Below are 72,089 nucleotides of genomic sequence, written 5' to 3'. Positions count from 1 at the left end.
ACAGATCAACCTCATCAAATTTAAAAAAAAATCAAATTATAAATAATAGATCGAAGGCCCGATCCGGCTCCATACGCCACGAGATCAAAGAATCCCGCGTCCACACCCAGATCGGCAGCACAATCTCGTCTCAGAAGCAAATCTACAAACACTTTGAATCAAAAGAATCGAGGAGAAAGTCTATGAAGAGTACTACCTTGGGGTGATTGAAGAGCTTAGATCTCTCCGAAGACGGAGAGAGATCGCAGGAAAATAAGTAGCTCAGGAAACGAGAATCTCGCTCGAAGAAGGAGCTTTATATAGAAGGAGAAAGGGAGCGTCAGAACTTAGAACCTACTCCAGCTAACTTTTGTGAGAGAGGGAGGGAGGGAGGGGTGAAGCGAGCGAAGCACGTGCGGTGAGTAGTTAGCTGTTAGCTCAACACAATCTTTATTTGGTCAAGGTTTGGGCCAATGGGTACCGCCAGTGATCTTACCTTCGGTGAACGGATTAGTGGCCAAGATTTCTTACTTGTTTTAGGTAAGGGCCTCTTTGGCTGGTCTCCCACAATTGCGGGAATATATTTTTAACCCAAAAAAATTCATTTTTGTGAGTTTTTTTTGTTTTTTTTATGTTTGGTTTTTCATTGAAATTAGTAAAGAAAATAGGTTTCATCCTTTCCGATGTTTGTTTAGCAAAAAAAAAAAAAACTTAAATATTTTATTCCCCCATTTAGAACACGCATGCTCACTCAGCTAATATTTTAATCCCTAGTTAATAGTTTTCCACTTCATTTCCTAACTTTGAACTTGGAAAATTAGGGTTTCTCATTTATTGACGTGGAGGAGTTCTCTGCACCTCATTTCCCTTAAGGGGCTGTTTGTTTCACCAAGGGTTAGGAATAGGATTATGAATCCAATTTAATTTATGGATTCCAACCTAATCCATAAAATTTTTATAGACAAGTTTGAGTTTTATGGAATCCCATTTTTTTGTCATTCAATGTTTGTTTCACCCAAAGATTAAGAATCTCACTTTTATAGAATTTGTCAAATTCCTAATACCATGTTTGGTTCAAAAAGACCAATTTTTTTAGGATCGATACTATAGCAACTGCTAGCCGATTTTATATTTAAAAATCACTGTAGCAACGGATTGAAGCCATAAAATTCAGATTTCAAGCAAGTAACACTGTAGCAACAGCTATTTCCAGATTCCAAAATTCTTGGTCAAGACACTGTAGCAACGGCTATTTCCTGATCTCAAAAATCAGATTTCAAAATTTTCAAACTCAAAACACTGTAGCAACAGCTAGTAAAGGGGCATGGTGGCTATAAATTCACCTTGAGGCGTCAAGATTATTAATCCAAGCATTCTCATTTTCAGCATTTATAAAATTCCCATTGTCTTCAATTTGCTGCCCCCGACATGAAAATGATATCAGAAGAGTGCTGGCAGAATTATGAAGTTTATTGCGACTGCAATCTCCGAACACCGATGAAAGTGTGCAAGAATGGTAAAAATAAGGGTAGGTGTTATTGGGGGTGTGCAAAATTCCCAAATAAAGAATGCAATTTTTTCGAATGGGCTGAAGAAAGAGGAGAGTCATCAAGCAACCAAGGAAGCCAATATGTCAAAGAAAATAGGTACGGAGATAAATATATTTTGCAATCAAAGAAGCTGAAGAAAGAATTGAGACTTGTCGGAAATTAACTACTAGGTTGGAAAATTTCAGCAATTTTCTTAGCAATTTTTTGCGTTATTTTAATTATTACAAACTTCATGTCATGTACATGTACATGAAAACTGTTGTTTGAATTGGGTACAAATTCTAATTGATATTGTATGGCTCAGTAATAGATCAACTTGTCATCGTTGATTGCCCCACCTATAACTTACATGTTTATTACAGATTGCATTATAAGGATGAATTGCCTCACCTAGACATTGTCAATTCAATATGTTAGGCCCTTTGTTTTGATGATGATTTACAAACACCATTATTGGTGCTAATTGTTTATTGAGCTATATTGTAGATTTCATATCATTAGCACCTTTTATGGAGGATTGGATGGAATACGGGCTATAACGATAATATCTAAAGGAGGTGGAGGCAATACGATAAAGCAAAGCTATCAAGAGCACAACACGTACAAGAGGCTTCATCAAAAATGAAAGCAAATATCAAGTCCAAGACATCAATATTCATATATGTGAGATATTTGTATTTTACTTCTCTCTAGTGCTTAATGTAGGCAAGTTATTAAGTTGGTTACATCTAAAGCTCATTGGATTCACACATACACTTTCCATACAAACTATTGTTTTTGAACCTTTTTGGAAAAACAACATTTTCTATGATTATTAAATAATTTCTCAAAATTTCTTTTTCAATATATCAGAAAACATAGTTATAAATTTTTTCTAAAGTTTCACATTTTTTAGAATTTATTTGAGATTTTTTATCTATGTTTTAAGTCAGATTTTTGGACATGCACAGTGTCTGTGCATGTTCATAAGTCGACTTATCAGGACTGATAAGTCGACTTATGAACTGCTCCAGAATATGCAAAAAACTCTCTGTTAAGTCGACTTGTAGGAACTGTTAAGTCGACTTATAAACTCCTCTGGAATGTCCAAAAATCTCTCTGCCAAGTCGACTTACACGACCTGTTAAGTCGACTTACACTAAGTCGACTTACGTATTTTTATAAGTCGACTTATAGGCTGAAAAAATGACTGTAACGGCTTGTTACAAGTCGACTTGTCACTGTAGCAAGTCGACTTATAACAGCTATTTTCTGGCAGCCTTTTTCTCGGGATTTTCTCATTTGTTTAAGATTTTGGCTGGGGTTTTGAGGCTCTATATATACTTAAACCCTCTCCTCTTATTAGAAAAAATGCAAGCAAGAGAAAAATCCTAAGTTCTATTTTCTAAGTGATTTGAGCTTAAATTTTCAATCTCTCATTTTCAAGTTTTCTAAAAGCCTTTGTTTTCATCACTTCCACACAACAATCCTTTGAGCTTCAGTTGTCCTCGCTTGATCCTTGTCATAAGGAATTTGTGTGAGAGTTCTTCTTGTTCTATTGTAAGTGAGAGGTTTGTGAGATCTCGATGGAGATCATTGTGTAGAAGAAGTTTCGGCTTCCAAACCGGGCGTGTAGTGGATTTCTCATCGAGAGTGGGGAGCGGGGACGTAGGTCAGGCGGGCCGAACCTCGTGAACATACCGCGTGTCATCTATTGGCTAACTATCTCTATCCCTACTCTCTTTCATTGTCATTGCATTTCATTTTTGTGTGTGGTTTGTTGAAAAATAGTTAATTGCATATTAATTATCGAAAATCCCTATTCACCCCCTCTAGAACCTTTCACAATGTAGGCTGCAATCTCATCCCCTTTTGCCTCATCTGGATATAATAAATGATGTAAGTTAGATTGCATTCTCAGTATACGATGATCATCATCATTGCCACATATCAAGTGCAAGGAAAACCAAAACAGCAAGTAACCCACAGGCAAGGAAAACCAAAACAGCAACACAAAATGCAACCACGAGCTACACAAGCTCTTAACAAAATAGCAGCAAACCTAGCAGATAGGGAGTAAACAAGCAACAAACCCCAGCAGTAGCAGGAGCTGCACAAGCTCCCAAAAACAGGCACAACCCCAAAGAGCATCTATGTTACACAAGCTCAAACAAATCAGCACCAAATAACAGGCACAGCAAATGCTGCACAAGCTCCAAATAACAGGCACAACCCCAGCAGCAGCATTAAAGATACACAAGCTCAAACAAAACAGCACCAAACCCCAGCTGCAGCAGGAGCTGCACAAGCTCAAAAAGCTCAAACAAAACAGCACCAAACCCCAGCTGCAGCAGGAGCTGCACAAGCTCAAAAACAAAACAACAACAACCCCAACAGCAAGGAGCTACACAAGCTCCAAGAACAAAACAGCAGCAAACCCAGCAGATAGGGGGTAAACAAGCAACAAACCCCAGCTGCAGCAGGAGCTGCACAAGCTCCATATAACAGGCACAACCCCAAAGAGCATGAAAGATACACAAGCTCAAACAAAACAGCACCAAACCCCAGCTGCAGCAGGAGCTGCACAAGCTCCAAATAACAGGTATTTTTCAACAAAGATTGGAGCTACACAAGCTCAAAACAAAACAGCAACAAACCCCAGCTGCAGCAGGAGCTGCACAACTGAGGAAAAACAGGCACAAACCCTATTAGCAAGGAGCTACACAAGCTCAGAATAAAACAGCAACAAACCCAACTAGCAAGGAGCTACACAAGCTCAAAAACAAAACAGCAACAACCCCATTAGCAAGGAGCTACACAAGCTCCAAATCCAAACTCAAGGAGCTACACAAACCCAAGAACAAAACAGCAACAAACCTGATGGCAAAAAAACCCAAAGCCAAAGACTTCCTAAAGCAAAGGAGCAACATTAAGAACTCATTGGTCATGCCTATCCATACTTACCTGCACCAAAAGTTAAAAAGTACCAATTCATTAATTACATGACGTCATAGCGTTTTCATAACAAGAAGTATTGCAACATTAATAGTTTGCAAATAACAAAATGATATATGCGCAACAACATATACGTGTGCACAACAAAATGCTCCATCAACATGTAATCCAAACCGCACAAATTAGTTAATAGACCAACCTTGGTCATTAATCAGGTTGGTAATGTACCTTTACTGACCTTCCTTTCCTTTTATGAAAAACCTTCTAGCTTCACGTTCATTGTCATATAAGTGATCTAAAATCCTATCCAGGAATTCCTCAGAGTATTCATTCCTATGTTCCTTCAACGCTGCAGCCAATTGCTCAGTCCAATGAACAATGTGTTGATTTCTCATGGACTGAGACATTGAGTCAACAAAGGCACATAACATCTCCTCTTCACGATTTGATTTTTTAGGTTTCTTGTTAGAAGATGAATTCATGTTGTCTTTACTCTTAGACTTACATCTAGTTGGTTGTTGTTGGTTACAAGCATCAGATTATGGTGTAGTTCCACTCTCCTCTGGAATTTCACTATCATCTTCAGGAATAGGTATGGACCTACTAGACCTAATGTTAGCATACACAGGCCTAACAAATTCACCCTTAGCTTTGGTCATCACCCATGATAGTTTATAAATTTTTGAAGTGAGGTAGGGGTTTGTTTATGTACGCTTTGAACTTAGATTTGGGTTTGTCCTGCAATAACAAATAATCATAAGTTGTGAACCAAATGTATTAATTACTAATGACAATGTAGATGCTGAATGTTATACCTGAGACCACGATTTCAAGGTTTCGTCATCCAATGTAATCATTCTATTTATTTCATCCCACCCAGCTCCACTTATATCAAGGCAAGCCTTCATGTCATTGAATTTGTTTCTCAAGCATTTCAAGTGGTTAATGACATGTATATGAGTGAAATCAGTCCTAAATTGCATGTTGATTTTCATCGCTGCCATTTTATAAGCTTCTGCCTTGAAGTTCTTGTCTAGCTTTAGCCCATCTAATGCTAATTTTGCAAGATAAGGAATGAGAATGTCATCGTGCTCTGGAAGCCAAAACTTATTAGCCACACCTCTTGAGTTCAACCTTGCCCCCAGGCCCGATTTCTTATGAGCTAATTTTTTCCTTTTTTTCATTGGTGAAGTGTGCTCCTCACCATCAACATCATGAATAACCTTCTCGCTGAATCACCAGTGTTTGGTGAAAATTGATTAGGTCCACTACTTTGAGAACTGGCTGTGGGAAATAGCAAACCTCGTGGACTGCTTAACATGCTCACGTATGACATTGGTTGCTGTGTCATTCCACCATAATTAACATCATATAATGAGAATGGTGAGAATGTATGATGGGGTGAAGAGAAAGGTTGTGGTTGAACAGGCGTGAAGTTCATGTTTATGTTAGCAGCTGGATTTGGCGGAGCATTAGAATGAGAAGGCAGGGGCTGCTTATCTGCCTGATTGTTAACCATACCTAATATATATTGAACAAGTAGACATTATTATTAAAGAAAGCAAAATCAATATATAATATGCATGCATTTAGCAATTTGCGTTAGAAAAGGAATATATGAAACGCCTACATGTATAGAAACAACATGAAAAGAGAGAAGATGATAATCGTAGTAATGTTTAGTACATGCTAAGAAACATTAAAATGGATAGTTGCGAACAGTAAGAAAATAATACAAGTTATTACATCGAGATAGAACAAACATCACATTAAGCTAAACCACTTTCCATTGTGTTACCACCATTATACTTTGCACAATAATCCACCCACATCGCCCAAGCAATTTGATCTCGTAGCTCCTTCCATTCATTTCTTGAATCTCGATCCTCTCTCTGTGTCCTAGTTTGAGTATAATCCACCACACTTGAGTCATCGTCATTTGTCACTTCCCCATTATCTTCATCAATGTCTATATTTTCATTTAAAATATCATCATCTGGATCTTCTATAGCAATGAAATTGTGTAACACGGTACACGCTAGTACAATGTCCACTTGAGTGGGAAATGGATAATTTGGCTTCGCCGATAGTATTTTAAATCGGTTCTTCAATATACCAAATGTGCATTCAATTTTTGATCTTAAACTTGAATGCCTTAAATTAAACAACTATTTTCTATTCTTTGGTGTCTTACCGGTGTGCTCTTTTAAATGATACCGTACACCGCGATATGGGGATATGAAGCCTGGCATTGTGGTGTATCCAGCGTCACATAGGTAATATTTACCTACATTACAATTAAACAATATCTTCATATCACACTATTGACAAGTATTTAATTTTTTCTTAATTGTGAACAAGTAAGAATTAATACCATCATAAACTCGGAGCCCGTAAGGCTGTGGTCTCGACAAAGCATCTTGTAATACCCTATAGTCATTTGCTGCTCCCTCCCACCCAGCTAGGACATAGGTGAATAGTTTATTAGGGGTGCATGCTGCTAGGACGTTTTGTGTCACACATTTTCTCCCTCTAAAACGGGCAATTAGGTTACTGGGTAATACTACATCAACGTGTGTGCCATCTATCATACCAATGCAATCCTATAAAAAAAATATAAGTTATAATATATTCAATAAAATGTGTGTGCCATCTATCATACCAATGCAATCCTATAAAAAAAATATAAGTTATAATATATTCAATAAAATGCATATTCACTTTAAAACAAATGTTGAGGTGTATGTATTATTTTTACCTTGAAGTAAGGAAAATAATTTGGGTTGTTTGCAATCTCTGCAGGAACTTCATTTGGAGCTTGCTTCATATAGCGATCACGTAACCCATTCATTGCTTGTAAGACTTTATTGAAATACCTACTCATTGTTTCTCCCGATCTTATGAACTCAGTCCTTATTATTCTATTTTTAGTTTTATGCCCCACTATACTCAGGAACATAGCGAGCTGTTCTTCGACTTGTACATGTCTTGAATCCTCTAATAAACCGTTTTCTTTCATTACTGCAGCAAGTTTAAAAAAGGCACTCGGTCTCATTCTAATGTAAGACCGACAACTATCACTATAGCCTTCCAATACACGTTTGAAGTGAGCTTCTCTGCAATAATTTTTTTGGATTTTTTCCTCCTTTGTACAAGATGAAATTCTCTTGCGCTTAGCACGCATTCTCAGAATACATGTTATTATTGTGACCACCGCAGACATAGCTGTATTAGCACACATCCTCTTCAATTGTTCTTCATCTACGTTATCCATCTAAATCCATTGTAAAATTAGCATATATTTACAACTTAACAGTAATAAAGTTTGGAAACTAAAGATAATTAAATAACTAATAAAAATATTAAAATCGTAAAATCATATATCTACATATCCACAAATATATATCAAGTAGTGAAACAACTATTTCATATTTTGCACCCTAAGCATGCACGCTGATCAAACAAATATAATTAAGGTTTTCATTCCATGGTTTAGTCATTTGAAGGACTACAACAACAACCACCCCAGAGAACCAAAGCTCAATAATCAACTATATACCAAAACCCTTGATTCATGAGAGATTAGACATGTAGATGTCAAGCAGTTGCGAATGAAACCCCACTGACAAATAATTCTAATAAAATCACTAATAAACTATATACCAAATGAAACAACCACCGAACAATACCCTTGTTTCAATAATTAAACATATACCAAAATCAATAATTCCACTACCAATGTTAATTTCATCAGAGCAAGCACAATTAAATAATCACATTAAAATGGTTAAATTGATTTATTCCTGCAGATGCCAAGCTGTTGCGAAGGGAATAATTCAAAAATTAATGTCGTTACCAACAAACCCCACCGGACGGAACAACCAGCAAACCCAAGAACCCAACAACAATATCAAAGATCAGCGGGAGAAGAACAGCCAGCAAACCCAGCAATATCAAAGATCAGCGGGAGAAGAACAGCCAGCAAACCCAGAAATTGATGTCGTTACCAACAAACCCTACCAGCCAAGAACAATATCGAAGAACAGCGAGTCGCGGGAGAAGCCGAGCCCAAAATCTAGGGCAAATCCACAAACCGAAACCCAAATAATATCGAAGAACAACGGAAGAGGAGGCGCGAAGAAGCTTGGGGAGAGGCGAGAGAAGAAATGGGGAGTTGCGATTCCAGAGCTAGGGTTCAAAATCGAGAGGATTAGGAATCAGAAAACGAAAACCCCAGAACGATGTCAGAATTCTCGCCCAAATCCTCTCCCCCCTCTCCGATTTGGGTTTCTTGAAAAAACGCCAACTGTTGCAACTTTATGGATTTCGTAATCCATAAATTTTTCCCCAGCCAAACTCTAGAATAGGATCCACAAAGATTTCATAAATTACACTTTTGCCACTGTCAGACCCCAAATACTAATCCTTTTCTATAAAAGGGTGAAACAAACAGCCCCTAAACCAATTGCAAAATAAACGCAAGCCTATGGATGACTTTTTCCTTGTTGCAGACCTTGTCAGGACATGAAAATTGATTTCCAAGGGCTTTTAAGCGAACTAAACAGACCCTAAATTAAGTAATTTATTTCTATTCATTTACTAATAGGATATTTGAAAATGCACCGACTAGATTAAATTTCGATCCTTTTTTCCTATAAGACCCTTGTTTTGATGAGTAATGATAAATGTACACAACAATTGGTATCGTTTTTATACTAACACAAATAAAAGAGTGGGCTCCATAAGAATCACATTTCTTCTTAACAATTTCTAAGAAATGATCACACACATTTGTGAGTGAGAGTACAAAAATAGTATAGAATTTGCAGTACAATTGTCATTTTCCTTTTGATATAATTTTTCATTTGGACAAATTTTCAAAACCAACCCTTTTACACATTTAATTGCAAAAACCGACCCATTTTCATAATAATTGCAAAAACCGACCTGTTTTCAGCCCAGCGCTGAAAACAGGTCGGTTTTTGTAAAAAAAACTCCGAAACACCACGGGAGTTCAACTCCCATGAAGTTTATGGAGAAATTAAACTTCACGGGAGTTCAACTCCCGTGAAGTTGCAGTCCACAATTTGCCAGAGATCGAGTCTCTGGAAAATTGGCACTGCAACTTCACGGGAGTTGAAATCCCGTGAAGTTGCAGGTCACCCAGCATGCACAACTGCTGTGCAGGTTTTGTATATTTACCTGTAACTCATATATATGTCAATTTATTTGCAAACAACAATATATACATGATTCAACAATGAATTATAACTCATATATATGCCAATTTATTTGCAAACAACAATATATACATGATTCAACCATGAATTAAACACACACGAATATGTATATGAACAACAATTTATCTTCAAAAGTTCAGTATTTGAAAATTCAGGAAAGTTACAAAATTTATCAAAATAAGTTCATATACAACCCAATATAGCTCATCGGCATGCGAAGTGCCGGCTCCATCGGCATGCGAAGTGCCGGCGTCATCATCACGCGGCCGTCGACGTCGAGTGTACGCCTGCCCAAATGATCGAGACCTGTCCTCACGGCCTGCGAACTCGTCGACGTGAGTCTTATGGAACACATGCGCTATGCTCTTCTTGATCCTGCTGAGGAGACCTAACGCCACCTGATCCTGAATCTCAGTCACGTGCGCATCAATATCAGCATCAATGCTATCTAAAACACGGACCTGCGTGGTAAACAATTTATTAAGTATCAACTCAATAAAAAATATTATAATTTAGCTTAGAAACTTACGTAATCTCTCTCGTTCATCCCACTAGGGATGTAACTATCTGTCGGTGGGCGTGGCATGTGTCCAGCTAAAGGCTGTGGGTCACGCGTGATCCATCTACGTGTGATACCCCAATACCAACGCATATACGTGGTATAGTCAACAGCTGTGGGCCTCGTATCCTGTATGCAATCCCACCTCTGAACCCACCTGTCTATGTAGGCCGCACGGACTACGGCCCAGTCAGTCCGGTGCGATGTAGGGCGCCGCCGACGATTGATCTGCTCGACAGGATCTGGAATATGCTGAGAGAGTGTAAACTGCCGTAGCACACGGTCCGGTACATGCATCTCTACGATCTCCCAACAGATCAATGGAACTCTGGCTCTCCACAAGCCGGGACTATCTCGGCAGATAGGTGCAAGAGAATGTATATCGAGCTCCGGCGGTGTATAGGGTCTCCACTTGAACTGAAATAAAGTAAAACATTTATCTTTATCATACAGAAAAACTATAATATTCATACTTCTTGAGTTTTATATTTACCTGTTCATGCTGGAGGCCATCAAGCTCATTTCGGTAAAACTGACGGTGACGCGTCGCTGATTTGTACTGAGCGTATCGCACGTTATACCTATATGCAGAATAGCGAATATATAAGTACAAATATTCAGGTTACGAATGAAATATGTGTGTGTACAATTATACCTGTATGCCAACGGATACTGCCCCTCTAAGTCACGGTGCATAAGTAAAGTGGGTCGTCCAATATGAATGCGCTCCCATGACCAAATCTGTATCAACGTACAGCATCCCTTGAATTCTTTATTCTGCATCAGAGATACTCTACTCAATTCTCGATACAAATATGCCAACACCGCACTGCCCCACGATAGTGCCCCGCATACACCAAAATCCTCCAGCAGTGGCAGCCATCGTGCATGTACGAGAGTCTTGCTCGCATCAGGAAATAGTACGCACCCTATCATGTGCAATATGTATGCACGAGCATGAAACTGGAGCGTCTCATCAGAGGCATCCTCTGGTATGTCGCCCTGAAATGTCTGACGAAGCCACGATAGCTTCATCGCACCACTCCTCAAGTCGGGAACCTGTCCAAGTAGCCGGCCACATACCTCCGGCCAACTATGATCGTCGGTGCCCGTAACTACCGGTCCATCAATCCGGAGCCCAAGTATGACGGCCACGTCCTGTAAAGTGATCGTGCACTCCCCTATATGCATGTGAAAGGTGTTGGTCTCTGGCCTCCACCTCTCAATCAAAGCAGTGATAAGCGGCCAATCAAGCCTGATATAACGAATCGTCGAACACGGTCGAAAACCGGCCTGAGCGATCAAAGCTAGTACCCTCTCATCCTCTATGACCCATGCCGAATGACTATGGGAATGCTCGATCATCGTGTACTCTGGTACGGGCTGCACATAAAACGAGAATCAGTTTTAAGTATATTCATTAAAAAATTACATTAATCGAAGAAATATATATCTAATTTATTCGTATTACCTCTCCCGAACCAATATGGTCTGAACAATGACTCGCCTGAAGGTACAAAACGTCGGGATTCTCCGGTCCCGGATCCATAATGAATAGACCTGTGATTAAAATATGAGCATATATACAAAGTGCAATGAACACAGTATCATACATAGCATATTACAAATTGGTTCGGACATAGTGCAAAACGCTACATAATACAAATGCATGGGTGAAATGAACGGAGTTGCATACAGAACATATTACAAATAACGAGTATCATACGCTTCAAAGATAACAACTACGAATGACATAGTGCAAAACGATACATAATACAAATCAACGCCTAATACTAACTGGACACCTATTTTTGTTGTGACCCGGTTGATCACATCTACTGCACTTATTTCTCCTCCTAGCTCCTTCACGTCCGTCATCCATACTATTTCTAATACGCACGGAACGAGGGCGCCCCGCCGATCTTTTATACAGTGGAGGTAATATCCGTGGCCCATCTTGTGTCCAATGTCGACTATCGTATGGTGGACGAAAACACTCTTTGTAGGTTTGTTGATAGTTGTATGCAGAATACCAAGCGTCGACAAATTCATAATGTGAAATGCGAGCACCACCCTGTAGGTCGGAGCAAGCTGCTACAACATGTGAACAAGGAATCCATTGTAGTTGCGGTACATTGTAAGTGCACGTACAAGTGTGATCCGCCAACATATTGACTTTGTAAGAGCGATTTTCTCTATGGGTTATTCCCTCGAGCACCTCCCATTCATTAAAACTGTATCGTACAACCTGAAAGGACCGAGCTTGTACAATCCGAGCCGCTAGCATTTCATCAACCTTCGGAGCAAGCTGGGAGCGCATATTTTCACCAAGTTCTCGACGTCGAACAAAGAATTTATTAAGCCTGTAAAAAGTTTTAGCAACTAGTGCCTGTATTGGCATGCCGCGTGCTCCCCTGAGCACGCCATTGAAGCTCTCAGACGCGTTCGTAGTCATCATACAGAACCGTCGACCGCCATCCTCACATAAAGCCCACTTATCAACATTGTTTGGACCCAAACTAGTTTCGATCCAATCATGTGCGGCTCGTGAAGTGAACTTGATCCTCTCTGTATTTGTTCATAAACATATTTTTTCTGTTGCACAACCGGCTTGCCAAAGTAAGTCTTGAACCTGAGCGTTTCCATACTTCTTCTTGAAGTTGTCTCTAATATGTCGCAAACAATAGCGATGTGCATGTGGTGACGGGAAATGTTGTTGGAGCGGATATGAATGTAATCGGTCGCGTCCCTACACTAGGGATATGATATCTAATGCATGCAAAAAACCAAGCCCAATTCTCTGTATTTTCAACATCAACCACTGCGAATGCTAAAGGAAACAACCCGCCATCCGCGTCAACTCCGGTTGCAACAAGCAAAACGCCTTTGTATTTACCATATAAGTGAGTTCCATCAATGCTAAGAAGAGGACGGCAATATCGAAACCCCTCAATACATGGCCCAAATGCCCAAAATACACTGGTGAACCGCCGGTCTCCGCCATCAACGGGGTCCAAAGATACTTCGTAGACAGTCCCCGGATTTTCTCTTTTGAGTGCTTCAAGATAATGAGGTAAAATCTCATACGAATTATCCCAATCCCCGAATATTTTTATCATCGCCTTCCTCCTAGCATTCCAACACTTGTGATATGATACATCCAAGTTGGTGGCTTTATGCACTAAAAGACGGATATCTTTCGGCCTTAGATCAAGATCCTCCCTCAGATGCGGTAAAATCAATCGATATATAAAAGAAGAGGACGCATTCTTGTTATTCATCTCTAATCGAGGATTGCTACAAGTGTGGAGTCCATTGTATGCCGTGATTTTGAATTGCCCACCTACTCTTGAACCCGAGCGTGAATTAAGCTTCCACGGACACCTCGCATTGCCGTCGTGGTGTCCACTATTATCTTCAACATCGTCATCTTTGCGATAGAAACAAACCACATTATAGCTTGTAGTATTATTTTTGGTTGGCCTGAACTTCACATTTTTTTGTAATGGAATACGTACGAATAGCATGGATCAATTTCTCCTTACTCTCGTAAAGATCTCCCTTGATGAATGAGAAGTCCTCGGCCTGTGTATCAACACCGCTATTAGTGCCAATAGGAACACTTTCCATCGCGGAGTTATCAATCCATTCATCTCCTTGAAGTTCATCGGGCGGCGGATCCTCTAAGCCGACATACTCATTATTAACATAAGCCCCGTCGATGTGTTGGATTTCCCCGTCATCACGATCTATCAAGGTCATGCTATTAATTTGTAATCCCTCCTCTTCATCATCATTCTCGGATTCAACACTTGCATTATCTTCTTGAATTCCCGTGTTAGTATCGAAAGCATTCGAAGTGCCCACGAACGAAGGACCGCTCATGTATTGTGATTGTGTCCAACATTCATCTTGTTGAGGAGATAAAAAGCCTACAGAATCAACTTCAGGATCCTCCAACATGCGGGAATACATTCCTTCGTAGTTCAACGATTTGCCCAAATCTCTCTGATGTTTTTCAATGAACAATTCGACCGAACGCTTCTCGTCGTGTAAGACATGAATGAGACCCATATCGTAGTCACTTGATATTTGAATGCCACTTGTTCTGTTCTCCACAACAGGATAATTGCAAACCACACTGAGGTGATACTCACGTGAGTTAGTTAATGTAAGTTTGTGTAATTCATTAACCAAATCATCGAAAGTACACGATTTTGTTATGAACAACGGTCTCGTCGTGCCTCCTTCATAAACGGGCATATTATTCTCGAGGTAATTAATCTTCCCATCATAAGAACAGAGAATTACAATTCGATCATTCATCGTTACCTCTGAAGAGTGAAAAATTCAATATCAATATTACACGAAAAGCCAAATAAATATTGATTGTTACTAATTTTTACATTTAGGTAGTAACTCTAATTTCCACATTAATTGATAATTTCACCTCTAAATACGCAAAATTATTTAATACGTCTTCACAAAATTCGTAAATAATTCACAATTAAATTCTAAAATCTAATTTATATCATACATATGCAAAAATCTAAAATCTAATTTTTCTTCACAAAATCTAAATAATTCACAATTAAATTCTAAACTCTAAATACAATAATTTTCGAAATTATTGATAATTTTTTCTCTAATTTGACAAAATTATTGATAATTTACACACTAATTCTTCACAAATATCACAAAATTATTGATAATTTTCCTTCTAATTTTCACATTTATTGATAATTTTCCCTTTAATTTTCACATTTATTGATAATTTCCAATCTAATTTTCACATTTCTTCACAAAATTCGTAAACAATTCACAATTAAATTCTAAAATCTAGATTTCTACATGTAATCACAATCAAATAGTGGGAGAATACAAAAATTAGAGGGTATAGCTTTTTTAGAAAGAATTTACCTTTTTTTTTTGCGAAAAAACTGACTTGAGAATCTGACCGGAGCGGCGATCGGAGGGCGCGCGCGGCGGCGGTCGGAAGCTGGCACCGGCGGGGTCGAAGCTGGACGGCGGCGGTCGGAGGATGGGGTGGCGACTGAGAAAGCGCGCGTTTGGGAAAGAGCGCTGAATATTAGGGTTTGCTGTGTCTGGGGTCGGGTGGGTACGCGCTAAATAGGGGCACCAAAATCCACCGGAGTTCACACTCCCCGTGGAGTTGCATGCCACAATTCCAGAGAATCGAGTCTGGCAAATTGTGACTGCAACTTCACGGGAGTTGAACTCCCGTGAAGTTGCAGTCACAATTTGCCAGACTCGATTCTCTGGAATTGCTGACTGTAACTCCACGGGAGTTCAACTCCCATGGAGTTTTAAGCAGAAATTACGCTTCACGGGAGTTGAACTCCCGTGAAGTTTAATTTCTCCATAAACTTCACGGGAGTTGAACTCCCGTGATGTTTCGGAGATTTTTTTACAAAAACCGACCTGTTTTCAGCGCTGGGCTGAAAACAGGTCGGTTTTTGCAATTATTATGAAAAGGGGTCGGTTTTTGCAATTAAATGTGTAAAAGGGTTGGTTTTGAAAATTTGTCCTTTTTCATTTGGAAATTTTCTTCAACCACCTGACACCCAGTCCATTATAATATGACAAGAGATGGGGGAGTTTATGTGAAATTAACCCCTTCATCATTCACACATCATCTCCTCTCTCTATGCCTCTCAACCCACCAACATTAACATTGTTTATGTAGATTCAATAACTTTCAGATCTTAGGGGTGGAAAAAAATGTCAACAAAAAATTACATCACCGGCAAGTCTTATTGACAGTGGAGATCGAAATAAAATACAAATGTGATAATTTAGCCTTTATTTTACAATACAAGTATCAATAGCATTCTGGTTGTGTTTATGATTGAGACTTCTAATCTTGCACTTTCCGTTCAATCCAAGAGAAATAATAAGAATTCCAATAATTCAGTAGCACTTTATTAATTATGTAATGAGAAAGCAATGGAATGGAGAAACTTGAATCCCTTCATGTTCAAGGTTCACCCACCCATCATGGGTACTCAACATAAGAGTAGGCCTGGGCCCCGGCCTGGGCCCCGGCAAGCCGACGAACTCTAATCTTCAACTACACTCACTCCCATGATTTGTCAGTTTGCAAGTCAGCAGACCAACAAATTGGAAAAAGCGTGCACCCATCCACTTGTGTGATACTAATAAAAAAATGGAGAACGCCGGGGCCCAGAAAATTGAACACCATGTTACAAATTAAAAGCAGAGAGGAGCTGGGGAATTAGGCTCCAAGTTCCCCAAAATTCCAAATTGAAGTTCTCATTGGTTAGCTTTGAGCAAACAATTCCCATGCTATTCAGCTGACTTCTAAATCTAGAGAATAATCTAAAAGTTTACAATTGAAAAGATAGAAGAAACTAACACTCCAACTGGTAAAAGGATTTTGGCCTAAGAAACTCCAAGATATGAAAGACCTCCTTAGATATTAGTCTTTTTGTCGAATGTTAGACAAAAGCATTGCATATGTAAGTGTTAATTCTAACTAGGGAACATTTCATGTTGAAACAAAACTTCAGTTCGAAGGTCAGTCTTCAGAACAAGCACTAGTAGAATCTAGTCAAGCGTATCTTGCAAAATATGGGCCTAAATAGGCATGGTTTTGTACAACAACATACAAGTTCCATTTTCCCCTCCTCTTCTTCTTTTTCTTCCTGTGTTTGAGTGACTAGGAAGCTAGAGAGTACACTGACGGAATAGAAAATTTTGATTTACCTACCAAGATTGAGATAGGCCAACTGTAATTCTTTGGTCAGTTATCTTTCTTTAGTTCACGTGACATCTCTCTCTCTCTCTCTCTCTTTACTCATTTTGTATAGCCATAATTTGTGCTTATGCATCCAATGGAACTCGCACTTGTTTTATAGTTCACTATTTGTACAGATATCTAATTCTTAGAAACAAAGGTAAAAATACAGCCATTTGCAACTAAAAATATTTCAGGACCACAACTAATTGATTAGGAAATTTTTGTTGCAGATATCCACGAAGGGCAGTATTTGTGGGTTCGTCCCATTTTGTAAGCGGATGCTGTGTCCATCATGTTTAATTAAGCATCGATGGCGCCTTGCTACAACGCCATAGTATTGAGTTCTTACATGTACTCAAGAATGCAATACAAGAAAATGACTAACAAGCATAAAAATAGAGGCACATAGTTTACAAGATCATTCATAACTGTATTTAGCATCAGAACAGAGGCACGTAGTTTAAAGATCACGCAGAACAGTTATTTATTACTCATGCTCCATCTTTCATAGAATTTTTCCTCTAAAATTTAGTGAACTAAATTAGACGGCTTCTCTAGATAATGTTAGATCTAAATGTTACAAATGTTCTTGCCATTAAGCTTTCTACACATACAAGCTTGTACATATTTCCACAGCAAAAAAGTACATAAATTGATTGCATCAAAAATTCCATTTTTCTCGTAGACATAGCAAGGGATAAATATGGCGCTATACCCTAACTAATAAGCTCTCTTTCTCACTACTGGCTTCCGCACTTCCTTCTTACTGGTCGCAGTTGATGAGCCCAAAGGAGTCATTCCTAGAGCAGCCTGGTATATATCCTTCAACCTGGAGGAAAAAAAGAGGAAAAAAAAAGAGTATAAGAACGACATGTGAAGAAAAGGTTCGAGAGAAATTAAAATGAGATATGTTGATATTTTAATCACCTTGGCATACTGATAAAGAGAGCGATAACAGCTACTCCAACCACCAGAGGGAAAACTGGAGCCGCTGTCAGTTCCTACATAAATACAATAGTCCACAAAACTTCAGCATTATGACCAAGTTACATTGGAGACAGTGAGAGGCCGTGTCATGGCTTTTTTTAACACACCTACACACACATATACGCCCCCTCCCCCCCCCCCTTCCACAAAAAAAAAAAAAAAGAAAAGTCATTAGAATCTTTTTCCACTAAGAGCGAAGGAAAAAAAGCCAATTGTATAGATTTCTAGCTCAATCTGAGGGAATTTGTTTCATTTGTGAGCAAATTGTAGGGTTTTGTTATATTTGCACCCAAAAACTAGAAGATATATTTATTATGGATATATTAGCTAGGTGAAGAAAATATCTCATCCTACATCGAAAATATATAAACCAAGTTGCCTTGCCTGTTTGTGATGTTGTTCCTCCACGCTAAATTTTATGGGGCCCACATGAAGGTGCGGGTGTTTTTCCAAGTCAACCTCAAAGATCTCAGATTCAAATCTGTGGGTATTGGATGGAAGAGCTGACCGGAGTTGTAGAAGGTGCTTTCCTCTCGGCAAATCACGGATTTGGAAGTAGTACGAGAGAGGCAAAGAGAGAACTGACTCAATCTTTGATGTATCACTAGCCGATTTTATTTCCACTGAAAGATGCGGTTGCAGTACTTCAAGGCCAGTCCCTTCAACGTGCCCACTTAAAATGGTTACCTCAGGCTCTTCGAATACAATGAAATCCACACCTCTGATATCCTCTGAGCCAACCTGAAGTGAGGTAAGCCATATAAGTGCAAAAACACACTAGTTTCTCACTAGATCATTCGTATTCAAAAAATGATTGTAGGACAGGAAAACAGAAGTGAAAACAAAGAAACAAATGAGGGAGTCACATAGGTCAAGTGACTCCAAGAAATACAAAATGAGACAACACGTAGATCATCAGTGAAGTAGCTTCCAGTAACACAAATGATAACGTCCCACAGGTCAACTCTGTAAGTAAATAAGAGGTTTCATGTACGATAGAATTCATTATTACGCTTCAAATTTTAATCCATTTACATCTAAAATAATAACTTAATCGCTATGCAAGTAGAAAGGGCCTTACATGCAAGAATTAAGTGTGATAAGTGCACTCAAAAGTTCCTTTTTGTTGTGCACACAAGTTGGAAAGAACTTTAAGTTGCATTTTTATTAGGGTGTAATGTACAACAAACTTCTCAGGCTATTGGAAAGATCATTTTGACTAGCAGCATATATTTGTTAATCGATGTCTTTTCTCCACATTAGGAACGCAACTTCTCGATTTGGTAGTCATCAGAACCAGAAGGTATAGGTAGAAGGGGAAGGAGTAGGCCTTGTTTCAAAGTGCTGGACTGTGCACTTGGAGGTTGGAGGTTTCTTCCTTGATGGCAGCTACATGCAAACTGGCAATCTGATAGCCATATCAAAGTCCAGTAACTAATTTTTTTGTGTAAGACATGGGTTTTGTCCCAAATTACTATGAAAAACCACTGATAGCCATATCAAAGTCCAGTAACTAATTTTTTTTTTGTGTAAGACATGGGTTTTGTCTCAAATTACTATGAAAAACCACTGTACCATGTGTGAGTATAAGATGAGCAACTTTGCAACTGATGACATCATGTGAGTTACTGCACAAAGACTGTTGTACTTCTTCGCTTCATTAATCTTTTGCAATTTGACTTTCAATTGGATCTTTCTATCATAGGTTCAATTTCCCTCTGATCATAAGAATGAATCTAATATTGAAGACATTAATATCTATCTGTGAAGAATGACTTCTTTGATATTGACGTCTTCTTTCACCACTGCACTACTTACTACGTATTTTTAGAACAAACTGTTTGATTCATGTTCTTTTATCGGAAAACTCAATGAATGGCACGCTTCTACAGCTACTATGTGATGGGAAGCAACAAACAATTAACTAATTGATGACTATCAAAACCTCACCTTAATAGCAAAAGACTCAGGAGAAGCCCGTTCAATGCCAACAACTCCCAAGTCATCCTTTGACACAACTTTTACCAGATAAGTTGTCTCTGGAAGAAGTCCCCTAAGACGAAAATATCCTGAGTTATCAGTTGTTGCTTCCTCATAATAGCCTTTGGATTCTGCCCGAGCCTCCACGTAAACACCTTCTTTTGGCTGACCAGACAGTAGTGATACAGTACCCATTACACTGCAAAGGAAAGCTGCGTTAAATGGAAGAAAAGCATTGGCATGTGTTTTGAATAAAAAGGTGGAGAAAAAATTAATGATACCTAGAGACAGTATAAACAACTTTTTAGCATTTAATTCTGATGTAAGCAAAAGAGGGATTTCTTGATTTAGAAACTTAATGACTTGGTTTAACGCGCCTGGGCATAGTCAAGGCCCAAGGATGCTAGAGTTAGTAACCTTACTTATAATCAAGGCATCATTTGTGGTGCGTACCAACTCAAATTCTAGAAAGATAGCTCACCAAGTAATAGATATTATAAACTCCTAGTTGCAGTAGGAAATAGCTTCTTGAAATGTAACATATCAAGCATAAATTTAGACAACTTTAAGTTACGATGTAATAGATATTTTTCGGTTGAGTAGCTTGGGTATGAAAAGACGGTAAACTTTAATTGCCTTCATATACAAAAATGATTAGGTTCTATCAGTTTGAACAGCCATGGTAGGATCTCAACAATGTTCTATTACATTTCAAGAGAGGCAAACCAGCCATGCAGGGAAAGGGAGGGAGCAGTATGAGAGCGACCATCATTTACAGAGAGCACAAGAAAACATGAAGCGTTTTAGGTGACAGAGCAGAGCTTGTAAAAGGTGCAACTTCAATGGGATCTAATAACAGTCAAATCATCATAAGCCGTTCTCCAATTATGTAAGCAAAAGGTACAGGAATCATAAAAGCTTGAGGGAAAAAAAGTTTCTCATATAATGTATCCCATGTGATTAATCACCACAACACAACCAAGGCTTACAGACAGAATGGATGGAGATAAAGAGAGAAAAAGGAGCAAAGGGGGAGAAAAAGAAGATTTTGTCAGTCCGCTATGGCACACCATCTTCACTGCCTTACCAATCATGCAGACAACAAAGCAGAATATCATCATAGATTCTTTTATACTAATTTAGAATTTTAGATTGTAGCCAAGAAAAGGACTTAACTACACTTTCTCCCTGAACTATTTAGTCATATGACGCATGAAAAATTGCCACGGACATGAGATACAGTTTATGGTACATTATGACATTAAAAAACTAGCACACAATTACGATATGACAAAAGTTGTTTATAAATAATCATATATCTACAAGTAGTTATAAAAGCAAATAGGTCAGAGCCTTGTCCTTCACCCTTAGCTCCTACAGGGTGATTTCAGTTGCAGGCTAAAATTTGATGAGTCACTTCTAGTTAGGATGAACCTAAAGTTCTGATCCAATTGACACTATTTTAATATTGAAGAAAAGCTTCTATCAGTTTAGTAACTATATTACATTTAGAGAAAGAAGGACCTTTAGGCCTCCTATTGAAATAAAAATAAGTAGTCTTCTCCGCTCATTTTTCTAAGTAATAACAAAACCTCTATTACTAGAAAAATCAAATTCGGTAGCTAATGAAGAAATCGAACATTCATTCATATTAGAAATTTAGTTTGACTCACAAGAAAACACCTCAAACTAGATTTCTTAATTAGAACTTTGATAATGGAATCCATCAAATTAGGATCTTAATTTTACTAGTCTTTTGAAAAGATAAAATATGCCTGAAACAATTTTATTACGTGGAAAAAAGTACATTACACACAGACTACCTGGTTAGAATTTTATAGAATTTTGAAGTATTTATTTGTTCATTTACTTATTTTCCATCTTTATGTTTAGGTGATGATGTAAAAAATGGAATGTTTACATAATTAATATCTTATTTCTAGATGCATATGACACAGTATAACTGCAGTAACAAAGGAAAATCCAAAGAAAATAGAATATTAACATATCATGTATACAAATAATCATTAAATTAAATCTATGCATACAGCTTACTTCAACAACCATGTTCTTTACAAAGAAGCTCGATAAATCATAAGGAAAAATGCATTTAAGCTTATTCATCAAATGAGCATCACCACAAACAACTTAAGAGTCATGAACGTTACACCAAACAGTGAAGTGCAATCAATACTTTTGAAGTTTTGTAGCTCCGCTAGTACTCATAAAATCCAGTATTACTACTTACAACTACAACCTAACCCAACCCCACCCCACCCCCTCACACCCCAAAAGGGAGAAAGAAGGGCTACATACGTAGCCTATTCATACAGCTTGTTCTAATGCACAAATTTGTTGCAAATAAAATTATAAATGTGTGTGTTTCGAACATGAAATATGAGAATGAAACTATGGTAAAGAAAAAAGTACCTGTAAGCAACACGTGTTGCTTGGAAGACGACAACTTTAGATTCTCCAGACCCCAACTCTATTGCCACTGCTCCAGGGGAAAATGAATACTCCTACGAGATTGACAGGCTCATGAGTGCGCAAGTTAAGAAAAGACTGATTATTCTATGTACATTCCAAATTGTGTATTTATTCAGAAACGTGAACATATAATAAAAAGAGAGAATTTACAGTGGTGGTAAACATTTTATCAGTGGACAATAACCGATTTTTTTGTCAAAAGTATAAGTGCTGATTAATCATGATTCTTGACCATGACAATTTCATGTTAACAACCACAAAGACTATCAGCATTTTCATGACTTACAAACAGATAAGGGGATATAAGTCTTCAAATACAACCACACATTCTACAGAAACAAAAAGTGTTGTGGCATATGCAACTGCAAATATAGATGCAACATCCATTTCATACAAATAGGCTAATAGACCCCATCGCGCCAGTTGGTGCAGACCATTCTCTGCAGCTACATATTGTCCTATGTACCTGCAAATGTGATGCATATTATTATATGAACAGGTCCCAGTCTAATTCTGGACCTTATATGAGCTGATTGATATCGTCTGACGTGGATGATTACCGCTTTTGTAATTACTTATGTTCTTCGATCCTATTGGTTAGTTGATTGTTGCTTCCTGTAGTGTGTTCCAATTTGATAGTATGAAGATTGTCAATTTCTTTTTCCTACCTCAATATAATTATGCTCATATAAAATTGTCACTAGCAGTCATTTGACCCATTAATGTCCTATTTGATGGTATAAGATTGTCAACACTAATATTTTTCTACCTAATGCAATTATGCTCATAAAATTGTTATTAAGAGCCACTTGACTTAGTAAAAGTACATACAATGCTTTGACATTTCAAACATTTTTAATCTTCCCCATAATTCATGATTTTCACTCTATTATCTCACTTTTTCATTGTAGTTTATCAATTTCTTCAATTTTCCTAGTAAAATGCCCAAACCACATGGTTTACATGGTATGTGCCAGTGCACCACATACTAGCACATAAAATATTCTAGCACTGAAGGTGAATATTGTTACAGACCTGTTTAAACATACACTGAATAGAATCAACCAGGAAAACCATTCCTCAAATGTAAAGTAAAGAGGCATTGATAAGTTCGTTAGTACAATACCTTCAATAATGGACGTAAATAAAAGCTTCCAGGAAACAAATTATCGAAGCTGAAAGCTCCACCAGCACCACTAATGGAGTTGTTCCTGTAACCATCTTCACCACTCAATGATAATAGAACAGATGGGAACAAGTCCCCAGCTTCACCTCCATCGTATATATTTACAACAATTTGACTAAGTTTCTGACAAGTAAATGAATTAGGCCCCAACTTTTTAACATGATATCCAGGCTGTGTCAAAAGAAAAAACAATCAGAGGATGGATATAGCAAAATCAGTAAATGATAATCTTAAATTTCAGAGTTTCCACATTCCATTCAGAACTGCAGACCTTGGAAGCTTCAATATTATAAGTTATATCATCATACAGAGGGCCACCTATGAATGAACCGTCAGACTGTGTCTCTATTGCAAATGCCAAATCACCTTCCCGAAGAGGAGCATTACTGCTCTCTCCAGCTGCTACAATTTTTATATTTACACCAGAAAGAGGTGGAGAGACTGATCCTTCAAGATAAAGCCCCATCCGTCCAGTGATTGTGGGAATAGAAGCTTGACAGCCATCAACAGTAACTGATACCTGTCAAGAAATTAAACAGGCAAGATGATTGACAGCCAAGTGCTCACATTTAAGTTTGTGCAAGAACAAACACTGTAAATATACTTACATGACGCTGTCTTGGATAAAATAGGATCTTTTTTTCTTGATGCTCACTGCAAAATCAGAGAAGCACAGATCAAGCATGTGATCGGATGTGTAGATTTTGAATTAACAGTATAACAATTGATTAAGAGTAAAAGCATGCAAATACCGATAAGAAAACTATCAAATGTAAATAACAAAACTATCTCAACCTAACACATTAATCCATAATTTGATAAAACTGATTTAGATGTTGGCCAGTTGACATGGTTGTGACTTGGGACGTTTCATAAAAAGTAGGGTTGTTTGCACATATACCCCCATAAACCATGGGTATTTGCAAAACTATCCCCAAATCTCAATATTTGCGAAACTACTCCTCAAATCATCAATTGTAGAAAAAAAGCCCAAATCAACCAATCATCAACATTGATGAGCTGATTTGTAACTGCAATGTAAAAATTATCAAAAAACAAACTAGTCAAGTTTTTACTCGCATGATTTGTTGATTTTGGGGGTATTTTTTTTGCAAAGTTGATGATTTGGAGGGTATTTTTTGGAAGTATTAAGATTCGAAGGGTAGTTTCACAAATACCCATGATTTAAGGGGTATATATATATAAAACTCTAGATAGTATTGATATTGGTGTTCTAAATGTCGGATGTCTGGGGCATGTTAGATGGAAAATTCCATAGCAAATAGGAGATATCGGGGATATATCGGAGATATTTAATAAATATCAAGATGTCATATTGGATAATGTGTAAATATGTATCATAAATGTTCATAATTGATGTACCAAAGAATGAAGCTATGGAGAAAGGTGATATCTTTTGCAAAACTTTTATAAAAGAATATGGTCTCAGTTGAACCCTAATTCTTCTCTCTGCTATTTATATAACGGATACTTGTTTAGGTTACGACTTGAATTGAATTCAAACAAATAAAAGTCCAAATGGATACCAGCAATTAGGCCTGTCTTTTTAATGCTAAATGTCACCAGATATATCGAGAAATCACGATGAGTTGCTAAAAATGCCAAAAGTGGTAAAGGAAATTGAAACCATAACACATTGCGGCAAGCCTTATAAAAGGACATATCAAACCAGTGAATCAGCCATGTCGGAATATTTAAAACAATGATTGATATTGCAGTAGACGGTGAGGTAATTGATATTGCAGTAGACGGTGAGGTAATGTGATAGCATGAATATGTCATGCGAGTGTAATCAAAGTGTCAGACTCTGAGCCGATAAATAGTATACAAGTTAAGCTGAAGAACTAAAAAAAGAAGATAACGAAAAGATTTAAAACCAAGAAGGCAACAAATGTAAATGTTTATGGGTCATTGTCGTAAATAGATGAAAACATAAGATTAAAAGGCATGTATATGATAAGGAAGAAAGCTTTTTAAACTCAGTGCAATGCAATACAGAAAAAGGCAAAAAAGGATTATGATTATCAAACCCAACAACTGTGTATTACAACTATAGAATGGATCCGGCAAAGATAATTTATGCATACGAATATAATATAATCAAGTAACACAATACATTCTATTAAAAGTTTAAGCTTTTTGATAGATCTCTTATGTCCTTGACCCAAAAATTCAAGTGAAGGCTTGTATCAATACAATCAACTGTGTCAACTAAATAATGCAGCCAAAACCAACTGATACCGCCAATATTAACTAAGAACAACAAATAATATTGATGTCTAATACTAGATAAGAATGACAACCACATGGGTTGAAATACCAAAACTTACTAGATGGTGATATATTGCAGAAAAAAGTAATAAATCAATGTGGAGTGAATCGTCAATACTATCAACATCTACGAATTCTAATTTGAAACTCCTCAGTCAACGTCTAAACTCGATATTGTTAATTGGTAGTTGAAACCAACACGACACGGAAATTTAAAAGTTGGATACGTATCATATCGAATTTAAACAATGTTGATATGGTCCAACTAAAACATCCCACGCCGGAAAGGACAAGAAAAAGTGATGATTTTAAATATGAGTTGGCGTCAACACCTAACAGCTTAAGCTTTTGGGTTAAAATTGATTCCTAGCCGCTATTGAAGGCTCATTACCTCTAGGTTGGACCTGATTACTCCCCAATAATTAGTACCAGAGCTAAGGTTATAGCCCAAGTAAAAAAATGAAGTCCAATGTGAATCATGAAGGCGCCGATAAAATGACTACGGTTAGGAAGATCAAGGTTAGACCAAGTCAAGGATGTTGTGTACCCATGCTGCCTCCCATAGTTGTCATAAGTTACTAAATCCCGTGAAAGATTGGACTATACTAACAAATGAATGAGAAGATTGTTGAGTTTATTTATATGCGAGTATAGTCTACTGTTGGAAAAGATAAAAAAGAGTGACGAGTTTAAATAGGACTTGGGCTTAATGCCTAACAACTTAAGCTTTTAGGCGAAATTGTTTCATAGTCTCTATTGAAGACCCATTAACTCTATGTTGGACATGATTACTTCCCAACAAAACCACCCGATGCATTCCATATTGGTCATTAGAATTAATGGCATAATAATATTGACTAATAATGGCCAACACATAAGAACACCTAAGATTCGAAAAAAATATTATTAGAATGCTATATCAGAGAAAAAATAATTTTTTTGGAAAACTCACGAATCACCAAAATCATTGAAACCCTCACAGCCTAGTCCCTACTTCCTATAGCTCCAACTTGAAACCGCTGAAACTCTTAAAATTTCTAAACTCGATATTACAAATCGGCAATCGATATCGACACAACAATGAAATTAATACCTCGATATGTATAGATAAAGCTAATGTATAGTGTAAATTCTTAAAGTCCCTATCATTGCACTAACAGTTCAAAGTTGTGGTGAGGGTTTAAGGTCATAAGCTTATATCTTAGCATCACCCCATAGGTTAGGGGCCCTTTATGGGCCAAAAGCTAGACTTGCAGAGCAATGTCTTTTTTTAACCCGGTCTAGAAATAATTGGCGAGCAACATTTGAATCAGGGTTGCACAGCTACCATCTTGGCCACAACACCGAAGCTCCGCAGTTGTGGTAAGTGTTGAGGGTTATCATTTAATATTTCAACATGTTTTAAGTGAGTTAGTGTTCATCTCCTTGAAGAAAATTATCTTCTATGCAGATTTTGTTCAACATTAAGCAGTGACGGATCCACCTCGGTGAAAGTGGCGTCGCATGACACGACTTCCTCTAAGATGTCTCATGTATATTAAGGCCCTGTGTGTGTTGCTTAGAGGCCGAAAGGGTTGAACAAAGGGGGTTATGATTGGTTCGGGAGCAATGATCACAAAGAAGACGAGAGGCTGGTGTGTTCGCTTGGTTCTTCACGAGGAAGAAGATGAGGGAACAAGAAGACTTTGTTTTCTTTTGCTTCTCGTTGAAATAAAAATGAAGGAGAGAAAAGGTGACGCACTGTTGGGTTTTTTTTTATCCTTTTGTTGAAAATTTTGGCAACAGATCATCAATGATTATGTGGGTTGTCTTTAAAAGAGTTTGGACTTTTGAGAATTTACTCTATTTGAGTTTATATTGAGAACAAATAAGCAAAAAGTTAAGACTTCAATCTAGGATAATATCATATAATAAGTTATTTGGATGGAAGTAAAGAACAAAGAAAATAACAATACATATTATTGATTAGATGGATAAATACGTATACATCTACTATTTTGATTAAGTTGGAATCACATACGGACGCTTAATCCGAAAACCAGTGGCTTCACGCCTTTGAATAATCTCTCCAAACTCTTCTTTAAACTCTTTTTCTTTATTCATATCCAGTTTCCAAAATTACAATGAGAATAATAGCCCCTCAAATATATAATCTCTAATATAGTTTAAAATTAAGATCTAAAATGTAAAATACATATACTCCTTTAGTACTACAACAACTTGAATTCCAACTAATCTTATTAATCTTATCTTGGTAGAATTTAATTCAAATACAAGTCTAAAATCCTAAGAAAACAAGAATTCAAATATATATAATCGAAATTGGATATAAAAATTTGTCATAAAAATTGTAAATTTTTTAATTATTAATTATGTAGTGACACTACTTACCAAAAATCCTAGATCTGTCACTCATGATAAGCTTGGTTTCTGGGAAAAAAAACCAAGTTTACACCGTTGCATTAAACATGTTTACACTAGCATACTCAGCATGGACACTTAAATAGTGAAGCCATGACATTCAGCATATATATTAGACCATACACATCTCCCAAATTATTTTTGTTCCATGTGCAATTTTCAAGCATTTGTTTTTGTGCCGCAATGGCATATTGTGTGGTGCTTATGTGAGCATATCTACAATCGTGTTCCCTAGGTGAAAGTGAAAAACATATAAAATGACTAATGAAATTATATGCTCAACTTAATTCATTGCATGGGACACGGAGTAACAAAATAATCTTTCCATAACATCCCAATTAATAATGCCAATTATTCTGCAATCTCCTCATTACATACCATGAAATGTTAGATTATTGGCTTTGTCCAGTCTTTACAGCTTCAGTGCTTAACTATTGTGTGTTCCTTCATGTCTCCTAATCCCAGGAAGCCCGAAAATTCTTTTTCATATTTGATTTTAGTCCCTGATAATTCACTCATAAGGGCATAATCTATAAGACTATAACCATTTTAAACTAACACCAATAAAGTTGTTCCTCCATACCAATATTTTTCTATTTAATCTGTAGAGATATGTTAATAAGTCTACATTATTAATTGTTCAAATAGATATCCAAACAAGTGTGTTACTATATTAATTTGTAAATATGAGTTTGCAAGAGGACCTTAACAGTCATTATAATAGTATGTGTAATTGTCAACTAATTGAGGGTATTTTATGTAATTAGTTCTGGTAGCTATTGTTATTATTATATATGTAATGAGATCGAGTTAAGGGTGTCTTTTGTAAATAAAATCCTGAAGGAAAGAAGACCCTAGTTTATTATAAATTGATTGAATGTATTAGTATGTGTCAATATATCAACTAATTTGTAAGATAATTGTATTGATGGTCGTGTATAATTATTCTATAGGGGTTGATAAATGATCCACAGAGGCGTTGAGAGTGGTATTTGGACTATCTTTTGGATATATAGTAAATGGTGAATTTGTACATTATCTGCTCCATATTTTTTTAATATATAAAATTATATTGACTATATGTGGATTTGTTCCGATGGGATGTACCCATTTTTATGATTTACACTCATACTAATTGTTGATTGGATTTAATGCACATAGATATTTGGTATAAGTCTATGCTTATTTTCTTTATCGATAGTCATTTCTTTTTTATATAGTAGTAGGTTGAGGTGCATATGCGGATAATTGCACTATTGGTTGGCCTTCGATATTTTTGTAATATTTAGTTTTATAAGCTATGTTCATTTCTTTATGTTCATTTCTTAAAGCAGATGCATCTCAGGTCAATATAATGGTATATGTCGGAGATAACTAAGTCATCTAAACAGGATTCAATGTGCATCTATGAGGTTTTTATTTTAGCGTTAAAAGCCCAAATTTGGATCTCACCATCCCGAAACCGCTAGCTTAATAATTGTGGGATTTATCAAGTCAATCGGAGTATGAAGTGTTGATAGCATTGAGACGTGACTTACTTATTCTACAACTCATGAAATTTATATTTTAAAGATATTGGATCACGTTTGTGAGTTCATTGATTTCTTTTTACTATTTTATATTTTGCTTAATAAGTCAAAGTATTCTATTTTTTTAGCAAAACCAATGTTTAAGGTATGAATTTATCCACTTACTGAGTTGCGAACTCATTGTGTTGTTTTCATTCTTTTTAGAGACTCAGGATTAGGTGGAGTTCATGGATTCTAAATTCTTAGAAGGGAGCAAGAAATAAAATTGCATATTGCTAATTTCTTATTGGTGAAGGTTAATTAAGTCATCTATATATTTAGTTGTTATTGAAAGTTTTGTAATAATAAGATTTTTCACTCTGGGTTGAGTTTTATTTTAAGTTGAGAAATTTTGTTTATCTATATAAGTTGGAAATATTTTGACTTTTGGATTATAGAGAATGTTGTCGTCGGTTTTAATTTGATAATGAGATTATTTTAATGGTCATTTGATGACTGTAGATGTTTGGATGATATTTTTTTAAGGTTTAGTCCCGGCTCCAATGTTCCTTCATTATCTTGGAATTTGGGGTCGTGACAAGATACATTTATTTTATATGATTTTCCTACTTTTGAGATCATACCAATATGAGGGTGTTCGGGGCGGCTTATTTTTTGGTCAAACTAGCTTTTAAGCTAGCTTTTTTATTTCTACATGTTTGGTAAAATATAAAATAAGTTAGCTTATAGGTCACATTTTAAAAAACTGGTATACCTCAGCTTTTGAAAAACAAACTTATAAGTTCACCTAAATAAGTTAGGTTTAACCAAACAAATTACTATACTACTCAAATAATTGTTGTAATATTTTTATTATAAAAGCCAAAAGTCACTAAAAGCTAGCAGAACTTATAAGCTTCAAAAAATAAGCCTTCCCAAATACCCTCTAGTTCATAGAAAGTAAATGCACTCCCAATAGATGCATCATTATGCAAATGTGCATACAGATAAAGCAAGCAAATGCCCTTATTCAAGCAATTACATGGTGGAAGAACAGCCCTCTCTAAGAATTAAATATTGAATTCCAAGTATATTACAAGTGATTCACAACTTTACCTTGAGTGTCGAGGAACGACAACAAGATCCTCTCCAAGATCAGCCCACATTGTGTACTCAATAACAGCGATTCCACTTTGTTCAGTTTCATCAGGCGCATATTTAGTACGAATAGTGTCAACGTGAACATTATCTCCCTTAAATATGTCAACTGTAATACTTTCATATGAACCTTGAAGCAGGCTTGAGTCGACATGGATCAATCCTCTGAGTAAGTACTTCTTTCCCGTAAGATGTATGGGCTGTAACAGCACAAAAAGTCTTGGATATTAATGACAGAACCATGTAAGGCAGAACTTCAAGGGGAAGGATGTGATAACTCAAAAAAATACAAATATGAAACCAAGAACTATCAAAGATAAGCCCATACTGCTGGATTCTGTGTATTAAACTTCACTGATGAGCTTCCAAAGAGTATGCACGAGTTAACAAAATGCAGTTCATGCTCCCCAGGGTTCTCGAAACAAATTCTTTGTGAACCTCTCTGTAAATTAAGAATAACTAAGCTGAGATGATAGTATAAACGCAAACTCAGAAATGAACGTTTGTAGAAGATCCATCAACGAGTTAACTAAATTTTTTACAGCAAAAAGATACCTTTATTGATAAATCAACACGTGAAGAGTCAGGTTGCTTTATATAGGCTTCCGTATCATGAGTAGAAATTATATCAATCCAATAACCTTTCTGAGTAAAGACAATTCCCTGCAAGTCCTCTGTGCCAACATCTAACTCAACAGTACTTCGTTCCCAGCACCAATTGTCACCCTCAGGCATTGCTGACAAAGGGATGTGTTTGACCTTAAGATGGATCGGATAACAAATGGTATCATAATCAGTGACATGAAGGGAGCCAATAGCTAGGCATTATGTTAAAGTGAAACTATTTACCTCAAGGAGATATTTCCCAGGAAAGACTTTCGTGAAAATAAAAGTGCTCCCTTGACTCAAGGTAATTGTTCTTTCGTCTTGTGCATTGTCCCTCACTTGTCTTACAAGCGATAGAGAAATAGAAGGCCCACAAATCTCTTTGCAAAGTACAGTTCCATGAATATCAACTTGTGCCTGATGGACAGGAATGAATCACAATTCAGAAATATTTAAGTTTTGTTGTTGCTGAAAGAACACAGAGAAACCAATAGGCAACACAAGGCTGCATTTTGATATTAGTCTTACAAGAAGGTTTAAGAGGAAAAATTGAGCACAAAAACAGAAACTGTGTGAAATTAATATCCAAGATGTTACCTGAGAAAACTCTACACAAAGTAATGGGCGATCAACCTTGAGATCAATATATGATGGAGAGAACAGAAGACTCAATGAGCTCTCAGAATTAGCTGCCATAGCAGATAAACGATATTCTCCAGGTGGAACCTATTGAATGAGTTAGTAAATACATTTTGATAAATTCAGAAAAAAGGAGCATCCAGGAGCAAGCATTTATAAGAAATCACAAGCATCCTGATAAAATCTTTTAAGCAGAAAACACGAGAAAGGCTGAGTAGTAAGTTATCAGATCATTAGGAAAGCACTTAGATTTTTTTTTTTAACTCAGACTCCCCTACAAACTTCACTTTCTAGAGGAAATCTGATTTTAAGTGGACTTGGACCAATATATTTCCGACTTTTTTATGAAATATGAACTAAAAGATCAGAAGGGGAAAAATTGCAACTTAGTGAAACCCACATAAGTTTGATTACGCTAAAGCAGATAGTTCGTCGGCTAACAATGTGCATCAAACGAACTTCTTAAGACAACTCATCCCAAGCTAAGTAACAAAAAGAATGGTGGGCCGGGGGCCCAAATTTATCTGGTCCATGCTACACTTTGGTCATCATGTGGGTACATGGCAAAGAGATAAGGTTAAAAAGTGTTTCCGTTTTAAGTCACGGTCCACATACATGTGTAAGTATTTCAATCCATATTTATATACATATATCAATAGTACAGAGGCTGCTAACCCTTAGATGCCTAGCAGCTTAAGCAGATACTTTCACCTCCTGTTTATCCCTCTTTTATATATAATGAGAAACAGGTGAACTACTCCTTAAAATCAATGACACCTAAGCGCACAAAACAATGTCATGTGTCTTATGTTATTTTAACATTAAATTAGAATTCTTAAATGATATATGATGAGTTTATTTTCTAATTTATAAAGTAGTAAACTAGTTACCATATAAATTCTGATTTGATTGGTTTCTTTTTTTCTACAACCCCTACTAAAAAGTTCAAGAATCTTCGCTTACTTACAAATTTATGTTATCATTAATGGATTAGATTTCTATTGTATTATTTATTTCTGAGATTGAAAATATGATAGGCTAGGGAAAATATATCCAGCCCCTCCTTTTGTACCTACACTAAACTTAGACAAATCCCTTTCATCAAAATTGGTGGACTACTCCTAAAGCCATAAAACAATGACACCTAAGCGCACAAAACAATGACATGAGTCATATGTTATTTTAATATTAAATTAGAATTCTTATATGATATATGGTGAGTTTATTTTCTAGTTTATAAAGTAGTAAACCAGTTACCATATGAATTCTGATTTGATTGGTTTCTTTTTTCTACAATCCCTACTAAAAAAGATTCAAGAACTTTCATTTACTTTAAAATTTAAGTTGTCATTTATGGATTGGATTTCTATGGTATTATTTATTTCTGAGATTGAAAATATGATAGTTTAGGGAAAACATGTTTAGCCCCTCCTTTTATACTGACATTATATTTAGACAAACCCCTTTCATTGAAATTGTTTTCGAGGGGGTTTTCATCTATATGGTAATTTAAACTATATAAAAATGTATCCTTTTGAACAGTAATACTCTACTTTCAATTTATGCTTGAAGTGGGTTTATTTTGAAATAAAAGTTATCTAATTTTGAATTTCAAATTTTAAAATGAAAGTCATCAACACCCTTATTTTGAATTTCAAGCTATCTACGGGAAAAAACTCCAGCCCCAATTACATAATTTTGACTTTCAAATTCAAGCGATCTACTATTTACCTCATGCATTATGTTCAGAATGCTATGGGGAAATTTGAAGAATAATAGCATTTTAATATTATAAGTCATAGAAATATATCATTTTTATGCTTCAATTTAGAAGCACGGACATAATCAGAAGAAAGAACCCGTAGAGACTGAAGAAATTAGATTACAAACTAAGGTAATCGAGAACATAGTCTAAGAAGCCCCTAAGTTTTAATCCTTTTTTATTAGAGTCCCAAACTTTCTATTTTTGACAAAGAAGCCCCTAAGTATTGTCCCTCTCCTCTAATAAGAAATCCTTAACTTTCTTGTTGACAACTATTCCCTAAGCTTTTCCTCTCTTTTCTAAGAAGAGCCCATCTTTCTTTCTTTCTTTTTTTTGACAATAAATAGAAAAGTTAGGGGCTTCTTAGAAGAGAGAAGTAAACCTAGGAGTTCCATTGTCAAAAAAGGAAAGTTACGGGATTTTTAGAGGGGGGCAAAACTTATGGGCTTCTTTATCAAAATTAAAAAGTTGGGGGCTTCCTAGAAAAAAGATGTAAAACTTAGGAGCTCTTTAAACTATGTTCTCCAAAGCAATCACACTCACCTATGCGAGCAAAAGCAAAACACTTTTTACATTAAGGAAGAATGGAATGTCTCGTGTTGTGTCTTGTGTTTCCAACCCCTGACCTCTGTCTCTAATTGCCTGACACCGACCTACTCACATGCTACTGTCACTAAGATCTATGCAACAATAGGTGGAGAGGGAGAAAAGGGGATGAGTGTTAACTAATTTGTGTCTTGCATTTCCAACCTTTAACATTTGTCTCTGGTTGCCCAACATCAATCTCCTCTCTTGCCACTGTCTCTGTGATCTATACAACAAGAGGTATGCAACAAGAGGTGAAGAGAGGAAAGGATCAGAAGCAGGTCAGATTTCAGAGCTGTAAGAAACAAGTGCAAGCCCAGCCCCTTCCTATAAAATGAGTCAAGTGCCCAACACATCCTCTGTCTTTGAGATTGTGGCTGCATTGCAGCAACCAGTGACTGCAAATGGGCTGAGTTTGAAGACGAAGGCAACTAACAGGTAGCACTTCTTTCTTGAATGATGAAGTGCCTAATAGAGCCTCTTAACCCCTTATTTGGATTTGGGAAATCTTTTTGCAGACTCTACCCAAGCAGATGCATATGCTTCTCTCTAAAATGTTGATATATAAACAAATATTTAAATACTCTTCTCATGGTTATATAACTTGTGTTATGCAAAAGTGTCTGGAAAAACTTTTTTGAAACTCGCTTCAACTTTTTGAAGGCTAAATTCTTTAAAACTCAAGAGTGAATGTATTTATCCCTTGAAGCTTACACCTCATCACTTAAAGCATAACTGAAGGGTGTGTTTCATGCTTTATAAAGCGCTTCTCTTATGATGCGCACACTTTAGACAAAATAGGAGATATAAAATGATTTTTAACTAACATTAAAGTGCCCCTATGTGGGTATAAATGGCATATATATGTTAATACATGTAGCTTAGTTTATTATGATTTGCATCTATGCTTCACATATTTAATTCTCATATAATAATCGGAACATGAATGTATCTATTTGTAAATTATTATACCACTATACATTATATGTTCATAACTATTATACGCAACACGCTTTGAAGCTTGCACCTCACTTTGGTGAAGTGTCCAGCGCTTCACCTTATGCTTCCACTTTTTTCAACATTGTCAAAATAATATGATTAGAATTTAACTGGATGAAGGAAGCAAAGAATTAAAAAAATAATCGACAGATTCAAAGAAAAGACTTCACCCAAAAGTTCGAGTTAATAAGTTGTAGGCTCCAAATATTACCATGAATAACTATGACAATAAATCTAATTTTGAACTTGACCTAACTTTAATTAACAATGTCATTTTAGCAAAAGTTTCACCACATCCCAGAATTATATTAATAAAGCCTAGTAATCGAGGTTTAGAACCTAGATACATTTTGAGTAGAGATATTATGTCATAGGTATCACCGTATCCGTAAAACCTCGTAAATTTTGATAATATTATGGAAAAATAATATTAAATGAGTTTTATAATGTTTGAGATTACTTTGGGATGAAGGAATATGTTTGACATCGATTTAAGCATACACACACACACACACACACACACACACACACACACACACACACATATATATATATATATATATATATATATATATATATACACACACACACACATATACATATACATATACATATATAATAGTGTAAACGTGCACGTGTGCATAAACCAGTAGGCTGGAATTTGCTGATCACTTGGCATCAGTCGACCGATAGGAGTTGGCCGGTCGACTGATGCCAAGTCATCAGTCGACTGACAGGAAGCCAAATTCCTGCTAGGTTTCTATTTTCGGGTCAGGCAATTTGGGTTCGGGTTTGTTCGTATATATATGCGTATATTTCACGAAATCTCTCATTTTTATCATCTTTCTGAACCCTAGCAACCACCCACTCCCCTCAGCAAACCCTAAAATTTATTTTGGTGATTTTGAATAGCTTTGTGAAGCAAATACTGAGAAGAGGGTGAGATCGTCGGCGTTTGGCGAAGAAGAATCTGTTTTCTTGCATATTTTGGGATTCCAGCACATTTTGAGGCGAGTTTCATCTCCTCCAAGCTCATACCCGTTTTATTTCTGGTTTTATTTAGATTTATTGGATTTCAAACCTAGTTTAAGTATAAACATTGCTCTTTTAAACTATAAGATACAAAGATTTGATCTTTTCGTTTTAAAAAGTTATGAAACGGCATCTTTGTTTTGGATTTAAGTTCTGAAATATATCTAACATGAGTTTACGTCAAATTTCTTTGTTTTGATGAGGTTTCCTATAAGTATGAACATGTTAAGGTTATTTAAATCCACTCAAAATTGATAATTTTGTTTTCATGTAAATAAGTGAACCCTAATCACATTTAATAAATTTAAATATGTGTTTTATGTAAAAAACTCAATTTGAGGAATTATAGATCAAAACCTGCACCTGTTGTTCACCTTCACTTCATGCTCGGGTCAGTCGACCGAAACGAAAGAGTCGGTCAACCGGTCCAAGCTGTGTGCATGTGCACGTTTGTGCACGACCCCGATCGGTCGACCGATGTCAATACTTCGGTCGACCGATGTGATGCTGATTGTGTATTTGTGTTTCGCCACATTTGTTTGATCGCAACCACGGAGTACGAGTTGCACGTAGATCCATGCACGTGACCATGAGTGTACACGTATTTGTGTTTGGCACGCACGAGTTTTGGAGGTGTGTAATCTATCATTTTGAGTTTGTTTTATTTTACGATAGTTGTGGATGCGTGAGTGGGATTAGTCAGTATTCCCACAATGAGTCCGCGGCTGAACTACACTCAGAGTTCGTCAGTTTATACCCCGTAATGAGATCGCGGATGGACAACACTCTATGTTGCATCATTGTTTCCGGGTTAGGTTGATATGCTTATTCTCCGCAGGGTGTCCGAGACATCGTTGGTTTTCCGGGTTTGGGTTGATATGCCTATTCTCTGCAGAATATTTGAGATTGTGATTTGCTCTCATGTTGCTTATGTTAAGAGTAGGATATGAGGCTGCATTATTTGAGATTGTGATTTGCTCCCATGTTGTTTATGTTAAGAGTAGGATATGAGGCTGCATTATTTGTGATATGCCTATTCTCCGCAGGGTGTACGAGACATCGTTGGTTTTCCAGGTTTGGGTTGATATGCCTATTCTCTGCGGAGTATTTGAGATTGTGATTTGCTCCCATGTTGCTTATGTTAAGAGTAGGATATGAGGCTGCATTATATCATACATGACGTATCTTAGACGAAAATTTATTTTTGTTACCGCACCAACTACCCAAGGGTGGTGTGAGATATTATAACATGATTTGTTTTGGATGAGGCTCGGTAGTGTGTTATTTCTTTATTATTCATTTTTGTTCATTGGATTTGGAATTGATATTTAACAATTCACAATTTGAGATACGAGGTATATTCATGAGGGTTTCTTTGTTTGGATTATTACGCTCGACGTACTCATTCTCGTATTGTGAATTTTTACATATTAATTTTTACTTAGTTCAGGATAGATAATTTTATATCTATATTTACTAACACGTATTTTTATATACTCCTAACCCCCTCCACATGGTGGCGGTGAAGATGATCTCGTTAGCGCTTTGACGCTCGTTGTTCCCCTCTTTTCAGAGAACGAGCTAGGGATCCGGAGAGTTACAGGTTGATGGAGATGCAAATTAGTTCACCATCATATTTTATTAGTAGTATATCAGTGCTCCACATTAGATATTATTCATTATCAAACATTTAGAGTTGTTGAGTGTCTTAATATTATTTTATTTGACTCTATGTAATGAGAAATTTCACATTTATTTCAGTTTATCAGTTGTATTCTCTTTCATTCAGTTGTAACATGATTATGATTAGTTGGATCTCTCATTTTCTTTTATCATATTCATTGTATTCTTATCTTTATTTTATATGCTTTGTATCCACCCTTATTTATTGTTGAATCCACTAGAAAGATACTACTATGATGATGAAACGTATTGTTACATAGTGTGGATGCATGGAAGGTTTGACATCTTTGGGTTCATCTTGGACTGCAGCCTTATATGAAACCAGAGACGTCACAGTATCAGCATCTAAAACAAAATTACTCCAAAATTTCTCAAAAATAATGGGTATAATAAGTAAGAACAAGTTTACACTATGCTTATCAAACTTTAAACAATGTGAAATCTTTAAACTTGCTTCAGCCAGAATAACCAGCGAAAAAACAAGATTCATAATTCTCAAACAAAAGAAGGCAAAAATTGACTAGTCAAGAATAAAAAAACCCATAGATATTTAAATCATTTGCATGTACATCCAGTAAAATTTTAAATACCATTTTATCTTCTGTCTCCTTTGTCCTCTCTACTCTCTTCTCTTTGCATTCACCCCCTACTCATCCTCCCCCAACCAACTATACCATTCGCGCTAGCCTATCACAAACCCCACTTGTCACCCTAACTCCTTTCCAACCACCTGCATCGTCCTAAAGGCACTTGTCACTCTAACTCATTCCCAACAACCTGCATCGTCCTAACCCTTCCACTCGATAAATTTCCCTCCCCACTCTTTGCCTCCACCCTACCACAACTTGCGCCCTAAAAAAACCCGACCAAACACCTTCCAACTTTCCAACAGCCTCCTCCACACTCGTCGACCATAGCAAACTCAACCCCTCAATTGACTAGTCAAGTACAAAATGCACCTAGATATTAAATCCATTAGATCTATATCCTACAAAATATTTTAAGCAGTGTTATTGAGGCGCACACACCAGGTGCACTTCAGGCGTTAAGCACTGGGGCCTACAGCAAATGCGTCCCGCACCAGAGGTTGGGCGTTGCAGACACGCGAGGCGTGCGCCTCATGTGCGCCTGGCGCCAACGTCCGGGGCACCGACTCACTGCACCCCAACCGATGGTGCGTAGTGAGTTGGGTTATGTGAATAGAATCGGGTTTCGGGTGTAGTACACGCATATTATATTAAATCCTTATGTTTTAGGGTTTTAAACTATCTTCCCTCTTTCTCTCATCTCTCACAGTGGCTGCTCCTCAAACTCTCTCTCACTGTTCTCACTCCCCAACCCCAACGTGCTGGTCGCCGACGACGCGAAATTAGTTTAGTTTTTTTTTGTTTCTCTTTTTTTTGTTTTCTTTTTTTCTTTTTGAAAAATAATTTATATGATTACATATTTACATATTGACATCATGTAGTAGACTGCTTCTTTTTTCATATTAGACTCTTTGAGGATGAGGAAATTCCCCTTCAGTTGGATGACGATGATGATGAGGATGACTAGACACTATTATTTTGTTGCTTGCTTATTTAGTTTCGTAGATTTTTGCTCATGTTAGATATTATCTTGCATTGTGATTTGTGGAAACTTATGAACTTCTCTATATTATGCATGTTAATTAAGACTCTTTCATGATTTAGTAGGTGAAATTATATTTCTTACTCTTTTAATGTGACAATTTATAAACATGTTGTATATATGCTTCTTTATCTTATATTGAAAAAATATTAGTTTGAGTTATGCGCCTCAATTCAGTGAAGCGCGCGCATCATTGTGCGTCTTATGCATGGTGGGCATAAGTGACCTTTGCGCCCCGCGTTGCGTCTTGCACCTCGATAACACTAATTTTAAGTATTTATTTTCATTATTATTGCCTTCTTCCTCCTCTCTACTCTCTTCTTCGTTCTGTTGCCAATAAAAAGCTCTCATTCATCGTGAACCCTTCTACTTGGTACCCCTACACCACCTGCCCCCTTCCCAACCACCCTCCTCCCCCTCCTTACAATTAATAACCATATGGACCAAAAGCTCCTCTACTCCAATACCCCATTTCCAACATCTCTCCACTCCAAATTCAAACCCCTTTTATTTCTCTCCACTTTTAGACTTTCACTATTTTTTTTATTTCTGTGTCTTTTAATTTAAAAGCGGTAAAGATAGAAATATACAAGGGACGTATAAATTATAAAACATATAAAAAGTGAATATATTCATATGAAAGTGTACATGTCAAATACGAATACAAAAATACATATGAGAAAATTGTGTATGCTAAGGATAAAATTGATCCTTGGAAATGAAGTTGTCACTTCTCATTCACACATTTAAATACCCACTGGAAAGTGACCCTCATTTGATTACTCACCCATTCGATGAGTGGACGAGAAGTGGTTACCTTAGTAACAAGGACCAAATTTGTCCTAGTACCAAGGATGACCCATATTCCTATATATATGCATATACATATTATATATATATATATATATATATATATATATATAAAGAGATTATTGAGTTGATGATCGATCCCACCAAAAAACTTTGTTTTTTTATTTTTATTCTATTTTTATTAATTTAAATAATCATGATATTCAACCACGTGTATTGCACGTGCATCTCAACTAGTATACTACTTATAAAAGAGCGAGTTTGAGAAAAGCTTTCTACGGTCAATTTTACCCTTAATCTCCTTGGATATTACATTCTAATTTTATCCTATCATATTCAAATAATTTAAAGGTAAAATCTTCAACCAAAAATTAATATTAAAAGCGATCAAATAGTAGAACTAATTTTCTATCCTACTAAAAAATGACATGTATCCAACTAATTCTATTTTCATACGAATTCTTATTAAATTAAAACTATTCATATCCATTACTAGAAATTCATATTCCCAGACAAGTAGAAATAATGATAATCAAACTTTTGTTAATTCTAAACAAGTTCTAACTATCACAATTAAAAACCAAAAAAATTATCATTGTCCCCCCTTAATTATTTTAAAAAGTGAATTTCAATGAACCTTTCAGAACTTTAAATTGAGCATTAAACTCCTAAAATATCTATAATTCTCATCAAATCCTTACTAAATTAGATAATTTCATAAAGCAACAAAAATATTTTGACTTTTTACACTTAAGTTCCAAAATGGCGTTATCCTAAAATTTCACATTGGTTAAAATTAATCCTCAAGCATAGTATATGAAAAAAACCCTTGAAAACCTTAAAATTGAAAAAAAATACTTTTGAAGTTCTAAAATTATGAATAACACACAAAAATTTATAAATTACACAAAACTTCTTAAAAATCCAAAAAATAAAATTATGAATAACACACAAAAATTTATAAATTACACAAAACTTCTTAAAAATCCAAAAAATGCAAACAAACCCCTTTAAAAATTAAAAAAAATTTATAAATTACACAAAACTTCTTAAAAATCCAAAAAATGCAAACAAACCCCTTTAAAAATTAAAATTATAAACAACCCTTAACATTTCAAAATTTCAAACAAACATGCGAAAAATATGAAAATTACAAAAAATCTCATAAAAAGTAAAATATTATAAATGGAATCCTAGAAATTTTAATTTACAAGCAGCCCCCTAAACATCCTAAAAATAATAAATTGACCCCTTAAGTTACAAAACTACAGAGAAACCCTGAAAAGATTACAAAAACCTAAAAAATTATAAAAAGTAAAAACAACCCTCCAAAAGATCAAACATTAGACGCACTTCTAAAATCTAAAAATTACAATCAACCTTTTGAAAATTCCATTAAATAAAAGCAACCTCTAAAAAATCTGAAAATCATAAATGACTATTATTTTGGGTTTTTATTAAAAATTGCTAGGGCTTAAGTGAATTGGGGTGTACTTTGGTCATCTGACTACACATGAATTAATGATATTACTTTTGAGGATTTTCTGTCAAAAATTATTGGGCATTTAGTTGGAGTTTTAAAGATATTTGATATTTAGTTCTAAATAGTAAAATTATTGGGGGCTTAGTGAGATTTACCTTTATGTTAATTTTGAGGGTTCCACGAAATTGCAAAACCCTTAGAAAATCTAAAAATGTGAAAAAGACTCTTATCATTCTAAAATTATAAATAATCTATAAAGATTGTATAAGTTATAAACAACCTATGTGAAATTTAAAAAGTAAAACAACCTCCTTTAAAATTTGAAGATGAAAAAACAAACCCCTAGAAGTTCAAATTTCCAAAAAAACACCTAAAATATAAAAATAACAATAAATCCAATAAAAGTAAATATGACAAATAGCATCCTAAATTTTTTTAAATTGTATACAGACCCCTAAAAATATAAAAAATTATAAACAAAGCCTTTAAATTAAAAAATTGCAAAGTACCATCAAGAAAATTACTAAAAACCCCAAGAATATATAAAGTACAAACAACCCCCACAAAAATCTATAATTAGAGGCAAATCTCCTAAACATCTAAAAATTATAATCAACCTCTTGAAAATTTTAATAATTATGAAAAACCTCTAAAATTTCAAATGTAAAAACATCTGATGTTTGGGGTTTTTTCAAAAAATGTTTTAGGTTAAGTGAAAAAATGTAAACTTATAGGGTTATTAGGATAACAATGTTGTTTTTTCAAAAAATGTTTTAGGTTAAGTGAAAAAATGTAAACTTATAGGGTTATTAGGATAACAATGTTAGCTTTCAAGGCATAGAGTGAGAATAAGTGAAAAAATGTAAACTTATAGGGTTATTAGGATAACAATGTTAGCTTTCAAGGCATAGAGTGAGAAGAGTTCATCGTGATTTCCTCAATTTTCAAACTTGAGGGGGGTTATCTATATTAAGCTCAAATCCGAGGGAGTTTCTCAAATTAAAATAGTTGAGGAGTTTTTCTTGAGTTAAGTGAGGAAAGTTCAAGGGATTGTTTCAAAGTTTAATAGTTGAGGGGGGTTATCTACAATATGCTTAACTTGAGAGGGTTTCCTCATCTTAAAATAGTTGAGGGGGTTTTTATAAAATTAATCCATTATTTTTTAGATATAATGTTATAAAATCTTATTAAGTAGTAATTATCAGAAAACCCCTTTAACCTTTAGATCTTTTCAAAAAAAACCTCAATTTTGAGATTTTGATAGAAAATGCCCCTAATCGCTTTTGGAGTGATTTCCTGATAAAAATCTCAAAGTTACAGGGGTTTTTCGATAAACCCTAAAATATAGTGGACTTTTTGATATTTTTAAAGTTATACGGGATTATCTGATTATCATCCAAAGTTAACGGGGTTTTTTTTGTTGATATTTAGCATTTAAAATATTTTACTTTATTTGTAAAGTTATCTGCACTAAACATGAGATATATCGTTTGTTTAATAATTTACTATATCAAATAAGAAAAATACAATATTTTACTATAAGCAGCCAACTTAGTAGAAAAGTTTTTTTTATTTTTTATGACTGAAAAAGGTAGTTTGAAAAGTGAAAATTTAGATATTTAGACTTTTGAAATGTTCAATATGTATGTTAAGTCAAAGAAATTATGCATCTAATATTATTCAAATAAGGGCTCTTAATTTAAAACTAAAGTCTAACTTAATGCATTTCATTTTAAATAATTTATATTTCTAATGTTATAATTTATAGACATGCACGAAAAGTGGTATAAATTAGTTGTGGCCACATTTAAGTTCTTTTGATGTTTTGATCATCAGATGTTCAATATATATCATTTTAAAATATTTAGGGTCATCACCAATTGCGAGCCTTTGAAATGTTCAATAGGTATGTTAATGAAATATATCCTTTTAAAAAGATTTATGGTCTTCACCACTTGCAATTATTTCGACAGACTTGAATTGGAATAACTAGATCCCATCAGAGTAACACTAACCCCTACATACTAAGAAATAGAGATGAATCCTGATAGAAGTTATAACTGAAGTAGTTGAGCTAAAAAGCTCTGAAATACAAGATTAATCGTATGAAATGGAGAAGGATCTTCAAGTAAATAGGAATCTTATGCTCATTAAAAAAATAAACATAATTTAAAGACATGAGAAAATCTCTAATTACGTGAAATTGTCAAAGTTAGCTATAAACCAATTTTATGTCTCAAAAAATAACAACTCATTCTACCAAGAAAAACATACATACTAGCATAAAAATGTTAATTAGTCATTTCATAGCTTGCTTTGACAATCCAGAACATAAACATATAGAATATAATAATATTACCTTGGAAAAATTATTATAATTAAGATCCATGGTTTTTGGTATACGATCTTTCCTTAGGAGCCCTATTAGCCTCATGAGATATAACATTAAAGTGGAATTTAATTATTAAAATTGTAAAGGGTATAAAATACTATGAATTCATGCAAATTATAAGATTAAAACATAGGATTGCGATGAGAATGAAAATATTTGCATAAAAATTATTTTTTTAATAAAAGGTTCTTGACCTTCATGTACTATTTAAATTGTACTTAATGTGAATTGGTCGTATAATTTTGACTTTGGCTATGGAAATTTTAATACTTTTGATTAACTATATAGTATATAGACAATAAATTATTTTACTTTTTCACGTGAAATTAAAAGAAATATTTCATATATATATATATATATTGATACAAATCTGTGGAAAATAAAAAATATGAAAGGTAGGTAGAGATATATGAAAGAAATAAAAATCAAAGAAAAGTTAGAAACTTATAAAAGACAATACTCACTGTTTTTGAATGATTTTATCCATCTTTTAGTATAAATGACTATATGTCTTAACTAATATATTCTACAGTTTAATGATTAATTGATTATATCAAACTTTGAGTAAATATGATTACAGGTTTTCACTAATACTCTCTGATTTTCAATGATTTTATCTACTTTACAACTTTTAGTATGAGTAACGACCTTTTGCTCATATTTTCTATAATTTTATCTACCTTTTAACATATATGATCACATTTATAAATACTCTCTGCTTTTGAATTACTCTATATACCTTTTAGCATAAATAACATCTTTCTGTAATATCTTCTAGCTTTAAATTACAATATCTACTTTTTAGCATAATAAAATATTTTTCAATGCACTCTCTATATCTTGAATATCACCTATCTTTTAGTGTGTGTGCGTGTGTGTATCCATCTATAAATTTAATTGTTTTTAAGTGTATACATATAAAGGCTGGTATACTAAAAGGTAGGATGGAAGGATGGACAGTTTAGAGGAAGGGGAAGGGTGGACAGGCAAGATAGTAGGGAAGAGGAGGGATGCGAAGAGGGGGTAAAGAATGGAATAGGTGAGTGGCTGGAGGATATAGGGGTGATAAGAGTGTGGTTAAGTGGGGTGGAAAGGCAGATGGGAGGCGCTGAATGGGCGGGATGCTAGAAAGCAGGAAGACGATGGGCATGGAAGTGTAGGGTGGATAGGTGGGACAGAGATAGATGGAATTGCAGTGTGGGTGAGGATTCATGGTAGGTGGATGAGTTCGTGGAAGAGATGAAAGAAAAAATAGAATAGAGAGAGAGAGAGAGAGAGAGAGAGAGAGAGAGAGAGAGAATGACAGTATTTAGATTTTCAAATAATAAAGTGATGCATTAAGGGATGAAGTGAAGATCTAAAAAGGTGGAGGGTTCTTCACCATTAACTAGGGGCAACTCATAGAATCAAGTTCCCAGAAGGTGGAAGTAGTTTCCCTATAAAAGAATTTCCATCAAATACAAAGAGAAAAGGCAAATAAAAATAATTTAGACTTAAAAACATTAAATGAGAGGTGAGCTAACTAATCCTGACATGACAAATACCTCAAAACAGAAGCTCCCATCCTCATTAGTTAGCTTCACCTGAGGCTTCACATTCTCTGGTCCATGTGTCAATGCTACCTGAAAAAAACATGAATAAATTGTGTAATGATCTCAAAACCAAATCAGAAACAAGTAAAGTTTGTAAGTACCTTCGCTTTTGAATTTCCAGTAACCATTTGAACAACGCCACAGATGTCATAATAGATGGCTTTAATCTCGTCAACATAAGCCATATTTGGCAGAACCTAATATGAATACTAAAGTTATCAATTTTTCGTAAGGCAAGAAAAATCATTCTACAGCTGCATACTAGTGTAGAGATATTATACTTAAGTATAAGCGATATTGCATGCGAAAGAAAAGTTAGTTGGGTTTCTTACCAAAAAATTCTCAAGAGTAGTGAACTTATAGTGGTCCTTTTGAGCTATAACTGAGTATCGTTTGGATGTAACCTGGAAAAACAATATTTTATGGGGAAGTGATATCATCAAGAAAGAAGAAACACTAACAGAGTGGAGTATAATATGAAAACCACACATATAACAAAGAAGAAAACAAGCTAACAATGTAGATGAACAAAAACCAAACTGAGATAAAAATAATAAAACGAAATTCAGACAGAAGTTTACATAAACACATGCATGTGCATACGCACACATACGTATCTTCCATATATAGGGAAAATTCTTAATGAGAACTCCATGGGATAACTTTTGCGTGAATCCATAAAAGGCTATCTTATCGAGGATCTACACCATTCATCTTGTTTTCCGTACCCTAATTAGCCTATGAGGCAATGAGTTAGTCCTATTACTGTCATCATGTTCAAAACTAGTTGCAAAAAGCACATTCTTTAAGCTATATACAAACGTAACCATTTGAAGCATAAGTAAGATGTTGTCAAACTTCCTGATATTTCTTCCATAGACTATTTAGGATGTGTAGATTAAGATGAATGGTATGGTTCTTCTAAAATATGGCTCAACATAAGAGTTTTAACACTATGCTTATTTTGAGAACACTCCACAGACATACATATAAGTTAAAACTACACTTTTGTCATTAAAAGTCAAAAAAGAGAAATTTAACACTATTGCCCTGTTCAACTTTGGCCCACTCAGTGTTATCAAAGGCACGTGCCTCACCGCACCTCATGTGTCCTGTGATGCGGTACGGTGGAAAAGCGCCCCACATCTAATGCAACAGCGCTTTTTGCGCCACGCAAACAACTGTGCTACCTGCAAGACGCATGCAACGCATACCCAAGTATGTTTGTGTTCTTTAACATTTCAATTGGGTCTTTATACCCAATATTTCATATCTCAAAAAAGTAAAATAAACTCGTTAGGCCTTTTTAGTAGCCCAATTGACGATCCTAACTAGTTCTCATTTACTACCCTTGTTTCAATATTACTCTTGATTTGACTTTTAATTTTGGAAAAGTACGAACTACGCTGTAATGTTGGATATGTTAGCATTAGGAATTAATTCCTTACTTAGTGATTTCGTAGAATATCTTATATATCTTGGCATATTTTATGTGAAAATACATCCTAAATGGTTCTCATTTACTACTTATATTTCGATATTACTCTTGATTTGACTTTTAATTTTGGTAAATTATGAACTTCGCTGTAATGTTGGATATGTTAGCATTAGGAATTAATTCTTTATTTAGTGATTTTGTAGTATATATTATTTAACTTGACATATTTTATGTGAAAATACATAAATATATTCTTTCGTGCTTGATTATCTGTCTTGAAAATTTATGTGTGCAGTTTGCGCCTTGCTTCACTACGGGGCGTGCATCGCATTGCGCTTTGCCATGAACGTGTGAGACTTTGTGCCCCACATTGCGCCTCGCGCATTGATAACACAAGGCCCACGATTACTTCATTCTTTGTGATTATATAACATTTGAAAATTTTGACCATATATTGCTATGGAGAATAGAAGATAAGATATATGTCAAATCTAGCTATGTACATTCACTGGAGAAACACTAGCCAATGTGTATGTGAGAAAGAAGGGAGGGGGACCCTTTCCTATGTCAGAAGGACTTACAGTCAACTATTTTCCATTAAAATTTGATATTTGCACATCCATACAAAAGGTTGGCTCTATTTATTAATCATTATCATTGGAATTTTTTAAGCCAAAAATCAAGTATTTCAAAAATTTTGAAACATCATGAATAGGCGCAAAATGGACAATTAGTTAGTCATGATATGAAATAGTTAAAAAATAAATCAAAGCAAATACAAGCGAGGTAGATAGGGCCATCCCTCCAACTAGAGTACTAAATCAAGACTTTATCCAAACATATTGTAGAGATGAACTTTTGATTAGAATTAACTAATAGATCTGGTTTAACCCATAAACAGAAACTAAAGAGATATTCATCCAAGAGGACCAAGATAAGAAAGAAATGCATCGATGCCTGAGATTGTTGTAGGCATAAATAATAAAAGGAAAGTAAGAATCTACAGAAAACACAGCAACACATCTTATAAATCTGCATCAAGAATGAAATATTGATTATTAGAACCTTCAACCAAGACCCAGCTAATGGAAGACATGATAAAAAATAAGTTAAGAAGTAAATCCTAATACCTGGCTTATGGCTTACTAGTAATGAGTAACAGGGTTCATATATGTTTGGAATCACAAAAGCAAATTATAAACAAGCAGGGCACTAAATTAGATGATTCTAAAACTGACAAAATAAAGACTATCAAAAAATACTAATGAAGTAAAACAAATTTAAGAGTTATTCCATGAAGTAATAGATATATACCTGATCAAGTTTGTAATATCCTTGACTATCAGTTGTGACCCTCTGTTGACCATCTACTATGATTTTAACAGCCTCAACTCCAATGCCATTGGTATCAACTACACGCCCTCCAACAGAGAATCCAGTAACCTGTTCAAAAGTTTGAAACCATGAATATAAAAGCTGCAATAAAGGATAGGAGGCTGTAGTAGTACGAAAATTAGCATATGATTTCTGATAACGAGGATTATGATCAAACCTCTGTCTTAATGGTAGAAACTGTGCGAGCTATTAAACATAACTACGTCATGTTTGATTACTTAGAATCAAAATGCAGGGTTTCTAATTACATATTAAAAATAGCAAGGCTATGTCTGATTACTTAGAATGGAAAGGCAGGATTTCTAATTACAGGGTTTGTTAAAACCAATATTTTGTTCTACTTAACTGGAAAACTTCCAACCTTGCATGCAACTACTATAATCTATCGATTATTAGGATTTACTCCCAATGTGTACAGTGGTAGAGCCAGGATTGGGCCAAAATACAATCACCATACAACGCATGACAATAAATTTCAGATGCGAAGTAGATGAAAGAAGAACTTGAAGTAAAAGTTTTTCATAAAGAATTCGTGAATACTTATTCATTTCAACATATGCACTTATCGTTGAATTAGCACACTTCAATCTTCTAAAGTCTTTTTTCAAAGTATCTCGATTGTAATTGGTTTTTCCGTAACCACAAACTACAACTTATAATCTTTTTGAGGACTTGACAAATTGAAAATACATGAATAACATACACTGTTAAACTTATTTGGAATAATAAGAAGAACAAATGAAACAATTTTAACTATCGAATTCATAAAATAATTTCATAAGTACATGAATGTAAAAAAAAACATTTCAAATCTCTATTTCCTAGTATAAAACTTTATGAAATTTGAAAGAATGTCATTTCACAATTCTATCACAAAAGTATAAAACCACATAAAAATATAAATCTCATTTACAATTTCTACCAAAAGTAAATGGAAATTGAATCCCCATTTCCCTATTATTATTATACTTAAAATGCAAAGAAACCACATGAAAGATTGATGAATGTATATATGTAGGCTTTTCTTTCCATATTCTAAATCTTTTAAGTGATTTAAAACTAGTCCCACTATATAAAGGTTGGTTGGAATTGAGAAAATATTTTGTCATCTTTATCAATTCTAGGTGTGATACCAGTTATACCCACATGCACTCAAACCTTAACAACGGAAAAACTTCACTGAAGTACAAGGTTAGGAAAATATTATGCAAAATTAGACGTAAAACTAATGAATTTGAGCCTGATTTTAGTGCAATTCAATGTTGATTTTGATTGATCAATAATTATCCATTCCCGATTAACCACTATCCAATCATCGTTCACAATTTAGGTACTAAATGTAACGAAGGATATTCAATCACTTCAAAGTATTTATTGGGGGACTAATTGCAAAATATGAAGCTTTGGGGTACTAATTGCAAATATGAAAGATTTGGTGGATTAATTTCAAATATGAAATTTTTAGGGAGTAATTACAATATGAAAGATCTGAGAGACTCATGTGGAAAAAGAACTATCATATATACTAATATTTGTAAAACATTACCCCCCCCCCCTCAGGCTCCACCGTTGGATGTGTGTCCAGTAAATTGAAGAGGGCAGAGCAAGATGGAGCTAGTGGTTAAGATGAAGAAAAGTTGAGATAATGAACTTTAACTTGAGTGCTCAGAGGTAAACATCCCCATACTTGTATCTACCCAACACAAAAGAATTCCAAATATGCCAAGCCGACAACTTGGTATTCAGCATTTCAATTATGAGTAACACACAGAAAACAAGGCACCAAGAGTCTGAAGCAAATTCAGGCTTCTTAAATCCATGTTTATTTACAATTGCATGTCCCAACTTGATACTGAAGTGATTAAATATCGTATATTTCTTAGCAACTGGTGAAGAAGACTGAGAAAATATAGAAGTGTTTCTAAGATAATCAGTAGTCAAGAAAGTATAATGAATCTATTTCTATGCGCGATGTGTCTATATGATATTCACGATATTTGTAACATACTTCTTCAATGTACCCTTAATTTAAGACACGTGTCCAGACCCATTGACATTACTTGGACTCTCAACTGACAATTCTTGAACTTGCTTCTAGCACATGCCAAATACTTCCTTGATTTGAGTTGCAAAATACAGTATAATTTGAAGTCTAATTTTTATGTTAAATTATAATATTATAAAAATGCACTAAAATGATAGTTTAGAATATTTCTTACAGAAAAATGTAAGCCTTTTTAACTGCTCTCTCTTTAAGAATCAAAAGAACCCGAAAGTCAATACTAAATAATAGCTACTCATTCAAATATATGAAGCTATCAATGCATTTCACATCCTAGGAGTAGCTTAAACGAACCTGGAACTGTTGGGAGATAACAAGGTGGTGGTGCTCTATAGATACAAGCATTGAGGGGGGTGAAACATCAAAAACTGTGTGCTCTCCCTTGTAGTAAGGTAGAAGCTCATAAACACCTACAACAACATAAAAGAAAATTAGAAAAAGAATAGAAATAACAATGAAAATACAGCACAACAAAAAGTTCACGATGCAATCAATACAACACCTAAACAGTAGCTTTATTTAATGAAAGGTTTTTTTAAATATTGGTCCCCCAAAGCATAAGTATTTTGAAATAGATCCTTCAAGACCTATTATTTTGAGAACAGCCCCCAAAAACTCTCAAGTCCCTCCAACTAAGTGTATGTGGTCTATTTCTGTTAACTTAATCAACATGGATCTTACTGTAGTTACAAAATTAGGCTGTCACATTGTATCCCTTTGTTGGATGGGAACAGAAAATATTAATGTGTCCTGAGATAACCGATGAGTTATAACTTTTGGGGGACTATTCTCAAAATAATAGGTCTTTGAGAACCTATCTGAAAATACTTAAGTTTCAGGGGATCAATACCTTAAAACCCCTCAATGAAAATGTGAGTTCACAAATCACAGCTTTATTTTTAAGGGGGGAAATCATCTTCAAGAAAAATAGAACTATTATCCAGTCGTTATTCCTTTAGATAGATAAAGTCGAACTGTTGGATAATTCATTTCAAGGCAATTGCCCAGCGCAAATGAACACAGTGCTATTGAACCATAGTGATATGTGTATGATTCACAAATAAGCAATAATACAGTTGAACATGAAAGACGTAATACAACACTAGAATCTCTGTACTCTATGTTATATAACCTTTTCAAAAACCATAAATGCAAGAGTTTTGGAAATAAGATAATGAATGGGGGTGCGTGAATTGTCTTTAGGGTAAATAAGCTTTTAGAAAGTGGAATACTAGTGCATTAATTGTCACAGGATTTGAGTCTACATTCTTGATTTCGATATTGATATTGCAACATGATACAACATAAACAGAGAAGGGAGAGACTGTGCCATTGTTTTGTTTTCAAGTTTCGGCCGACACGGCCAATAAATTGGTTCATATGTCGTTTTTAAGCCACTAAGGCTTGCCAAGTCTTTGGAATTTTTTCAATAATATATTGGGATTTTGCACATATATTGAGCAGTATTTCAGTCCCAAAAAATTGGCCAAAATGTTGCAATATTGGTTGGGTTTTTATTTGTTTTAAAGATCAAATTAGGATTTATAGCTCAATAGAAGACTAGACACAAAACAATACCCACTTATAATGTGCAAAAAGAAGGGCTCGATAGATATTAAATTCTTTTACACATGTTTCACTTGCTCTTATAGTTTCCAACCCTTTGCCTCAAAGTAAACTCTGTTTGCGGCTCTACCAAATAATGCGTTTATCATTGTTGTTGCTCTGATAAGCCCCCTCTTCCTTGATTGCTTATTGTCGGTAAGTCTCTCTCTCACTGTAAATCTCTCCCCGTTTTCATCGCGGATGTCATGTTAAACTTTAGCTCAAGTTATGTCAAAAAGGCATAACATGGACTTATACAAAATTGATTAGTCATAGAATTGTAGACTGGGAAATACTAGTAGCTTCTTTAGTGATTTTTGGCTTCAGACATGAAAAGAAGATATCAACTTTTCTTCACAACTCCATTCTCTGATGCATCAAGTATGAATATCTATCTCATATAATGTAACACTGGTTTTTCAAAAATATCCCAGATATATCTCTGTTACCTGCCAGCCAATATGGAATTTTTCTGTCCAGCATGATCCTGATATTCAACATTTAGAACAATGGACAAAGGCCATCACAAAACTAGTACTACAGGTTTTAGAGCAAATTGGCTTCGGTAAACTGCATTAAATAAGGCCACGCACAGCTTAATCTGCATCGTGCTGAGAAACATTAGGCATGCATTTCGAAAAAAAAAAAGGAGTGTTCAGTTCTTGTCAATTCTGTGTTCTTTAACATGAGACTCGTGGCTCCAATAACAGTCAATAATTTTTTTTTCCTTACACTGGTCGATCATAATGGGCTGGACAGAAAAATAATGTAAAAGAAAATAAATATATCTTGAGCTTATGCTAGAGCAAAGGTCTATATAGACTAATAGATAATCTTTTAGTCTTACTAGATTTTATAATTTTACAGACTGAAAACATAAGATAATGGACTCATGAGTCATACGCTTGGCCTCATAAGGTATAATTCTTTGTTCCACGTGTTTGTTTTTCTAAATTCTGGAACAGCTTCATCTTTGTCCAGCTCAAGCATCTATCACAGTCATAAAAACCCTGTATTCACCTGGTCATAGGATAAGGTTTGCAGCAAGATAAGCTTGGCAGCATATAGCAGTCTTGGCAACAACCCTGCACATAAGTACCTAGAGGGGTAGGCCTCTAAATTGGATACTACATTGTGTATCCAGGGCAGGAAACATTATGGACACCATTTATGTGACATTTGCGTGAAACATACCATATAAGATCTGATTATGGAGAGGGCAAACTAGCCATAATAATTTTGGTAGAATGTGCAGACTATCACTCAGTGTACTTGTCTAATTGGTTATCAAATGTTTAAAGGAAACACAGATGCAAAGATTCTAAATCATTCAAACTTTAAACAACCATCAAAGAGGAAACAATGTCATAGTAAATTAGATAAGGAAAATCATCATATTGTTTAAAATAAAACTCATAATCTTGTAATCTTGCACACAAGAAACATATAAGACGACCAGGATCACTTAAGAACAGGTAATTACCACAAGGCAACGAGCGAAATACAAACTTTCCATCTGCATCAGATATAGCATGACAAAGAGCACTTTTGTCCTTCAAGGCATTACCAGCACCTTGTGGACAATGCACAGACGACACATCCTCTGAATACAAGTATACATGAACACCCAAAATTGGATTTCCCTGCAAACAATTAACATAGAAAAATAACATACACATGAAAAAACACATGAACAAGCATACATGCACAGATAGACGTGCACGAACTCGGAAGCACACACATACGGGTTGGGTTACAATACATGCAAGTTGTAGCTATCCTAGTTAGTAGCTATCTCAGTTACATACACATGAAAAAACACATTTGTCCATCAATATTGTTATCTGAATATGCATTGTTATACACACGTAATCAAACACAACTATATCAAAAATCACATGGGTCGGAATTTTATACTATAATTCGAGTTTTGGGACTGTGGCAGACTGTTCATTTTTAGGTCACGAGATGTATAGGCTAGAAATATTGATTCTGTGATTTTTTTTTTCTCTCCATTTCAGAATGTATAGGTCCAAAATCTATGTGATGATTCACCGTGTGTATTATAAACCATACCCCACATATAATATACATACATACATCTATAAGACTAGATGGATCAGCTTGATGTAATGCACAAATTTCAATTTTCTGCCAAACTTGCATTTTTAATCTTTACCTAGATAACTCAACTATGTTCCATACTTCCATCTCACCCAGTAATTAATATCTCTAATGAATTGCTTTGATCCAGATTATATCCAAATCAATTGCTTACTGTCATTCCCAAAATATAAAAAATACAAACAGGTTGGGCTATCCACTTTTTTTTTGTTTACGAAGCTACCAAGTAGTTAAGGTTGTTATACAAGTTTGCTACTTGGTCTCAAACCCTGTGACTATCAAAAAGTTTTCCATTCAAAACACCTGAAGTATCCAGATTATTTTCCCAGACGTCAATAATGTGATGCAGTATATAACAAGTTTTATGTGTAATCAACTTCATTACCAGCTTCCTAAATCGGGATGAAGGCTTGTGTTTACAATCAGCATGTCAGTCCTTTTCCGATCAAAATAGTCTTCATATTTCATCACAAAAAAAAGTCTATATGTGTATGACTAAAGTCACTAAACTGTAAAATAATGAACAAAATTCTAGATACAGAATCATAAGAGGTCTAAAGTTTCTTATGATCATCTATGCATCCTAATATCAGTCAAAATATTTATACTTATGCAATCCTAGTAAACTATGTGTTGACACTGTGAGATAACCTTTTATTCTTCAGAGGTATTTTCTGATGTGTTTAATGCCCTTAAAAGACTAAAAACTCAAGAGTCAAGGATTTAATAGTCAGTGTTTAATAGAGCATTTACTGGTGTCAGTTTCCTAGAGTCATCATTAAGAGTCTTTATATTTCTAGAAGAGTTCCAGAGAACTCCATCACTTGTATTTACATCAGATTTGCAAGGCAGGATTGTAGTGAGCCGTTACGCTCAAAGTCATAGCAAAGCATCAAAAAAATTACAGGAGCAGCAGCTCCACAGATTTCAGCATTTATACTTTAGTGTAGTTTACTTCTATTAACCACCAACAGACACTTGATGCAAGTCCTATAAAGAAAAAAGATAAGGTAGTTATTTTGGTACCTGAGCCACTACAGAACCGCGGAGATCATACCCAGAGACAGAAAAGATATCATCTAGCTCAGCATTACCAAATCCCAAATCCACCTACATAAATCAAAAAGATATAGGTAAATAAAGCAACTGCCTATCACAGAAAAAGACAAGATAAAAAAGTTTCTAACCTCTGGTGTTCCTCGGACTTCAATTTCTAAATCAGGATGTGAAGCGCGCAATTTGTATTTCCCTGCATAAAAGGTACAAGAATAAGAAAAGGTCACAATAGCATTCTCTAACCATTCTCTGAAGGACAAGTAAATGACTCTGCAAGTCTGCATTCTCTAACCATTCTCTAAAGGACAAGTAAAGGACTCTCTTTAAGGAGCTAAAGCTAATTTTTAACATGTAAGAAAGGGAAGGCAACAAAGTGCTACAATATTGTTGATTTTGCAAAAAATCAGACGTCAGAAGGAACATTCTACTTAGGCCAGTAACTGGTTAGTGGGGCCTGAACCCAATCTAATCGAGATATGATCCAAACAAAACAAAGTTGAATTTGGCAGGACAGTATCAATTAATCTCCGTGCTATTTGATAAATCGGTGGGTAATGATTATAAGGGGATCTGATCCATTTTGTTGACCTAGAGTTTCATCTCATCAATACATTACATTTACAAGTATATACTATAACTGGATTCTAGTATTCCACCCTCTACTGACCCAAATAACACTATAATACAAGATAAGGCTCTTATTCAACCTAAGAAAAGTGAGAAATTCAGAATCTAGCTAAAATGGAAGGGTTACAGTAATACTTCATAAAGCAAGGTGTCTTACTATCTTAAAGACACAAACATCAAACACACTCATAATTTTTTCCTCCAATTGCAGACTGCAAATATTTGAAGAAAAAAATATAGAATTATGTAAATGGTGTAGCAGGCTCAACCTGAGTGCCGGTCAATAGGTTAACCAAGTTCAGGTTCTGGTTCTTGAAATAGTTGGTTCTTAGACAAACCCCGCAAAATGGATAAGGGTATTGACTTACAAATTAGATCACTTTATTGACCTGGATGAAGCTAACACATACCTTTCATAATCACGTTTCTTGAAATCCTATAATAGTCAGAACAATCAACAAAATTTGCGATTTCACGAAAAATTTACATAAAATGAGAAACATAGCAATCAAGGAAGCAAAAGCAAAGAACCAAAACAGGCTATCAGAAGGTTGAAGGAAATGCTCGGAGGAATGATCTTCACTTGGTTGTTTCCTGTCTTTAGTACTTCCAAGAATATTTTCTAAACTCAACCACAGTTTGAGTTAAAATGTGAGGCAAGGAGTAAAATGGTTTGTAATGAACTTCCCAACTAAGCAATTAATCAATGTATAAACATCACAAACCTGGAATAATGTTTGCAAAGGAATATTGCCCTAGTGCTGATGTGAAAACAGATGCAATAAGATCGTCGGAAGGAGACAGGAGATCGACCTTTACATCAGATGGTCCTCCATCCTTCACAGAACAACTCTGTCCACCAACAGCTCCCAAGACCTTTCCTGATATCATGAATCTACATGAAACAAATTCCCACTAGGTGAGAAGTTGCCTAACAAATAAAGTATGAAAAATCTATTCAATTTAAACAGATATTGTAAGGAAAATGAACATTCATAGGACACGGACCCTGTAAATCGGAAATTGATATCTGCATTGCCATTACACCCACTTTGGTCAACAATAACAGGAACCTGCAGTTTGACACACAATCCAACCATACTTGAGGAAAGAAACTAAAAGAAATAAAGTCCTGCATATTGATGAGTACACAACGCTAAAGTCCTTTGCAAGTAGTGGAAGGATTAGGACGTATGGTTCAGCCATCAACTCACATTGTCGGGATCCCAAGACCAACCATCAGGCCCCTTAACTTTGACAATAAATGAACCCTGTGCACAAAATCAATTAGCATGTCTGGAGAATAACAGGAGAAAGCAAAAGTGTGTCATTGAGAAGAGGAATATCTAAAATATTGAGTGATAATGATCCAAAAGAAGCATAGTGAGGGAACTCATAGATATAGGTAAATTTAGGCAGTTGAAGTATTGGTTCAAATACTGGGAGAGATGCTACTAATGTTAAAACCTAGGAATGAATTCAGGTTAATTAAACCCACGTCATAAATTTATTGCCTAAATATCATATGCCATGTTTTTTCAGTCTGCCAATAAATTTTCGTTCACAATCAAATAACAGCATAAGAAGGAACCTTATGTATCTAGGAAAAGAAAGCATCTCATGCACACTAAGCATTAGTTATTGAGTTTTTTTTAGCAGAGATATCTGGAAAACGAGATAATAGATTCTTTTAAGCAAAGATCCAAATAACTAAAGGGCAGAATCACGGGTTTATAAGAATCTCTGGATACTCTATCACGCAAAAACCTTGGGAACTCTTCTATAATGGTCAATGATTTACCTTTGTATACAAATAGTACTAATTAATTGTCAACACAAAATAGATCTTTGGCATTGTATTTTTACTACTATAGTGAAATCAGAATCATCTTGTTGACCATCAAAATAAAATAAAGAGGAAGAACCATTTCAAGCAAGAGGAAAAAAAATAACAGTACCTTGTCATAAACTGGAACAAAATAGTAACCATTTGGAGCACATTGAGTCCTCTCCTTAACCAGTCCATCAACTGTTCGAAGCTCGACCTGTATATTATTGGATAATAATTAATAAAAGTAAAAGAATCATATGGTTTTATTGCATAAAATAACTATTCCAAACAAAAATATCACGAAGAATATCAGCTATTTTCCAATAGCTTTCAATAGACATAGCCATAAAATGTCACATCTATGTATAAGGATAACCGATGAGTTATGGGAACATGTTTAGTTTGTATCATCAGCAAGTACCTTGTGTCATTCAGATCCTGTTCCTCACTGGTTCTAGCAAAATCCTCAACCTCCCGCATAAACTCTAAGAAAATGAGAATTTAGAAGGGTCATCGGGCTGCTTTGGCTACACGAGCTTAAACTAGAGAACTGGTACAGATTTCTTTCCAAGTCAGCTAGCTTCTATGCTTTATAGAAACCGCCCCATCCTCGGCCAGATTTAGCAGTTATATGATGTCTAATATAAGTTCTACAAGAAACATAAATTGCCTAATTTTTTGAAGGATTCTCTCAGTTTGGAACTGGTGGTCAAGGCACATTTTGACAGGCAGAGATATGTTATTGCTGATGATGATGGATAAGATATAGGAGTTTCAGTTTCACTAGATAAATACTTCCTTAAAATTGTATATGCATACCTTCGAGTAAATCAGGTTTCTAAAGTGTAGCTGAAATAGATTGTAGAAAAGTTAAAAGCTTAACTCGCTATCATATCTAACTAGTTATTTTATCAAACCCCTGGAAACAGCTCCTGGCACTCAACAACATCTGCAGTTGACTAGTCATTCTTGATCATGGCTGGTATGAATCCATAATTTCCATGATTGCATGTTGCTCATGTAGTATGTGCATCACGTATGAATATGCCAGTATAACTAGAGAAAAAGCAATGTCAAATCTCAATGTTCTTCCATGAGGGTGTTTTATTTATGTGGGCCTTTGATAAGCGAGGCAAGGCACGACTTGTGAGTAGAGGTAGATTCATGTAAATGAAGGTGTTATGTGTTGGCTGCATCAGAATATGAGTTGCCTAAATTATAATGTACAAAAACATTTTGAAACATAGTACGTATTTGCATTCAATTGCTTAGTCATTCATATTGATATGAATTACGATTAGACTTACAAGAAACAGTATTCCATGCGTTATTTGAAAACATGAGGTGACAGTCACTTGTTATGCTTAGAGCTCATGCAATATATTACATGTTTTTCAGAGTAGTGTGGAGTGTGGCTAAATCCTTATTTTGTCTTCATTAGGAGTGCAATAATAGGAGCTCTTCAGCGGTTTGTTTGAATCTCATTGTATGGTCTATGCTAGTATTATTATTACATTTTCATTTTTTTGACCTCGAATATAGGAGACTTGTGATGCATACAGGACTTTATTTTGGGTTTACATAAAAAGAGGATACTTTTGGAGAAGTTTGAGATGTAATGGTTATAATGTTAAAAACAAAAATGCACCTCCTGTTGTAGCCATCACTGAACATGAAATGCTTAGGGCTGGAATTCAGAAAATAAATAGCACCTTGCACACAGTTGGTCACATTTATCACGATCTTCCAATTGTGTGTACCACACCAAACATCCCAACGGCTTGCATGATAACTCCGAAATGAACAGTAAACATTTAAATACTGATAAAATGACAGTTTCTCAAAATGTTGTAGTTCGGGTAGGCGTACATTTTTTTTATTTTTTTGTTCTCAGTACAGGATTCGAACCCCATAATTCTGACAACCTACTAAATAATTTTTTTTGTTTGGATCGCATTTACTCACCAAACAAATTAGTGGTGTACGTATCCGGTTGTCTGTAGTTGGACTTGCAATACATTCTGATGTAGAACACACTGCGGACATATTTATGGAGAAGCGAGACCGACATAAGCCCAAACGTAGACCCAATCGAGGAAAATAACTTGCAACGAAGAACGGATCATATCTCTCAAATTGTAAGTTAGAATTGGACAAATTATATATGTCAATCGCGTATTTTTTCAAGACAGGGTCAACTAAACCCACCGATGTTCGGTTTGTCGCCGTCCGTTTCACCAAATTCCATCCAAATTGAGAGGTATCAGCATTTTTATCAGTTTTTTACTATTTTAGGTAATTTTTAGGAGTCTGTTTTGATTAGGAAGCAAATCTGGTTTGATTTCAAATTTGACCGATTTACTTTCCTAATCCTATGGAGGGAGCCTTTTAGGAAGAGTTTTGTTATTTTTATTTTTGGTAAAATTTGAGTCATAGTAGAAGTCTTGTTTATTTTCTATTTAAGCGGAGTATTGTAACCCTAGAGGCATAACTTTTTATCAATAAAATTCCTCTTTTAATATTTTCTTCGTGGATTCGGAGATCGTTCTATGTGGATTCAGAGAACACTCATTGGTGGATTCCGAGGTTTATCACTTATGCGATGCTTTAACTGGTATCAGAGACTTGTTTTCCGATCAGATGGCAAGCAACGTAGCCCCTATTTCTCGAACTGAGTTCGATGAGTTGAAGACCAATGTTAATCAGATGAAGACAGCCATGGAGCGACTTGCGTCGACAGTGGAGCGTCTGAACACGGTGGAAGTTCGAAATCGCGTTAATGGTTGCCAGCGACGTGATTTGACTCCACATGATGAATTCAACAGCAACGATGATAACTATGAAGCCCCACGCTGCGGTGATGATTGCAAAGGCCGCTGACAAAGGGATACCTATGATGCTGGAGGGTTCAAGATGAAGATGCATCTGCAATCTTTTAACGGGTAACTTTATATCAAAGTGTTTCTTGATAGGGTTGTAGAGTTGGAGAGGTTCTTCGAGTATCTGGAGATCTCAGACGAGCGTAAGATTAAGTTAGTGGCCTACCGAATTAAAAGTGGAGCATCAGCTTGGTGGGAATCAGTATGCATGAGTCGATCCCGTCAAGAAAAATCGAAAATCAATAGGTGGGAGAAGATGAATAAATTACTGAAAGCTCGTTTCTTCCTAGGCGATTATGAACAGGTCTTGTTCGAATAATATCAAAATTGCAAACAAGATGGAAGAACAGCTAATGAGTACACGCAGGAGTTTTATCGGCTGTCATCCCGCAACAATTTAAATGAGAATGAGGCCCAACAGATGTCTCGATATACAGGGGGATTGAGGATAGCAATTCAAGATCATGTATCTTTATAGCAGACATATACTTTGGCAGACACAGTTAGCCTAGCTGAAAAGGTCGAGCGACAACTTGAACTGAATAATAGAGGATCGTGGACAGCTTCTAATGACTCGCGCACGAGCTTTAATCGTGGTGGGAACAAACAGTTCTCAATTCGCTTCTGATCAACATGCTGTAGTTGTGAAAGGTACAGAACCAACAGCAAAGAAGGCTACATCATTGAACTCATATGTCAAACCCGATCCAATCAAGTGCTACAGAGGTGGTCAACCTGGTCATGATCCAATCAGTGCCCTAAAAGAAGTGTTGTGAATATGGTGGATCATGAAGGGGAGGATATAGACCAAGATGATGATGAAGACTATAGAGGTGATGGGGTGGATCTTGATGATGGGGATCAACTCTCGTGTGCTGTGCGAAGACTATTATTGGCTCCGAAGACAGAAGAACCACTACAAAGGTAGAATATCTTCTGCACTCGGTGCACCGTGAAACAGAAGACTTGTTATGTTATCATTGATAGTGGTAGTAACGAAAATATTCTCTCGGCGAATGATGAATAAATTAGGTTTGAAGACCGAGAAACATCCTACTCCTTACAAGATTGGTTGGATTCGTAAGGTAACGATGTGCAGATTGACGAGGTGTGTCGGTTGTCTTTTTCTATTGGCCAAAATTATGTTGATGAGGCATTGTGTGATATAGTTTAGATGGATGCTTGTCATATGCTATTAGGCAAGCCATGATAATTTGATGTTGATGTCACGCGCAAGGGGAACAATAATGTTTATATCTTTAAGAAGGATGGTCGCCGAGTTATGCTCATGCCTCTTACAGAGAAGTGGGTAATCAAAACATATGTTGCTGAAAAGAAGACCTTTTGGGTCGTTGACAATGAAGATTTTATAAAAGATTTAAAAGTCTGACGAGGTTTATGCTCTTGTTGTATCAAGAAACAAGGATTATGCTCCCACCAAAATTCTACCTAAAGTACAAACCTTCTTGTAACAATTTGACACAGTTATACCTGACGAACTCCCTCCCGAATTATCAATGCTTCGAGATGTTCAACATCAAATTGATTGCGTACCTGGATCACACTTACCAAACATGCCGCACTATCGGATGAGCCCAAAAGAAAGGGAGATTTCGCAGAAACAAGTGGACGAACTCATCCAGAAAGGCTTTATTCGATCTAGCATGAGGTTGTGTGTTGTGTCGGCCTTACTTATCCCAAAGAATAACGGAGAGCGCATGTGTATGGATAGTAAGGCTATCAATAAGATTACGTGAAGTATCGATTTCTTATCTCTCGACTATAAGACATGCTAAATATGTTGTCTGGATCAAAAGTGTTCTCCAAAATTGATCTCAAGAGTGGTTATCATCATATTCAGATTAGAGAAGGAGATAAGTGGAAGATCGTCTTCAAGACAAGAGAATGCATGTATGAATGGTTGGTCATGTCTTTTGGCCTTTTCAATGCTCCTAACACTTTCATCCGGTTGATGAATCAGGTATTAAAACCTTTTTTTAGCAAGTTCGTTGTAGTTTATTTCGATGATATCCTGATTTATAGCCAGAATGAGTCCGTGCATATGGACCACTTGAGGGAGTTACTAACGGCTTTAAAGGAGAACAAGTTGTATATCAATCTGAAGAAGTGCGACTTCATGACCAGTAGCCTATTATTCTTGAGCTTTATTGTCAGTACAAAGGGCATCCATGTTGATGAGGAAAAGGTACGTGCTATTCGAAATTGGCCTACACCGAAGACTGTCAGTGAAGTTTGTAGCTTTCATGGTCAAGCGACTTTTTGTCAAAAATTTTAGCACTATTGTAGCGCCTATCACTAATTGGAGGGAAGATGCAGACCGTAGCTTTACACTAATCAAGGAGAATTTATCCACAGCACCAGTGCTTGCACTTTCAGATTTTTAAAAGGTGTTTGAAGTTGATTGTGATGTGTTCATCATAGGAATTGGTGGTGTTCTATCCCAAAAAAGGCGTCCAATTGATTTCTATTTCTATAACGAGAAACTCAACGAAGCTCGACAGAAGTGGACCACATATGAGCTAGAGTTATATACCATAGTCCAGTCTTTGAAGCATTTGAAACGCTATTTGATCTTGCGAGAGTTTCTGCTTAATACTGACTATCAGGCTTTGAAGTCCATCAATAGTCATACGACCATCAATCGTATGCATGCTCGTTGGATCGGGTTTCTATAATGTTTCACTTTTGTTTTGAAGCACAAGTCTAGGCAGCATAATAAGGTTGTAGATGCACTCAATCGGAGAGTTGATATGTTGGTAACTTTGCAGGCAGAAGTGGCTGAATTTGAATACCTAAAGGAGCCCTATGCAGAAGGCGAAGACTTCAAAGAGATTTAGAACGATTGCCAACAAAATCAGTTAGTCAGAAATTTTCATATCTAGAATGGTTATTTATTTAATTGAGATCAATTATGCATACCCCAGAGTTCACTAAGAGAGCAGATAATACGAGACCTTCATGTTGGGTTATGACATTTTGGGACGTGAAAAGACGATTGCTTCCATTGAAGAGAGATATTACTGGCCTTAGCTGAAGAATAGGACAGAAAAATATGTGTGACGTTGTCCAGTTTGTCAAGTTGCTAAGGGACAATCCCAAAATACAAGATTGTATACACCCTTAACTATTTCTGATACGTCATGGCATGATATTTCGATGGATTTTTTGTTAGGACTCCCTAGAACCCAACGATATATGAATTCTGTTTTTGTTGTGGCTGACAGATTTTTAAAGATGTCACATTTTATTCCATACAAGAAAATAGCAGATACTAGCAACATTGCCAACATTTTCTTCCGAGAGATAGTACATCTTCATGGGGTGCCAAAGTCTATCACCTTTGATCGTGATTCTAAGTTCTTATCACACTTTTGGAGGACCTTGTGGCAACGATTTAATAATTCACTTAAATTCAGTACTGCTCACCACCCTCAAACGGACGGCCAAATTGAAGTGGTAAATCGCACTCTCAGTGACCTTAATCCATCTCTGACGACCATGCGAAGCAGTGGGATCTTGCTCTGACACATGCTGAATTTATATATAACGGTATGAATAATCGAACTACAGGCAAGACTCCCTTTGTGATTGTACATAGAAGGCTTCTGAACCATTATCTTGATTAAGTTCCACTGCCTAAGCTTCTAGAATAGAGTATTCCTGCAGATCATATGGTGGAGACGATACATGCTATCCAACAGGAAGTGAAGGATAAGATAGAGAAGTCTAATGCTAAATATAGGACGGATGTTGATCGGCACAAGAGGAAGAATGTATTTGAGGAGGGAGACATGGTGATGGTGTTTCTGCGAAAAGAACGTTTTCCAGTGGGCACCTATAACAAGCTGAAAAATAAAAAATATGGCCCACGCAAAATACTGAAGAAGATTAGCGACAATGCTTATATCGTTGACCTTCCTACAGATTTGGCTATTTCTCCTAGTTTCAATGTTGCAGATTTGTTTGAGTATTACCCACCAAATGGAACAACTCTTCATGTATATATAAGCTCGGGGTAGAGCTCTTTTCAAGTGGGAGAAACTGATGTAGCACATATTGTGGATATATTTATGGAGAAGCGGGACCGACACAAGCCCAAACACGGACCCGGTCGAGGAAAATAACTTACAACGAAGAACGGGTCATATCTCTCAAACAGTATGTCAGAATTAGACAAATTATATATGTAAATCGCGTATTTTTTCGAGACGGAATCAACCAAACCCACCGATGTTCGGTTTGCCGCCGTCCTTTTCGCCAAATTCCCCGCAGATTGAGAGATATTAATGTTTTTATCAGTTTTTTACTATTTTAGGTAATTTTTTAGGAGTCTGTTTTGATTAGGAAGCAAATCCGGTTTCATTTTAAATTTGATCGATTGACGTCCCTAATCCTAGAGTCTTTTAGGAAGAGTTTTCCTATTTCTATTTTTGGTCAAGTTTGAGTTATAGTAGTAGTCTTTTTATTTTCTATTTAAGCAGAGTATTGTAAGCCCTAGAGGTATAACTTTTTATCAATAAAATTCTTCTTTTAATATTTTCTTCGTGGATTTGGAGATCGTTCTTTATGGATTCAGATACCACCCCTTGGTGGCTTCTGAGGTTTATCACTTCTGCGTTGCGTTAACCAGCTACTGCAGCTAATATTGTGTTCTATTGTCAGGCTAGATTACTTTGGCAACTGTATGTTCTAAGAACTCATGTCATTCTTCATAATTGAATCAATGCCTATAATCACACTTTGTGTGATTTTGCAGTTATAACGTCATGTAGCTAACACATTGTAGTTGACTTATTTTAAGCGCAATGCAACTATGGTACTTAATCCTCAAACGTGGTCATAGCCACAAGATCGCATTCCAAAAATTACAAATCAAATAGTTGACATGCAGCTTTCATGCGGTTAAATTTGCAAATGGCCCAAAATTCAACTACCATGCCCTACATGTAAACAATTGCTTGCAACTGGTACCCATTTGGCATTTCCAAGTTTTCTGCCAATAAGGGGCTGTTTGGTTGGCTGTGAAACTAAGAAAAGGAAATCAAAACACCCGACACACTCATGTGAAGGTGTTTGATTTTTTTTTTCTTGTGTTTGGTTAAGAGAGGGAAAATAATATTGTGCCTGTGCATGTGAGACCCACTCACTAATAAGATAATAATGTCATGGGTCCTAAATTTAAGAAAACTCATTTCCTCTCAAAAAGTCATGAAATAGGCTTGAAAACATGGAAATAAGTCCCACAACCTATTTCTCATTAGTAATCTTCCAAATTTAGGTTTCTACGAAATGAATCAAACAACCCCTAAGAGCATCATTTTAAACCTTAGATTCCCACAATAATTGGATTAACTACTAAATAAAAAAAATTAAAAAGAATGAGCATACATAATTACATCAATTATACTGAAAATATTTACACTACAAATTTCTACACATTAAAGTGCTTAACAATATAACTACAGGTTTAGACACAATCGACAATCAAAAAATTCAATGAATTGTAACTAAGCCTCAGTTTTGCTTTAGACACAATCGACAAGAAAAAGATTCACCGAGTGCCAAGGAATCTTTAACCAATATGAAAACAGATTTCCAGTTCAACTATATCAACTACTGATGTGCCCTGTACTTGCAGTACCGTCTGAAGAACCTTAAGGATTTATTATGCCACCACACTTCGCAAGGGAGATTTTGTAGAGAATTTAATCGACCATCAAATAGCTAGTTCACATTTTCGTCTCAATATAAGGGGGGTGGGGGGGTGGGGAATTAAAATTCTATGCTATCATTCAAATCTTATGCTTGGAAGACTAAGCGTCACTTCATGTCAACTAAATTAGCTTCATCTAAATAAATTCAGCAACAACTGATACACTACGCTGCAATAAACAAGTAAACTCTGTAGCAAAATAATAACTCAATCTCTCCATACTAAAATTAACAGCTAAATCAAATGTACATCACATACAGTGATGTGTGAGTAGTCCAATTTCGCATCAGAAGCCTTTCTCCCCTTGATCAGAGCTGAGGTCGCCTAACAAAACCGCAAGAACTCCAAAGATCAGCAACAACAATGAAAGAAATCTATCAGATTCGAGGAAGTTAAAGGATTTTCTCACCTCAACGAATCCGCCGCAGCCATAGATCGACTCACCGGCCGTCGACGAGATGGAGAGACCGATCAAGAAGCAAACCAAGAGATTACCGAACGCCATTTCCTCGATCTGAAGTTTATTAGAGAACAGATCTACATGAACTGATTGGGCGCTGAGATCGATGGAAAAGACGACGAAAAACCCTAAGCCCTGGCCCCTGAATTAGGCTGCGTATTTTGGGGGAGGGGGGCCCGTGGGTTTAAATAGCTGCGAGGTTTCAGTTAAGAACAGGCGACTGAATGCCGGAACTCGCACTGGATCGATCATTGGATCCGATCTGGGGTTAGAGTGCGGTAACTTTACTGGACTCGCCCTCGAGTCAAAGACTCAAATGGTGTGTTTGGGAGTTTACTAAGGGCCTGTTTGGATTTGTAGGGGTGAAGGGAAGTTAAGGGAAACTGAGTGAAGGAAAAGGAAGAGAAGGGAATTCTCTTCCCCTTGGTTACACCCCAATTTGGGGGGTAACAATTTTTATACTATTAGGGGGTGAATTAAGGTGAATGGAGGTGAATTAACTTCACCTCCTAAGTGTTCCCAAACAAGGTGAATGGTTCCCCTAACTTTCCTTCACCCTTATTCCCCTCAATCCAAACAAGCCCTAAGGGAATGGAAGGAAAGGTAAACAACGGGAAGGGAAGGGAAGAGAATTGTAATATGTTGTTTGGGAGTTGAGTAAGGTGAAAGAAGGTGAAAGGAAGTAAATATATGTAAATTTACATAAATGACTTTATACTAATAACACATCAGCCATTTTATTTGTTTTGATGGGGGTAAGAATGTCATTACACTCCTTTACCCTCATTTACCCTCCTCTACCGTCCAAATCGGGGGGGGAGAAAACCGCCCAAATCGGGGGGGGAAGAAAACCAAGCAATTTTACCCTCCTTTCCCCTTCCTTCCTCCTCTCTACCCTCCTTAAAAAAACTCCCAAACAAGGTGAAAGCCTCATTTCTCTTCCCCTCCCCCTTTCTACCCTCCATCCAAACAGGGCAAAAGCCAATTGCCCGCGAGAGAGAGTGCGGTAACCTCACCAATGGGTTTCGTAAAGTACTTGTGGGTCGGGTCAATGTCCTACGAATTAAGCCCACTCGGCGCGGTAATGGGCTCGTATCTGGTTCTGTAGAGCTATTTTTGGGTATTGATCTCCATAAAAGGGATTCACACCGGGCGATCCTTAGTAGTTTAATACCATACAACCATAATATACTTTCGGCATTGCATTTTCAAAAATTATTCATACTTTACACTATAAAAATAGGATGATTATATTATCAAAAATAGTATGACTATATTATCAAAAAATAGGATGATTTCTTTCACAAAATAGATAGTTTTGTGATAACCACTGGAATCAAACTTTTTATACAATAACTTTTCCATAAGAACCTCCCCAGAACCTATGGCAACCAGCTACTAACAATCTTAATTTCTAGGCTTTACGTGTGTCCAATATACACATTACGAAGCAGGAGCGTAGTCAAAAAACCAAGCCCATCTGAAAGCCCAGATATAATCGTCCACTACTCGTACAAATACTGATGGCCCAGGCCCAACTTCTCTAAATAATAGGATAAGGCTGTCTCCAGACAAAATCCACCCACAATCAAATCAAAAGTCATGTCAATATTGATTCCACATCAAACTATTTTACTACTCTGTGTGCGTTCCATCACTGTCCAAATCAATGTTTACTGTTTCCAGTCTTCTCCAGTAACAAAATCAAAAGTATTGTTTCTCGAAGAAGATTACATCTATTATTATCCTCACCGGCGGTGACACGACACCCGACTCCTTAAAAAACACCAACCAGTCCATCACCAATCAAATCAACAGCCCACAACACTCTATGCACTGCCTCCATTAAGGATCCGACGTCAAAACTGTGTCTAATCAAACGTTAAAGTGTCACGTTGTGGTCTCCCTATTTCAGGCAAGATCGAACCCTGCAGATTCCCTTCAAAAGGTTTCCTAAAATGAAAACAAGTCATCACGACCGTCGGTTGTGTGGGCATCTGGCATTCGTTCATGAGGGCTTGGGCCCATGAATTGGGTGTTTAGTGGGTGCATCGTGGGACAGCTACGCCCAAGGTGACGGGTCGCTTTCGGTGTGGGGCTTTTGCACATGGAAAGCGTCTGCATAAGAGTCAGCCCGCTCTTTGAATGGGGTTGGGCCGTAGGTTTTTAACCCTGTTTGGATCTAGACAGCACGTCTTGTATTTGTGGCAATCAAATTGGTCCATTTATGCATATTTGTTCATAGATATGTGATGTAGGACGCTTAACTGACAATTTCATGGGGGGTGCAGACAATCACGAGTTAAATACAGATGTATACGTATTATTGACCTCCACAAAAAATGATCATATCTTCCAATCCAGAAGGCGGATTCTAACATATTATATATGTAAATCGCCTATCTCGACGATACGGAGGCAACTAGATTGTCAGATTTTTAAAATCTCATCAGTTACACCCAGTTTTGGCTAAAATCTAAAAATAATCAGCCTTTAGTTTATTTTTAATAATAAAGTTAGAGTCTATTTAGATTAGGAAATAAATTCAATTTTAGAGTCAAATTAGATTAGGAAACAAATTCAATTTTGATTCACAATTTGTTTCATTTATTATAGGGAGTCTTTTTGTGAATTTATCATTCTCCTCCATCGGGACAACATTAATATGTGTAATATCACTCTTAACCCCTTTGAGAATATCATGCATATCATCCATCTTCACTATCATATCACCATAATGAATCTCATGCATAACGATTATTTTCACCTTAGGAGGAATTTCGGTAGGGGCATGTTCTTCTTTTTCAGTTACAACCAAGTCATAGACCTCTTCAGATTGCTTCAAGTTTTATTCTAAAGTCTTGTTGTTTGCCACCAAAGGTTTCTTTTCCTCAGTAGCTTTCATCTTAGATGACTCCTTTTCTATAAGAGGCAGAAGTACAATTCAGCGTCCATCTTTCTTGAAGATATAAACATTGTCTCTACTTCTGTGGGTAGCTCCAATATCAAATTGCCATGGCTTACCTAAAAGCATATGACAAGTATCCATCTCAACCACATCACACAACACATCATCAAAATATTTGTGACCGATAGAAAAAGGTACACAATACATCTCATCATTCTGCACATCATTATCCTTGTGAATCCAGTCGATCTTATAAAGAGGTGGGTGCTTCTCTGTCTTCAAACCTAACTTATTCACCATACGCTGAGAGACAAGATTCTTTCTACTATGATTGTTAATAATAACATCATAAATCTTCTGCATCACAGTGCACCTCGTGCAGAAGATATTGTGCTCCGGAGGCGATTCTTCTTTCTTTATTCCTTCTTTAGTGCTCTTCCTAACTCCAAGGTCTTGCTTAGGGTCATTGTCGCTGTTGAATTCATCATGTGGAGTTGAATCACGTCGTTGACGACCATCAACGCGATTTCAAACCCCCTCTCGTGTTCAGACGCTCTACTGCCGACGTAAGTCATTCTACTGCAATCTTCATCTGATTAACATCAGTTTTCAGCACGTCGAACTCAGTTCGAAAAATAGGGGCTTCATCACATGTCATCGGATCGGAGGGACAATACTCTGATACCAATTAACACAGCGCGAAAGTGATAGCCTCGGAATCCACCAAGGGTGTTCTCTAAATTCACAAAGAACAATATTCGTATCCACAAAGAAAATATTGAAAAGAGAAATTTTATTGATTTAAAGTTATTATTCTCCTTTAGGGTTACATGACTTCTTTTAAATAGAAAAACAAATAAGACTTTCGTATCCACAAAGAAAATATCGAAAAGAGAAATTTTATTGATTCAAAGTTATTATTCTCCTTTGGGGTTACATGACTCCTTTTAAATAGAAAAACAAATAAGACTCCCAGTAAGACTAGAATTACAAAGAAATAGAAAATATCAAATTTTATCCTAAAAAGACTTCCTATAATAAAGGAAACAAATCATGAATCAAAATTGAATTTGTTTCCTAATCTAGTCTGACTCTAAAATTAAATTTATTTCCTAATCTAAATAGACTCCAACTTTATTACTAAAAATAAACTAAACGCTGATTATTTTCAGATTTTAGTTAAAACTATGTGTAACTGATGAGATTTTAAAAATCTGACAATCTAGTTTGCTCTGTCTCATCGAGATAGATGATATACATATATAATATGTTAGAATTCGCCTTCTGGGTTGGAAGATATGATTATTTTTTTTGTGGATGTCAATAATACGTATAAATCTGTATTTAGCTCGTGATTGTCTGCATCCCCATGAAATTGTCAGTTAAGCATCCTACATCAATATGTTGAGTTTCGTTTATTTGGTACTAAATGGTAACTCAATTATTTGTTATGACTATGGGAGCTAGAGATCTATACGTTGTTCGACGAGCATAAGAGTGTCGTCGTCGTGTATGTTCAGTAAAAAGATGCTTTTAAGGTTACATTTACGTCACAGGATAGATCAAAGCAATGATGGAAAAAATTAAAATAAAATTAAGGGAAAACTGCAATTACTTATTTATCTAAAAATAAAAATATAATTATTGCTCATATAATTATGGACTAAACTCAAGTTGAATAGTTTATTACATA

General features: G+C 35.8%; 2 protein-coding genes across 2 annotated transcripts in view; both read right to left on the bottom strand.

Moving 5' to 3' along the window:
• Positions 1–369, bottom strand: part of LOC109848175 (ATP-citrate synthase beta chain protein 1) — a 14,154-nt gene extending 13,785 nt beyond the window's left edge. The window contains exon 1 of the mRNA XM_020417549.1: positions 197–369. The gene's annotated coding sequence lies outside the window, so the exon portion shown is untranslated. The remainder of the gene's footprint in view (positions 1–196) is intronic.
• LOC109849682 (nodal modulator 3) lies at positions 17,500–67,799 on the bottom strand. The gene is made up of 27 exons (XM_020419543.1): positions 67,438–67,799; positions 67,287–67,352; positions 58,543–58,629; positions 57,799–57,855; positions 57,593–57,657; positions 57,310–57,479; positions 56,089–56,150; positions 55,928–56,011; positions 54,261–54,420; positions 51,467–51,582; positions 49,030–49,158; positions 46,610–46,681; positions 46,379–46,474; positions 46,230–46,307; positions 32,269–32,397; positions 31,915–32,088; positions 31,621–31,824; positions 31,394–31,507; positions 31,024–31,265; positions 24,295–24,340; positions 23,958–24,206; positions 23,627–23,857; positions 22,441–22,532; positions 19,981–20,209; positions 18,415–18,771; positions 17,971–18,044; positions 17,500–17,872 (listed from the first exon to the last, which is right to left on the bottom strand). The coding sequence occupies exons 1-27, from the start codon at positions 67,531–67,533 to the stop codon at positions 17,764–17,766; spliced, it is 3,588 nt and encodes a 1,195-aa protein (XP_020275132.1). The 5' UTR covers positions 67,534–67,799; the 3' UTR covers positions 17,500–17,763.

This window comes from Asparagus officinalis, chromosome 7 (genome assembly GCF_001876935.1).
Source record: "Asparagus officinalis chromosome 7, Aspof.V1, whole genome shotgun sequence".
In the NCBI taxonomy this organism is placed as follows: Eukaryota; Viridiplantae; Streptophyta; class Magnoliopsida; order Asparagales; family Asparagaceae; genus Asparagus; species Asparagus officinalis.
This window is presented reverse-complemented; position numbering and strand designations above follow the sequence as displayed.

Excerpts from the sequence above, each read along its gene's own strand:
- LOC109849682 (XM_020419543.1), bottom strand. The coding sequence starts at position 67,533 with ATGGCGTTCGGTAATCTCTTGGTTTGCTTCTTGATCGGTCTCTCCATC. Across the intron at positions 56,151-57,309 it reads CTTTGCAAACATTATTCCAG|GGAAATACAAATTGCGCGCT; the intron begins GTTTGTGATGTT and ends CCTTTTATGCAG. Across the intron at positions 56,012-56,088 it reads AAGTCCGAGGAACACCAGAG|GTGGATTTGGGATTTGGTAA; the intron begins GTTAGAAACTTT and ends TGATTTATGTAG.